Here is a 72089-nt window from a genome sequence, read left to right as displayed (position 1 = left end):
GGATTAGATTCATTTTGGTTTTTCTTGATTTTTTCAGAAGGACGCACCCTCTGAGTGTTGCACAATGCGTCCCTGGATGCACTGTCGCTGTGTGCACAGAGTAGGCCCGCACCTGTTCTAACGGGTCGCCTGCGTCCCCTGCTAAAATTTGAGAAAATTCCATTTTTTCCATTTTTTACTCTTAGATTTTGTTTTTTCTTAGTTTCTACTGCCCAGATTCATTAGTCCCTTGTCAAAGATCTTCACCTGAACTTGTTTCGATAGCATTGAGTGTTTTAGTGGATTTCATCGAAGTGTAAGCCCTAGGGTTTGATTTTGAGTAGGTCTTGTAGTGACTTTGGCAGTAGAAGTTGTCAAGCCTTAGATCTCTCTGGTTTTGTCAGCATTCTAAGAAGTCAGACCTGTCATAAAGTCTACCTGTGAGAGCAACTTACCATTGAGTTGCCTCTTTGGGCAAATTTCGAAGTACTTGTTGATTAAGTCTTGAATTCCATTTTACAAAAAGAACAAAAAGATTTGAGTTTTGTTTTGACTAGTCTTTTGATTCTGCATTAGCTGGTCCTTGATTTGATTTTGGTCAAGTAAAACAACGTAGAAACATCTTTGTGAGCTTTTGCCTTGTTAGGTTTGCTTAGAGTAATTTCCCTTTTGATTTGCTTGTGAGTCCAGTTTTCATAATATTTTATAGCTTTTGAGATTGTTTTTTGTTAAGATAGGTTTATATGCTTAATTAAAAAGAGAAAATGCAAAAACATCTCCTTTGAAAAGTTTTGTTTCAAGTAGCTTTGGAAAGTTTTGAAAGAAAAAGAGTTTTTTTCGTGCACGTAAGGAGTGGTCATGTTTGTATGCTTGAAAAGATAAAGCGAATTGTTTCTTTGATTGTCTTTTCTAAGGAAGTGGTTTTCTATAAAATTTGCGTCTCTCAACTCTCTTAGTTAAGAATTTCATTGAAAAAGAAAGTAGCGTAAATCATCTTAGGTGCATTTTTGTAGTGGTTTGAGTCGAGTCTACACACCATTGGTTTCACTTCCGCTACCTTTTGTCTTTAAGAAAAACCATAAAATTAACGCTTAAAGTAAAATCGACGTAGTAACTTTTATTTACTAGGGCTCTGAAACACCAATTTAGATCAGGCTAGTGTCTTGGAGTAGGTGAGTAATTAACTCTCCAAGAAAACAAAACCAAACAAGTAGCTTATCTTGTGATAGAATAAATCCAATTGTCTCACTTGTACTCTGGGAAAGCTCCTCTTAAAGGAGAAGCACGAGCTCGTGTCCGAACCAGTGAGGGGATCAATCCCCCCTCGTTGGGAACGACGCCAGACACGCACGTATTACAAACGGTAAACCTCGGATTAACCATTGTCGAGGAGCCAGGGGTCACTTGTCGGTAAACCCTGGATTATTGTCAAGGAGCCGGCAAGGGGATTGAGCTTGCTACTCTGCCCTTGCGTGCTGTCGGAGTTTAGACTGTTCCCCCAGGTGCATTTGTTGCGGTTGGTAACCTTAGTGACCATTATCTTTAGGATTCTACTGAGGTGACGGTGGAGGGAAGATCCCACTGTACCTGGAGCAGACGTCGGCTAGACTCACTTGGATTTTCTGGGGGGTTCACTTCACTCGAGACGGTTAAAGTGGAGGAACTTGGTCCAGTCTATTCATTAAGCAGGTTGCCAGGGTAACTGTTCCACCCGCCACTTCTGTACTGAATCCAGCGATGTTGGGCTTCATCACCAACTAGCGCTTTCGGTCTGGAAGGCTACTGTTTGTGCTTGGTTTGACGCTCTAGATTCTTTAGGCGTGTGATTCACATTTGTTTGGTTCTTTAGAGACTTTAGGTGGTTTGATTTGAAATTTTATTTTGTTTTCGTGTGTAGTAGTTAAAAGTTTTTAGCTGTGGCGGAATTACCGAGACAGTCCCGTAGACTTCGGGGCCAGTCTCCTGAAGTTGTTTCTGTGGCCGAATTGTTGAGAAGATCCCGTAGGCTTAGGGGATCACCTCCTCGAGACGACCCGGGTAATCTAGAAGGTTTAAAGGTCCTTGTAACTCCTCCTAGTGGCAGTAGAGTAGGTTCATCTGAAGAAGGAGAAACTTCCTTGGTAGTCCATTCAGATTACCAAGGCTTAGAGACAGGTTATAATCCCGAAGTTGTTACAGTTTCTGAGCTTGTTGGTAGTTTTTCGTCTGCTAGTGATACAGGCGAAGAACCAGAAATATTTGAACCTGTTACTCCGACTTCTAGTGTTCCTGATTCACCGAGAATAGAAAGAATTATCACCGAAAATCTTCCTACTGGTTTGATTGCTATCGAAGAACTTGCTCCAAAGGAAGAAATAGGCGTCTCTAACCTTGAAGATCAACTTACTATTGATCTAAGGGAGCGTGAATCTATCTTTTACAGTCCTCCTAGAAGTACTACTTGGTACCTTTCGTTAACCAATTATTTAGACAACTTTGGGCTAGGTTTTTCTACACCTCGTACTCCTTTTCCACCTGGAGGTATTCACACTCTTGTAAATATGGCTGGTCCATCGTCCGTGTTTTCTCAAAGTCCTGAATCTTTCTTACATGGCGGTCCTTCTGTTCCCACTGGGTATCAATCTCTTTCTGGTACCTTTGCGGGGGCATCTCCTCAACCCGTTGATCATGGGTTATTAGTTGGAAACAGTGGTAATGTACCATTGGGTGTAGGAGACATTTACATGATGTCAGGTTCAGTTCCCGTTTCCCAACCTCAAGGTGGCCAATTACCGCCTGGGGGACAGCCTCAGTTAATGCCTGGGGGGCAACCTCAAGGTACATCATTTGTGTCTGGGGGGCAACCTCAAGGTCAGTACGTGCCTATGGGGCAATACATACCTCAAGGTCAACCCCAGCCTCAATATGTACCCCAGGGTCAACCTCAGTATCAATATCAACCTCAAGGATGGCAACCTCAAGGATGGCAACCCCAAGGGTATCAACCCCAAGGGTATCAACCTCAAGGGTACCAACCTCAAGGTCAAGGTCAACCCCAGTACTCGTATTTACCTCAAGGTTATCAACCTCAAGGTCAATACTCAGGTCAAGGTTATCAACCACCTCAAGGTCAATCATATGGTCAAGGTATGGGAACTGCACCTTACAATTATCAATCCTATCCTCAATCCGGCTATGGATCTCAGTATCCTCAACCTGTTACGGGTCAATACCCTGGAATGTTAGTGTGGGATCCGTCACAGGGTCAACAGGTGTTGCAGCCAAGTATACAGTTGGTACCTCAAGCTGGACAACCCGTAGTTTCTGGTCCACCCCAGCAACCGCAACCTGTCCAGTCAAGTGTTCAAACTTCTGTAACTTCGGTAGTTACTCAGCCGCCAATTGCACCTAGTACTCCATCTCAAATAGCTGCTGCAACTACCGCCACATCTACCATACTTACTTCTGGAGTATCGACGGCTCCGGTTTCTACTGTCTCTGTAACCACTCCTCAGACATCTTTACCGTTGTCTGGATCTACGATTCAAACCACGGTCCAGATGCCTGCAGGCCAGCCTGGTATAAGTACGGTTGTCACTACTCAACCTCAATTTGTTCACCAACCGTACCAGGGACAGTACCAACCTGGGCAAGCTGTCCAACAACCGGTTTACCAGTATCAACCGTATCCTGGGTACACTTATCAACAACCTCAACAACCCCAGTACGGTCCGGTTAATCCTGGTTTTCCAGGAGGATATAATATCCCAAATGCGACTCTTGTTCCTAGTTATCCTGGATATCCTCCTCCTGGGGCCGGTATTGTGACCCAGAGTTTTAGAGATCCTAACCGGCAGTTACCGTTTATCGCAACTTTGGATTTACCAGACTTGACGCGCCTAACGAACGATCCAATTCAATATCTTCCGTTCTGGCCGCCAATGCCAAATAAGTTGCCCAGCAATATACCCAAGTTCGAAGGTAAGTCTGGAGAGGATCCGTCCAATCACGTGATGACTTACCACCTCTGGTGTGCTTCAAATTCTATCTCGGATGATTCGATCCGCTTACGTCTTTTTCAGCGTACACTCATTGGTCTCGCGGCCAAGTGGTACATTGAGTTACCACGGGCCTCTTTTTACAATTTTAGCCAGTTAGCTACCTCGTTCTTAACTCACTTTCAGTTGCCGGTCAGATACGATAACGGCACGGAGTTATTAACTTCACTAAAACAATCAACGTCCACGTATATTTCTGATCACATTCATGAGTGGAGACGTCGAAGAAGGCTAGTGAAAGTTTTTATCCCGGACCAAATCTTAGCTGAATGGTTTGTTAAATCATTATTACTGAAGATTACTGAAGATGTAGCTAAGGCCGGAGTAGTTACTGAGGAGCAAGTCATTGCTCAGGCGCAATACCTTGACTTATTTTACACTCAGTCGGGTACGTTACACGAGAAGATTCCGGATCTTCCAAAGTCGAATCAAATCGCTGCTGCTCCTTCGGGATCTCATGCCGCTGATGGTATGATTGGTATCGTGAATACAAAGAGCAAGAAGAAGTCTTCCAAGGCTTCAACTACTCCTATTATCACTTTTCCCGATTCCCCGACAGGAGAGTCTTCTCCTGAACTTACCGCCGATATTCACACTGTAGAGTCATCTACGGCCAAATCAAAAAACGACGGAAAGAAGAAAGGAAAGAAGAAGACTAAAGCAGACAAGGCTCCGAAGGAGAAAACAGAAAAGTCGGAAACCAATGACGAAAAGCGCAAACCTCGATATCCTTGTCTTATTTGTGAAGAGGATCATTTTACGAGAGATTGCCCTCATCGGGCCGAGGTTGTGAAAATAGTCAAAGGTTCTCCCACTCCTGCTGTGTTAAAAAATCCATTTCCGGAGCAGGAGAATAAGATGATAGGTTCTTCCTCGAATGCCAGTGAAGAACCCATTTTGATGATGTCTCATGTGAGGATTGCGACTCGATCGCAAGATTATGGTAGTAAGAATCCTGTTGATGGTAAGGAAGCAGAATCTTCTCACTCTAACCCATCAACCTCAGCTCCTGGTTCCGATCCACTACAGATCGAGAAACCTAACCCGGACTTAGTAATTAAACCACCCGCCAAGGGTGTACTTCGAAGGTCTGCTTTCAATCCACATGCGAGAGCAGCCCAGAATTACAACATTGTTGAGGACTTAGCTGTTTCACCCTCAGCAATGTCGGCGTTAGAAGTGCTGCAATCATGCCCAGCACAACGAAAATTGCTTTTGTCGGCTATAGGAGCTGTTGATGTTCAGGACCCGAATCTAATAATCTTCGATCTAGAAAATAGTACACCGCGTCTCCCCCATCAAATGGCTTTCCAAATTCCAGTGATAGTAAAAAACAGGCCTATTCATAGGACTGTGATTGATGAGGGAGCTTCTACGTGTATTATGTCGATTCAATGTTGGAGATCCCTTGGTTCTCCTTCGTTGAACCAATCCCCCACCATCCTTAAGGCCTTTGATGGCCGTGGGTTCCGTCCGTTTGGTATTCTACAGGAATTGCCTATAGGGGTAGAAGGTAAAACCGTTAGTCTGGATGTGGAAGTGGTTGATGCCCCTCTAGACTACAACCTTCTTTGGGTCGAAGTTGGTCATATGCTATGACGGCGGTCGTTTCATCGGTCTTCAGAGTAATTAAGTTTCCACATAACGGTAAGATCGTGACTATTGATCAGCTGACATACTTTTCATCCGACCCAGCCTCTTCAGAGAGTATCCAGCATGTCGGTAAGACGACAATCCCTTATAGGGACGTTGGTGTAGGTTTAGTTAAGGATTCCGGTTTACTGGGAACTTTTCCTCTCCCTCCACTCAGCGTAGAACCTTCATTTGCAACAATTCATATGATTACATCAGAAAACATTATTTATGATGATCCTTGGATTGTCCCATCTGACTCTGAGATAGACTCATTCGGTGATGCTATGCCTTTGAGTCCATATGAAATTGCTTATGAAGTTGTCATGTCTTTTACCGACTCTCATTCAACCGAGATCGACCAAATGAATGTGGTCAGTGAAGAATCACTTTTCACCTCAACCTTAGAACGGATAACGTTTCCCGAAGTCGTGTCATCTGACGAACAACTTCGCGAAATCCTAAGTGTAGACGATCTACCATGGGAAGATCTCCATCACAGATCTTCGTTTTTACCTAAGGATGATGCATTTGAAAATGATTTTTCATCTATCTTTACCGCTGAATATGTCAAAGACGCTCAGGATCCAACGAAACATTCTGATTCAGAGTTGAATTTAGGGAATATTTCTCGTACTATTCCCATTGATATTTCAGTGAAGCCCGGAATTGAGGAGAACATTCATATAGGTGCCGCATGTACAGAAGATGAAATCCAAACTTACAAGGCCCTATTCCAAGAATTTCGCGATGTGTTTGCCTGGTCTTACGAGGAAATGCCGGGAATCGATCCTGCCATTGTTGTTCATGAAATAAAGACCTACCCGGATGCTAAACCCGTCCGGCAACGGTTGCGTCAGATTCACCCTCGAAAAGCGGCTGCGATTAAAGCAGAAGTCGAAAAGCTGTTGAAAGCAGGTTTCATTTATCCGATCCCGTTAACGGATTGGGTATCGAATATTGTTCCAGTCAACAAGAAACAAGGAACAATAAGAATCTGTATCGACTATAGGGATATTAATCGAGCTTGTCCAAAAGACAACTATCCTACGCCTTATATCGATCAAATTATTGATGATTGTGCCGGAAGTGAAATGTTTTCCTTCATGGATGGTTTTTCGGGCTATAATCAAATCAATATTCTACCTGCCGACCAACCAAAAACGACATTCATTTGTCCATGGGGGACATTTGCTTATTGCAAATTACCTTTTGGGCTTAAGAATGTCGGGGCCACTTTTCAACGGGCAATGTCTTACGCATTTCATGACATCAAGCACATTGTGCAACCGTATCTCGATGATTTGCCTGCTCATTCATTTCATCGAGCTGATCACCTTGTCCACTTACGAGCAATCTTTATGAGGTGTAGGCATTATCGAATTCGGTTGAATCCCCACAAATGTGTTTTCTGTATAGAAACAGGTCGATTGCTGGGATTTGTTGTTTCAAAAGCCGACATTCGCGTCGATCCCTCGAAAGTCGAAGCTATCATCAAATTGCCTCCTCCTTCGAGTTTGCGCCAACTCCAAAGTTTGCAAGGGAAAGCGAACTTTTTACGCCGATTCATCCCAAACTACGCCGAGGTCACTAAAGGTTTTACACGGTTGTTGAAACAGAACGCTCAATTCTATTGGGACGAGATTGCCCAACAATCTTTTGATGCACTTAAACACACGTTGACCCATGCACCGTTGTTGCATCCTCCCAACTACAACCAAGACTACTTCTTATACCTCGCAGCTTCGCATTCCACCATTGGAATGGTGTTAGTTCAAGAAGATGAATTCGGAGCGGAACATGTGATATATTATCTCAGTAGGACCTTAAATCCCACTGAGCTAAAATATTCGCATGTGGAGAAATTGGCCCTGGCAGCCGTTCAAGCTGTCCAGCGTTTTCGTCACTACATTCTTCTCCGTAAAACTACAGTTATTTCGGATTGCAACCCTATGATTTACATTTTGACAAAACAACTGCTAGGGGGCAAGTACTCTAAATGGATCGTTATCCTGCAAGAGTTCGACTTGGAGTTCGAGAAGTCCAAGTCTAAGAAATCCTTAGTTTTTGCGGAATTGATGTGTGATTTCCCGCGTGCTGACACAGAGACTGTGGCAGAGGAGTCCATTGCGGACGAATCTTTGTTTCTTATCAGTACTTTAGATCCGTGGTACAGGGATATAATCATCTATCTCCAAACCCAAACCTTTCGGCCTGAAGCTTCAAAGGCGGAACGTCGAAAAATTCGGTTTCAATCCCAGCAATACAAAATTATTGGAGATACACTTTATCGCCGGGGGGCAGACTTAGTTTTTCGACGTTGTTTAACTCACGAAGAGGCTGAGAGGGTTTTGAATGATTGTCACTCTGGAGCATGTGGCGGTCATATGTCTGGGTATGCCACAGCTCAGAAGGTGTTGCGCGCTGGTTACTTCTGGCCATCTATGTTTAAAGATTGTATCATTGCAGTCCGGAAGTGCCACAACTGCCAAGTGTTTGATCGAAAGATGCGCGCACCACCTGCTCCTCTCCACCCTATAATTGTCGTTGGTCCATTCGCCAAATGGGGTATCGACTTTATTACTTGTAACCCTCACTCGGCCGGGGGGCATGCGTATATCATCCTCGCGGTTGATTATTTCACTAAATGGGCCGAGGCGATGCCTACATTCGACGCAAGCGGCAAAACAACTGCAGTTTTCGTATTCAATCATATTATAACTAGGTTTGGTGTCCCACAAGCAATCATTACTGACCATGGGAGCCATTTTCGAAACATCATGATGACTGAGCTTACAAGCCAGCTTGGTTTGCGCCACGATAGCTCTACTCCTTATTATCCGCAAGCCAACGGTTTGGTTGAGTCTATCAACAAAGTTCTGGTTATCATGATCCGACGAACCATTGGTATTCATCGGTCGAATTGGCACAACATGTTATTTTCAGCGCTATGGGCATACCGAACCTCAGTGAAAACTTCAACAGGGTTCACTCCTTTCCAGCTAGTTTATGGCTTGGAAGCTGTGTTACCCATTGAATGCGAAATCCCATCACTTCAAATGGCTGTCGAATTACTCCCAGCTACTTCCGAAGAGGAGAAACGTTTATTGTACTTAGCTAAATTAGATGAGACTCGACGTGACGCTGCATTGGCAATCGAGACTCACGCGAAGCGAATGAAAGCTCAGTATGATAGAAATGTGACCCCTCGAAGTTTTTCGGAGGGAGACCTAGTGCTATTATATGATCAAGCTAACGATAAGCTAGGTGCTGGAAAATTCGTTCCTATGTGGCATGGACCCTATATTGTAAAGCGAAAGCTAGCAAAAGGGGCTTATGAGCTGGTAGATTTTGATGGGGACTCTTTGGGTAAACCCAGAAATGGACTTTACCTAAAGAGGTATTATGCTTAAATGGTGGGTATGGAGAAGTTTTAGTTAGGTTAGGTTTTCTTTCTAGCTAGTATGTTTGTTAGTTAGTCAGTGTGCTTAGCTTAGCGAGTGTGTTTTTCGTCGTTATTCTGGCTTATCTTGGTTTTACTCTTGATATTGCAGATGTCGACGCCTCTCCAAACATACATTGGATTTGCTGATGGTGCTTGTCGTAGTACACGGAATATCTCTTCCGCAGCTTGGGTTATCTATTCACCCTCTGACGAGTTAGTTTCTATGCATGGGGTAAGCCTCGGTCAAACAACAAACAACATTGCAGAATACAGTGCAGTGGTTGAATTATTATCCGAATCTATTTCATTTGGAATTCGACGTTTGATAGTGAGGTTAGATTCTGAACTTGTTGTATTACAGCTTAATAGAGTTTATGCCATTAGAAATCCTGTGTTATTAAGGTTGTTTTTGAGAGTGCGTCTCTTGGAACGTGAATTTGATTACATTGAATATCAGCATATTCCAAGGTCTTTAAATACATTAGCAGATGCAATTGCTTCTCGAGTGTTGGACAGACATTTACGATAAATCATGCAAGTAAATTTAAAAGCATTTCATCACATATGTTAAACAAGATAAGCCGGTAATAGTGATATATATATAGATAGGAGTGTGTCAAAAAATATACATCGTCTTCGATCATAGGTTGAAAAACACCTTATGATCGGCAAAAATGATAAAGTACAAAAAGTCAAAAATGTCACATGTGTCTACAAAGTGACTAGCCAATCACTGGTGGTGCTCCCTATACGACACCACTGCACGGGCTACCTTACGCAAAAATCTCCTAAACGGTCCAGGGACTGTGACTACATAGCGCTGAAGCCTGATAGGAATATCATCCATAGTAGTCTCAGGCATATCCGCCGTCAGACGCTCTAGATCATGCTCCAACTCAGCTAGTACCTCTGCAGCCGCGTCCTGTGGGGCTGGTGCCAGTGCAACTGGATGTCTCCTCTCAAAAGGCCGGAGGTTGGCTGGGCGCTGTGGACCAACATCTGCATTTTGAAAATTTTTACTGTCAGTTTTGAGACGATATATATAAAAAACAAAAAAAAATACATAATTTAAAAACTTGTGAAAAATAAAGTACCTCTGTCGTCCCATTGTTCTCCCTGTGGAAGAACCGTGTCCGGATCACCTCGAAAATCTACTCCGGCATACGGAAAGTCCTGGATCGAGAAAACCTGGTCCTCTAACCAGTGAAAATAACTATCAGAGAATCGAACAACCGCCGCGCCCTCGTCAGGATGCCGGGCCATCACCGCAACCCATCGTACCAGCTTTGGCTCCCGAGGACCCAAGATATCAACAGTGAGTTGCTGAGGGATCAGCATCGGAACTCTCTCTAAGGCAAAGCTCACGACTAAAGGCCCATATCCAAAAGTTTTCAGTCGTCCGTTCTTTGCCTTAGTCAGTTGGCTCTTCATATTAGCCGACACAGCATCACACCAGTTGAAAATGGTGCCTTGGTAACAGTCAATCGCCATCCGCATTTGGGACCCGGAAGCAATATGTAAAGCGGCTGCGCCGCAAATTCTGGTAACCGTGAAAGCTATAACTTTTAGTTCACGCAGAGAGATGTGTTTAATCTCCACGCCTTTCGCATGGTGTGCATTGGGTGTGCACCAATCTTCCCGGAGACTAACAAGGGATTGGCCACCCGGCCTAGTCCCGGCTAGATTGAGTTGCTCGCCTCTATTTGGCAAGCCAATGAGAAAGTATACATCAGAGGGCTCTATCTCGAGCTGGTGCCCTCCTATGTAAAAGCATTGCTCTTGAACGTTCCATCTCTCAACCAGCCATTCTAAGAATCTCACCTGAGCCCTCATGCCAGGTATGGCCCAGTATTTATATAGCCCGCATGCTTTTAGGGCATCAATGGAAGGTTGATGTTCAATTGCAACTAAATCAATGTCCTCGTGCTCTCTTTCTCTCCAATCCAACATGGTGAGTGCCCTACACACCAAGAAACAATGATTAGAATTAATTTGGGGAAATTTGAATGGTTGTTTGTGAGGATTGGGGTTTCAAATTCCGCATTCCACGGAGGACACACCCCGCGTTTAGAACACAGGGCGTCCAGACGCAGCTGGCCTGAAGGTGGGCTGCGTCCCCCGACCATTTTCCTCTATAGGAAAAAGTCGGGGGACGCAGGTCACCCGAAGGGCACCTGCGTCCACCGTAGAGCGCATTTTGAAACCTAAATCCCCCCAAAAAACAAAACTAAAACCTAAAATACAATTTTAATCGGATGAAATTGAAGACTAGGATGTTGTAAAATACCTGGAAGAGACGGCGTTCGATTCTGACGGTCGGATTTTCCGCAGCGACCACGGGAAGTTTCTTGCCAAAAGCTCTTTTTTCAACCTCAACAGTCAAATGGTAAAAATGACATTGTAAAAAGTCTTTTTATAGGTTTTTTGGATGAATTTGTTCATTTTTCACCATGAAAGGATGTTTTTCGATGTATTTTTGCCTATCTTAAACAGGTATGAGTAATGTGTTGCTTTTGTGCAGGACAAAGGGACTTAGAGGGAAAATTGTCATTTTTCACGAACCAAAATATCAGAGTCATCTTTTAAGCCCTTTTCTGACTCCTAAAAAATGAAAAGATTGCCGAGCGTTTCTTTTACACTCGTTAAAACGGAATTAAAAGACGGTCCCCTTATAGCTCTTTTCTGACCGTAAAATCAGGAAAAGATTGCCGGGTTTTTGTCGTTTCAAACTCGATACGGAAATATAACGACGTGTCCTCGATCGCTTTTTACTTTTCAGGTCAGTGACACTAATTATGAAAGTACTCCTTGGTCGCAAGATCAAGCGGTTCCCCCAGGTATTATTTTATACTTTTTCGGGCTTGAGGGACACAAATCTACGAAAAAGTTCAACTTGGAGTCTTCTTAAGTTTTTCAGACTCTCTAAAATTGAAAAACGCCGAGTTTCTCCTATACTTGGCTCGTTAAACATTTCACAGTAAAGGACCTGTTCAATTACAAACAGGAACGAACCACTCCTTCCTAGGGTTCGAATCAAAACTAGGTTGGACTCATCTGAAGGATGAGCTTATAATCAAGCATATGTTATCCTCCTCAAGCTTGTTAAAAATAAAGAGGTACTTGCCAGAAATGGTGGGGGAAAAGAGAGAAGAATGAGCCTATTTGTTACCTTTTGTCTCAGAAGAAACTTTATTACCACTCTTGAACACGACACTTTTCATTCACCTGGGTTGGGAAATCCTTTACCTCAAAGTTGATTAAACCACTTTGAAAGTCTTTAGCCGGGTTCCGGGGATTAACTTTGAGTTATTCAACACCAAGCCATCTGTCGTGTCGTTATGTGTTCAAGAGGTCTGCAAGCAAAAATTTCATCTGCAAAATACTTGTCATCCATTTGACCATCCCTGAGTCAGTCTTTACAGCAACATTTCTTCAACTTGAACAATGATTTCGTGTTGCAGGCTTGCCTGCAACAGGTCGCTTTCTATCGACGTCATCACATTATCTAGAGAGATGACTTATAAATCGTCAGTACCTTGAAGTCTGCATGCATCAATGGCAGGTTTCTCGCCTTTGACGTCAGTTTACATCATTGACTTTCGATCAAAGGATTCCGTGAAATGTTCGACATCAACTCATTCATTCACATCTCATGGATTGTACTGGGTACTTTGAGAACCATTGACATTACTGGTGGTCTCTCTCACGCTTGTTAACAGTTTACATCATCGACTGGTAATCAAGTGGTTTCTACCATGTTCGACATCAACTCATTTATTCGCATGGCTAGAATCGTACCAATTCGAGAAGTAGAAATGAAGACCCTGGATCTAGTTTCCACCATCCAGGCTGCGAGGAGTTTTGTATTCATTATCTAAGTAGACTAATCATAAACAGATGGCTGCGCCCATACTGTGTCTACAAAAGTCTATGATTATGATGTACTGCAAGATCATTCCTGTATCAGAGTAGTTATTCTGTTAGTTAAAGTTTTAATCTGAGTATGGGAATGCCTACCTCAGTGATGATATAATCTTATACATGTATTTTGTGTTGAAAATTGCAGGTTCTGACCAGGCTCTCCACGAGATAATCCTTGAAATGATAAAGCGCTTCACCCTTCCTAGATAATACAAAACCCTAATCTACTTCAGGTTTCGCACTTTAGGGGGCAATCTGTTACACTAAAAAATGTCACCATGACTATTTACAGTTAGGATGACTCTATCAACAGTCATGCTACCCTCTTAGGCAAGTCTTATGCCTCTGCTCTCCATGTCAAACTCCAAAAAAGAGAGAAAGTCTTTCTAAATGTATTTATCTCTGGGGACGCAGGTTCTCTCAAACTTACCTGCGGGGACGCACCCAATGTTCACAAAAGCTGCGTCTTTGGACGCTCTGTATGTAAAGGTGCAGGTGCGCCCCTGTGAAAAGGTTAAAATGCGCAAGTTTCATCTTTAAAAAGTCACTTGTGGTCATTTCTAGAGCATTCTAGAAGGTTGTTCGACGTGTATTGAGCGCCTCCAGATGGTTCATGCACTCCTACCAAAGAGGAACTTATCCCATCAATAAGGGAGCTATCCCATCCAAAGAGGGGATTATCCCATTGATGGTGGACCTGATTAACTTCCTCTTGAGAACTATAAATACAGGCATTGGGCGAGAAGGAGAAGAGGTTGAAAGCTATACATTTCTAAGGGTAAATGCTGTAGGAATTAGGACTCCCATTTAGAAGCTTGTGAGGAGAGATTGCCATCTTTGCTTGTTCTATTTGGAAGTGGGTGAGCTTTGTCAAAGTAAAGGAGAACTCTTGATGGACCCTGGGAGGGACTTGCACAACACCAAGGCTCAGGTTGTATTTGTTCCTTTTGTTACCTATTAATGCAAATGAGTCCATTCTTCTCAATAACTTGTTATTTATGAGTTATTTCATGTACTCCTTGGTCTATGTGTTAAATATGTTTTATTCTATGAGATTATCAAGTGCTATTTAATCGTTTGATTGTTAGTGTATGCAGGTTTCAAAGTGAAGGAGGAGCTCATCCGGATCAGCGGAGCTGGACTGCTACAACAGCGTTGGATTACAGGTAGGATCTAAACACTTGATTTCCCGTATAGTAAATGCATGTTTAGAGAAGGATTGCTCTTGTTTGTCTTGTTTGTCACTAGAGAGTCTTAGGCTCCTAGGGAGGTTAGTTGTGTCCGCACAATCGACTCTTTCCGCCTGAAAAAGAGAGTTTGGATAAACTCTCTTTGTAAAGGATCCCTGGAGGATGAAATTGTATCTATACCAGCTGTAGGAGGGGGAAGATTAAACGTACCCATCAATGAAGAGTACATCCCGACTCCTAAACTTTCAGTAGGTGGATGGGGGTTACCCACTAAAGGAATAGTAGAGTCAGAGTTTTGCTTGAGGATCAACTGGGCAATAGTCCAGCTGATCAACCTTAACGATTTTCCCCTCATGAGGAAAGAAAATGACACGAAACAGAGTCGAAACAACGACATCCATCTCGTATACCCAGTTCCTTCCTAAGAGGAGATTATAGTCTAGGTTAGCATCTATTACCTCTACTTCAATATTCACGACCTTTCCTCCAACACATATAGGAAAGGATGGGATAATCCCGTATGGCCTATGAGAATGACCATCAAATGCTGTCAATAGGGTGGGTGAAGGAACAACCGACGGTGATCCAATGGCCTTCCAGCATGACATAGACATGACACACGTGGAAGCTCCCTCATCTACAACCGTTCAAAAAATATTCGTTTTCTGGTAGGTAGACTTTATCTGGAAAGCCAAGTGATGAGGAAGTCTCTTTTTGACATTACTCATATCAAAATTGAGAACTAAGGAGTTAATTGGATCCACTGCCCCCATTGCCGATAGCAAGGCACTTCGTTGAGCAGGACATGACTGGAGAACCTCTAACGCGGACATAGCACATGGACTCTGAGCCAAATCCTCAACAATGGAGTAATTCTGGGCTGCCCTAATATTAGGGTTGATAGTCACACGTTTTGCGGAACCTTTCGGTACCCGAGGTATAGTCTCAACAGAAGGTCGCTCAATATGAAGCGGGTTGTTAGTTTCAGGAACTGATTTACCCTTGGAAGTTTCACCTTCACCATAATCACGTGACCGAGTAGCCACATGGACGTTAGAACCCATCATGAAAACATTTGACGATTTTTCCCCTTCCTGGTTGCCCCCAGTGGAGGTTCCAGGGTTCGAACTTGCGCCAGCAAGAAGTTGTTGCCCTTGGGGAAACGGGTTGGTTAACACAACTTGAGAACTAGAAGTCCCTTGCTGTCCTAACAAGCGTTGAGCGTCTTCAATCTTAGGGCAAAGATGAGTTAGATGGTCTCCACTGCACAACTTGCATGGAAACTTGACTTTCTTTCTCGACTCATTTCTACCACCACCAGCGTTGTTGCCGGATTTATTTGCATCAGGCTTCCCATCCTGGTTCTTTTTCTTACCTCGTCCTTTCTTTTTCCCATTGGAATTTTGATTTCCTTTGGGATTATCAGATTGGATGACATTTATTGAAAAGTTTGGGAAGCAGGGGGATTAGACGATGTGACTTGGTTGTTAGAAGCAGTTTACAAGGACAACTGCTGCAATTGATTCAACAAGTTCACGGTAGTTGTGTCTACTGACTCGATGATACCATCCACATGCGGACCTGGCTTCGACTTAGCTACATCAACCTTAGATCCAGGAGCATCTGGCAAGTACTTTTGTAGGATCCCAAACTAAGAGTAGATCAATTCTAATTGCTGGGCCCTAAAAATGGCTTGCTCCTCACAGTAGACCCCAGACATGGAGACATCCTTGGAGATCTTGGGTTGTAAAGACTTCAAAAACCACTCAAGACGGTACTCCGAAGGGATTTCGGCTTTAATGAGCCTCTTTCTCCATCTCCATTCCTGAATATGGTCAGAAATGTGGGTTGCCTTATCCTGGCGAAAGGTGGCCAGAAGTTCAGTTCCGGCATCATAGCGGATAGGCAACTGGAAGTGATTTAAGAAAATATTGGCTAAGTCAGCGAACGATGTAAAGCTGCCCCCTGGAAACTCTATATACCATTTGGCCGCATTCCCAGTCAAGGTGCGCTGAAAGAGTCTCAACCTAATCGAGTCATCGATAAGGGAGTTAGATGAGCACCACAAATGGAATGTGGTTACATGGTCGCCTGGGTCTTCACCACTCTTCCCTTCGAATTTTGGAATGTCTGAAGGGAGTTTGGTTGGGACCGGAGGCCAGGCCGGATTGTACTTGATTGGGTCATTTGTTAACTTAGTGAGATCTGGCAAGTTTAACGTTGCCAGAAATGGAAGCCTAGGAGGACCTTGGGGATTCCACCCAAACTGGGCAGAACTCCCAAAGCTCTGAAAATATTGTCCTGGAATTTGGGAGGCACTAGGTTGCCCAAAGTAACCAGTAGAACCGGCTGAACCAAAAGGCAAGCCTTGTGGTCCAGCAAAATTCGGAGTTTGACCAACTTCGGCCGTATAACCTCCATAACCAGCAACGTTTCTCCTAAAGGATTGTAGGGAGTTGATAACCCCTGATACAGATTCCAAGCCGAAGAAAGGGGAGGAATACTTTGAAACATGCTAACCGTGGAGTACGGCCTATTCCCTTGCTGGCCGATAAACGGATTCCCAGTTCCCGCGCTACTAACCCTAGGGTTATTCCCACCTTAGAAAGGATTGCTGCTTTGTCCTACAAAAGAAAAAGGCATGGATCCTACCGTCAGGTTGGAATGTGGTATATGACCACTTCCGAAAGGAAAACCCTGGAATGAAGACGATCCGCCCATCATGGACGTAGCGGCACTAAACGAACGGATGGAATACCCTGTGATTGGGTGCTAAAAGGGAAGAATCCAGTGCCAAAATCATTGGTTTGGGCATTTCCACTCGTGGACGGAATGGAGGTAGACCCAACTAAAGATGTGCTAGCAAAAGATCCGAACAAGGAAGCGGAGGGGATGGAAACGGTTCCTCCCCCTTGCACCGTTGTTGGGGTTTGCATAGTCGTATCACTCGTAGAAGCCATGCTTCCAGTAGTGGTCATCGATGGTAAGCGCGTAGCGATACCTGGACTTGACGGTCTATGCGTCGGAGTCCCAATGTATTGTAATATGTCTGGATGACTAGATGGTAGTGGAGAATTTGGAGCCACTAATGACTCTGAAAGTTCTTCTACCTCTATGTTATTCTCCGCTTGAAAGAGAACTCGAGAAAGGATTGGAGTGTCCCTCTCTTGCTCAGAAGTGCCAGGCCTTGCTTGGCCGCTAATGCCCCCGAGAGGAGGATCAATCCCTGATGCGTCAACCAGCGTGGGACGGAACCCACCGGTAGTATTTCCTCTGCGCCTTCTAGGAGAAGGCTCTAAACTTTGTGGCGAGAGACCACAAAGTCTTTGAGACCGTCTTGTAGATCGGTCAGCCACTTTGAATTTTTTGTTATGATCTAACTAAAGACTCAAAAAATTGAAAGCTAGGCCAACTAGGAGCACAGAGCACACACTATAAAGTCCCTAAAGATACAGCCAGTCAAACAACTTCCAAGTATTTCCTCTCCGGGTGATTAAGACCGGACACCAAAATACGAGAAAGTGAAATAAGGGGCCTTCCGAAGATAGTCTGGGATGATGAGGGCCCAGTCCTATCAACGAAGGTATCAGAGGAAGTTACGCTGACCTCCTAACAACATCCTGCGCCGGTGCAAGCCCCCAAGCTTCGCAAGGGTGCCCTCCAGTAGTACTGTCGAGAGTGATGCAACATCAACCTCAGGTGCCACGGTATTCCCCTCCGCGGCCACCTGTGTAGTTCCCTAGGAGAAGCAACTATGGATACCAACTCGTCGCAGAAGCCAGGCGGAACAGTCGTGAGGTAAGTTCGGACAAGTAGGAGAGGGGGTATCTCTCTTCCCTGTCTTTATAGACCCTCGTGCTTAACTCCCAGATCTGGAGCTTTCCTGGTCTTCCTAACGCTATTGGATTTTCTCTCCTTACTCAGACTCCTACGTTTGACGTTTATATGGCCTTGGAGAGTTAACTCTCCACTCGCCTAATCCAAGGCCCTAAAATCCTAATCTTGTTGGTGTAACTGACTAAAACAAAATGTTCTAGTGAATTTTAGTTAGCGCTTGATTTTATTAGGCTGTTCTTTAAGTCACAAGGTAACGGAAGTGAAACTAGTGGTGTTTTTTGACGCAAAAGAAATTAATAAAAACTTAACTACATGCACATGCACTTTTTCGTTTTTCGATGAAGAGAAATTTCTATAGGGTTCAGAGGTACTTCTAATAAAACAAATTTTTCTTTTCTTTTCGTTAATGCACACTTCACACTCACAAAAGCTAACAAAGCTATGTATGCCTAAAAGGGGATGCAAATCTATCCTAATGCAACAACTATATGTGGATGCAAGGTTCAAAACTACTCTAAAAACAAAAATGAAAGTTGCTTGCTTATCAAACTTTATCTTTCCACTTAAGATGCCTAGATGGAATATGAGATGTTTCCATTCATTTCGTCTAAACACTAAAAACAAGTTCTAAGACAAACATAAAGCACTTTCACTTCTCTAAAAGGAAACCAAACGAAAAGCAAGTTCAAGAAAGAAAAACTAAAATTTTCAAAAGATTTTCTTCAAAGCAACAAACAAAAAAAGTCTTTTCAAAAAATGCTCTCAACAACACTGAAAGTTGTGATTGAAGAATAGGCAATTAAACACTTTTGCGAATCAACACCACTTAATGGATGAAAACCCAACAAAAATAAATGTGTTTGAAATCGCTCTTAACAATCAAAAGCAGCAATGAAAGCCTTGGCAATGAAAACCAAAAAGATCAAAAAGACAAATTCCAAGAAAGTGTCAAACAACAACTTTCATGAAACAAAGAAGTAGATGGTCACAAAAAGCTATTTTGTCAAGCAAACAAAAAGTCACCAAAAGAAATATTAACACAAAGATTGAATTCAATCTTCCTACCCTGATAAAACAGAGCAGCCAAGATTCCTAGCAAGAAATCTCGCGTGCTTTAGCAAAAAACGATGATGCTTGCAATCAACAAAAAACAAGATCAACACTCCTTATAATCAGAGAGAATTCAGAACGAGATGCTCGCTCTAAAACAAATAACTGATACTGGAAAATGGCTGTTTCATAATTGACTCAAACCACCAGACAAACCTTCAGAGGCCAAAACGATTTACAAATCCTGAAAATTGGAATATATACACGACTGTACTGTAGTATAGATTGCGTGTATACGCGATTGTGTTTGAGGAAACCTGCGTATATGCGGGTTCACTCAAAGAAACAAGCGTATATACGCCACTGTATCTAAGAAAAACAACGTATATGAAAAGCTTCAAGAAAAATAAAAAAGACAAACTGAAGAAACTGGCAAAGCTTAAAGTTCAAGAACAGACCAGACAGTAACAGCAAGCAAACAAGGCAGCTGAGCCCTGATTGGCTTGAAAAACACCCAAACTAGGAACAACAAGAGTGTTGTCCCCAGTGGAGTCGCCAATTCTGGTAGAGGGAATTACTCCCCTAGGGCTTTTTGGGTGAAACCCTAGCAGACTGAAAGTTGTCTATTCAAAGAAACATGCATTCATACAGCCATTATGCTATTATAAGCAAATTCTATGATAAGGGTACGTACCTTCGGTCCTACATTTGAGAAGGCTTTTAGGGTCCAAACCCTTCTTGGAGTTCCCTTCTTCTCTTTTATCCTGCAAAACAAACAATTCAAAGAACACAGCAGTACATGGACAAAAACTTATAAAGAAACCATCTTCATGTTATAAAGAAAGGTAGTTAGTTATGAAATCCAAACAACCATTTACACATGAATTCAAAACATGAATATCATTAACATAAAGAAGATTCATTTCGGGAACCAAGACATGTGTTTCTTTTATTATAGACAAATAAAGTACATAAAAAAGGAATATGTTCACCTGAGTCACCTTCAGCAGGCTCCAAGCAAAGCTTCCTTCCAGATCCGTTCCAGCCTCAAGCCTCTAACAAAACTCCTTCCATGACTCTCTCCATGATGTCATAAATGGTGGATGAACATCAACACACAAGGAAACAAAGGTTTCCTGTAAAAAATGGGGGAAGTGCAGAAGGAACAAGGGACTTCAGACTTGGACAAGGGAAAAATATCAGCATAATAACCTTTCTCTCTATTCTCTCCCCTTAGGCCTTCCCCTTGAGGTCTTTTTATACCATCTCCAAAGTAGTTTTTTAGTTAGGAGTTGGTTGGGAACAGTTGGGCCACGGGCACTAACAGGTGATCAGTAGGTAAAACCCGCGATCTCCGCCCGAAAAGAAGGAATTTTATATTTTTTAAAGTGTTTTAATACATACACGCGGGTTGGATATACACAGACCCGCGTATACACGCGTTTAACTCAGGGCAATATCGCGTATAAGGGATAAAACACTGTTTTTTAAATTTTAGGACCAGGTCTGGAAGGAGGGGTTGCCCTAGGCCATGAGTATAGCATCACAAACCATAAGAGTGAGATTTGGAGCTATAACAGTTGAGCAACACAAGATGCCATACCATGAGAAAACTACAGCTTGAAGCAGAGGCGATCACAGGGATGGGCATGAAGATTTTTTGTTAACATTTTTCATCTAATTGATTGACTGATTTGTATCCTGTAATGTGCCATACTGTAATGATACATTTAATATTTTGTAATACTTTTGGGCCACAGAGCCATCCTTGACCAAGACAGCTAGTCAAATGGATAGCTAAGACTCAACCAAAGATATTTTGATGTAATGAATGTTCAATTCTCCCCCTCTAGATAAATAGGGGGAAGAAACACTTCACAAAGGTTCAAAGATCCTAAAGAAAACTATACATGTTATTTTCAGACTGTATAACTTTATAATACAAATCTTTCATAATATCAAGAAAATGGTGGTGATTCCCCCTTCGAGTATTACAGTATGTTATCCCTCTGTTAAAACCCATTATGTACATGTTTCTTCTATGAATTCATGTAATCATGACTGCTAGAAATATTTAAAACTCCCTCATATATTCATTTGTATTGATATGTTAATGTATGTGCCTATAACTTCCTCACATATTCATTTGTATCGACAATGTTAATGCATATGCCTGTATGGATCATTGAAATTATATATTTAAAAGTTACGCTCCATGAATCATAGCTCTCAGTCTCTCTTTTGTCCATTATATATACATGTAACTCAAATAAGTATAGATGTTCTTGATGCTTTAAGCTCTATGTGATGATTCTCTCTCTCCTTATCCTCTCTCATTTTCTCTACAATATTATATTAAACTGTAAGTCCTTGAACTACTCAGTGTTGGGTGTGGAATCCCCCCAAGGCATGTTTTGGGGCTTAAAGCCCATGTTTTGACTAAGTCCATTGTAAAGACTCTGCAATTTATGGGCGTGGAGTGCAAAGTCATAATAGAGTCATAGGGTTGTCTGCCCTTGTTTTTTTAATGTAATGTCGGTTTGAAAGATCTACCCATGGTCCACGGACCATGGGATTGTATAAATAGAGCAAGGCTCTAAGTGTAAGAGGAACACCAATCGATGGGATAGAAAGAAAAGGAAGCACTGCGTTGAAGTGCAAGTCTTGTCTTTGGGTCGTAGAGTAGGAGAAGGCTCTACACCTGAGTGCACAGAGGCCTAGTAGTCTGCAGTTGAGTGTGCGGACCCCTGCAGCTGAGTGCGTAGGGCAGGTCGAGTCTATAACCATGGGAAGAATTAATAAAAGAGAAGTTCTACAATATTTCTGTGTATCTTTTCCTGTTTTATGCATTATCGGGTATGAATAGAAACGTTATTGTTTATTTACTGTGTGAACTCATATGAATGTACTGAATAAGTAAATATAAAATAAGGCATCTATTTACACGAAGATAACTAACTAGTGTAAGAAGATAAGTAAGAATTGAGGTGTAACTTAAGGAAATAGTGCAGATCGTAGTTCTAGCAGCACGAAAGGTGAATATATCAGGGCGTGAAGGCCAGGGAAGTGCGTGAAGTAACCTGCATGAAGGGACTCAGAGTTGGACCAAATCAACCCCTCAAACATATCAAAGGTGCAGAAACCAGGTTCCAGCAGCCCCCCATACTACTTCGAGTGAGACCTCAGTTCACGCTCTGCAGACTTTTTCCTAAAGGGCCAGTAGTACAGGGATTTGTTTGGCTAATTAATTTTGAACCTGGGTCAGGCCCAACAAACCAACAAATGGTTCTATTGCCGGGACCAGGATCTGCATAGAGATGTCTGATGTCGTATCACTAGAATCCAACTAAGAAAGGAATTGAAGATTGCGTGGATAGGAAGACTCATGAGTTCGTAGCACAAGAGAACAAGAATCCGTGACTATCAAAAGAAGAGTGGTTATACTGCGACCTATAGATAGAGATCCAAGAAATTTTCTTCACATCTTTCCCTACTACGCTATATAAGAGTATCACAAAGCTAGAATATAGCTAAGGAAGGTGCAAGTTCGACAAACCTATTCTGTGCACTCCAGAATTGGAGCAAAGTTTGGAAGCATCAAAGGATAAGATTGCACGCATTGTCGATTATTGGCTCGATCTAATTATAAGAGGATTCATCACTAAGTTCGCGGTAGATACTTCAGTCAGCTAGAGCGAGGTGGAATGATGCTTCCTCAAAGGACCGCGAGGTAAGTACATTAAGTCTTTGAACACTTGGATTAAAATGCTATTGTGTGAAAAGTGGGTTATGTGAATACATTGATGTTTGGGTCTACACGAAGTGGGAGAATTTACAGAAATGAAGGTAGTGCAGAACTAGAAACTAACCCCTTGATTTCACCTCCGCAAGGGAATGAGGAAGAGCTCAAAAAGGTCTCACCAAGAAGTGTAATCAATTTGATAAGGCAAAGGATTCCCCGCATACCACCCCACCCACACCACTACCAGTTTCACCATCTTCACCCATACCACTTCCGCCACCACCATGAACCAATATGGCAAGCGTGATAAAGTTTCCAATGTTCAAGGAAGTAGGAAATGAAGATCCAGACCAACTTTGGTTCGTGATAAAAGTTGTATGGGAAGCGCAGGGAGTCACGAATGATAATATAAAGAAAGCAACATTGGTCAGCGCTCTATAGGATCGCGCGCTGAACTAGTACATTAAGAATTCTAATGATAATCCAAATGCAAGGATCACAGACATCCAAACTGCTCCGAACAGAGAATTTAGTAGATCGAAGTCAGAAGTGCAGTCGATCATTGGGTTCAAGGAGATCATGATGCTACTAGGCAAGACTCCTTGGGAGTTGGATCGAAGACTGAACTGTAGAATTTGAGAAGCTAATATGACTTTGATGGATGGACAACACCGCAAATGTTTTGTAGCATTGCTAACGTGACATTTAAGGAACATGTTGTCACAACAGAGGCTAACAACTCAGGACGAGGCCTTGGAGATTGTGATGAGGCTGTATGAAACCCTAATACAGGATCCTAACTTGGAAGTTCAGTAGATCCATGCACAATTGAAAAACTTGTGCCTTGAGAAGCAAAGCTTGAAACAAGATAGGACAGCTCGCTTCGAGGTGCACGATGAGGTATGGTGTGTTAAGTGTAAGGGTCAGGGTCATGACAAGGACCACTGCCTAGTGTTTTAGAATTACCTCATGGGAGGAGTACCAATTCTATTGAGACCATAGGCACAAAATATGGCACCTGCATTGTGGTGCACGATTTTTCAAATAGGGGGAAAGCATGCTATAGACAACTGCCATCTATTGCAGAAGTACATGCAGAATTCACAACAATTGTTCTGTAATTTCTGTAGATCAGTGGGACATGATGAGCACACCTATAGAAGTTATGAGTTGATGATGGATAGGAATCCCACCTACAGAGTTCAGGCCAAAACATAGCCCCTTGACCAGAATGTAGGGATAGTGCGAACCAGATTTTAGGGGCACGGACAAGGTTGAGGTGGAGGAGGACCTGGAGGAGCTCTCGGATAGTTAATATGTTACAATTGCAGAGGGCCAAGACATTATGTCGTGATTGTACGAATCTGATGCATCCATCATGCTTGTAGTGTACCTTGTTTGATAATGAGAGGAAGGATTGTCCCACACTGATAGCAAGGTTGCCCGACAAGCGAGTGCTCCAACCTCCACTGACTCAGAACCTGCAAATGATGAGGTCTGAGCCACGTGAGGAAGACCCCAACATAAACATTGTGGTCTAAAGTGGGATGGCGATGGGGGATGATAAAGGAAAGTAGCCTGAAGATAGTACTTTGGTTCACAAGGCTCCAACGAAATAACCAGAGTTTGATTTGGAGCGCGCTAAGGAAACCTTCATGGAAGCTAGGAAGAACTTCACTGATGCCTCAGGAAGAAAAGATAGATTAGACCCGAAAATGGACCCATCGATGCTCATGACATTCCTAGAAACGTGCATGAAGCTGCTGTGTCACAGCAAGGATATAAAGGGGCTATAGGAACTAATAAACAGATGTTGGGACCGTGCCAAGAGAACTATGCATAGTCTGGAAGATTGGAAAGCACACAATGAGGACGGGAAGAGAAATGAGAATGACCGTGTAGATTGGAGAATATGAGATGGACCAAGTGATTCTGGACCTAGGATCAGATGCGAACATTCTTTCATAGCAAACATGGGAGTGCATTGGAAGGCCTACGCTACAATGGTCTCCTATCCAACTGCGAATGACGAACCAGCAAAAGATCCTACCTATGGGAAGATTGCAGGGAATCACCGTGGACATTAAAGGAGTAAGCATGCTGGAAGATTTTGAAGTGATAGATATTGTTGATGACAACAATCCTTACCTGGTGCTATTAGGGATAGATTGGGCCATTGACATGAATGGGGTGATAAATCTGAAGAAGCGCAAGATGAATTTTGAAAAAAATTCTCTGCGCATAGTCGTACCTTTGGACCTTGCAAAAGGATCGTGCTACACAGAGACAATGGGCAACTATGAAAGCGACGACAACTTGGATTGCATCTACAAGATAACCATGCGAGAGAAAGATTGGGTAAATCACACCACGGATGGACGAATCTCATGGGAGCATGAAAGCTCCTATACATCGGATTCAGATGAAGAGATAGAGAGATGGCAGAACTGGTTACACGAGGTAACCACGCTGAACTACAACATAATGAAAGGATTGTTGAGCTGCATATCAACATAGGTAAGGGATCTACCTATTTATGATGGATTAAGTGAGGTAGACTCTTTCTTAAACAAATTTGGAAGGGAGGTGCCAGAAGAGAAATGTTTCGAGGCTTTGAAATGGGTACTGTGTGCTACGCCTGCGAGGTGGTGGGGCATGCACCAAAGAAGCTTTGAGGACTAGCACTAATGTAGGATACTGATGTGCATACAGTTTGGGAAGCCTAAGGTGTGATTCATAGACAAGAAGGTTGGATGGAACGATCCGTGCATGCACCTTTCCAAATGGGTACAAGCATATGTTGCAAAGCTTACGCGAATGCACACAGACTTCACATTAGGAGCCACTATCAGTAAGCATGTACGGGTGAGGAAATTGCATGAACAACCCCTTAGGTTGGAGTAATAGAGTATGGAATGAATGAATGGGTAGAAGGTTATCCACGCAGAAGCCTTTAACGAAGTATGCGAAGCGTTGAACAAGGTATATGATTTGTAGTGGACAGATTGGGACCTGCGCATACCAGCGGTTCTATGCGCTTATAGAACAATGTGCAAGAAAATGATGGAGTAGACACCTCCAAGGTTGGAGTATGGAGCGAACGATGTAATCCCCATAGACTATGATATGGCTAGTCCACTCATAGCAGCGCCGATAGAGATGATGACTCATGAAGCCTTGGAAGAAGGGATCACACAACTGAACAAAGCAGAACGCTTGGGACCTGAGGAATAAATCCAATAGGATGATCTTAGGCTCCAAGAACTTATGAAAGAAAGGGTACAATTAAGGGAGAAAATCACTCTGGTGGAAGCGGAAGTCGAGAAGGTTGAGGATGAAATAAAGAAATATTTTCTCGATAAGAAAACCAAGGTGATAAAACAGGGTGCACACGATCATGTTGACGAATTTGGGGACTACCACCGAGAGTTGATAATCCTGACGCCTTGGATTGGACCACATATTACTAAACGGATCAACCATGGTGGCACATTGTAGATGATAAAGTGCGCGACATAGCCAGTAACAATCGAAGGTGGATGTGTTCCAGGAAAAATGATGGATGACCGGTTGGAACCCTATACAAGTGGCGCGACGACTTGACTAGCCTAGAAAGAACAGTCTTAACACTCTAGGAAGTTGAAATGAGGCGTAGGACTATAAACTACTCTGCCCAGGAGCAAGGTGTCACAGGATCCGCGACCGCACAAGGGGGGCTGTGCTACTGCATGGGTTGGCTGGAAAGTGACCATTGTAGTGACTACTCATGATGTGATGCTTGACTGGAAACCAAATGAAGCGGGCAACAAGCATTTAAGATGTGCTTTATGGGCAAGATTTGGGAAAATCTACTCCCAAGGGAGCATTAATGAACCGGATTTGGGGAGAACGATCGAATTCAAATTCAAAAGACTCTATAAATTACAAAGGGTTGCCCAACAAACAACACTTGGTTATTTGCAAATTGAACTGCTATGTGCCCTGAGTATCCCGAACCGAAACTTGTTTACCCTACGCAGAGCATTAGTTGAGCCCCTGATTGAGCGATTGAGAGATTTCTGGACAAGCAAGATGGAAACATTTGAGGAAGCTAGAGAAATTGCAGAGATGACCACCAAAGAGGCTGCGAAAGCCCTAACCATAGAAGATGCCACTGAAGGCATCGGCATTGTTGTGGAAATCCCTAAAATTCCATGCATGTGAGGCCGAAGAAAGATAAACAACCAATGATTCCAGTGCGTGTGTCCCCGTGAAACCCGCTGCGCACCAGATTAACAATGAAGGACAAAGGGAAAGAAATTAACTTAGAAACCAATGAGGAGGAAGACCTTGAGGACTTCATAATTTAAGAAGACAAGGATGAGGGCATGGAAGTAGAAACTGAGGCTGCACACCCTCGAACCAAGTTGCCCGTGTATATCCCCTTGTGGAAGGGGAAGGAAAAAGTGCCCAAGGACCTTGACGAGAGAAAGAGCTCTCTCCAAACTTTTCTCCTCCTTAATGATATCATTTTTTAGGGAATGCACATGGGATGGGTGCCGAACTTAAAATTTGAAGATTAGGATCTCGCTGACCATGAGAAATTCCCTTACCTAGAGACCACATAGCTCATGAAGCCCAAGAAGAACACTGCGGTGAGGGTTATAGAATTAGAGCCACGAAAGTGGTTAAGCGAAGTTGAAAAGGCAGGGTTATTAAACCTACTCTGGGTGCCGCATTACCACCACACCCCCAATGATGATCTTTTTCATCAGGCAGCTGCTCTGCTTGGTGCATGATGGGTGTTTGTGGTTGGAGGAGCCCATCCCCATCACAGACCACTTAATCCACTGCTTTAACAGGCTTCCATGTAAAAGAGAGGACCCCACAAACATCTCAGATGGGAAGAGCGATTTTGCCATCACAGAGGACATGAAGAAGAAATACAAGTTGGAGAAGAAGAAAAGGGGCTATGTGATCTCTAGTATCAGCAACAGAGTAGTCAAGGTGGTGACTTAGATACTGGTGGGAAAGGTCATGCGAAAGTGCCACGCGGATGAGGTACCCATACCAGTAGTGGCACTTACTGAACAATGCACAGAGGGGGTCTGGTTTAACTGGTACAAGTTCTTGTGTAAGGAGTTCCTGGAAACTTTCCATGAGGCATAGGAACAAGGAAAAGCATTCCACTATGCATGGCTTCTGTTGTCCATAGTGCTGGTGGCAGGGGAATTAATAGAGGACACCCAGTTCCCCACAATTGCGAGGGATCTGCTAGAGGCCACGAAGTATGATTTGCTGTAGGCCATGAAAGACGTGAACCGGATCCGCAACAACAAGATATTCTGGGTGTTCATGGAGATGAACATCAGAATGGGGATTAACTGCAAGCCACGGCTATCACCCACTGTCTACAACAACCTGAAATTTTTTACAAAATTTAAAGCAGACACTCACCACATATATCTCAGAGCAGGCAAGGACCCTACGAAGAATTGGAGCGAGCTACGCGTCATCACCACCGATAATGTGATTTTTGATGTACTAGAGACATGACTGCCAAAGTGGCACGCCCCAGACATTTTCATGGTAGAGAAGTATGTTGCGTAGAGGAAGAAAGAGGAGGCCAAATTGTGCATGGAATATTTGGAGAAAAGGAGAATGCAAGAAGAAGCAACAGTGAAAATGTAGGAGGTGTGGGACGCTGTGTAGACAGCAGCAGAACAGAAAAAGGCTGCAACAACAGCAGCACAGGAGGCAACCCAGAACACGTGCAAGGGCCAGAAGTCACCTTCGCATGGGCAAGAGAAAGAGATGGGAACAGAGGAAGAGGAGGGCAACGTGGACCCACAAACAACATGAACACAGTTAAAGCGCTAATGCTTGAGCGAGCAACGGGGCCGCACAAGAAGATTAAAGCTTCCAAGATGTCAATCGACCCAATCACCCTTATTGAGGGTGATCTACATGATATAGCAGAGACCTTGCGTAATGTCACCATGTGCAACGTCACCATAGAGACCCTCCAGAACTTTGCACAGGAGAATCAGATTGTGTTGTGGGCCCTTCAAAAGCAGATTCATGAGTTGCAGGTGTGCACTCCTCAGGCTGGTAATCTTTTGACCAACCTCGCAGTAGGGACAACTGCATCCAGGAAAATCCTATGCACTCAAACAACCAACATAATAGTACTTCCAGAAGGGGCACTTGCTACAAAAAATTAGGTTGACAAGCCTACGGTTAGTGGACTAAAATGGATAGGGATCAACATGGTTGCGCTCCCACAGGAGACGCTCTATGTTCTGCAGGATGGGATTCTTATAGAACTATGGGCTAAGGAGATCCGCGCGTTGCAATTGCTAGGCGAGAAAAAAGATCAACATGGAGCAGTTGAGCTTGTAGCGCAACAAGGTTGTGTCGCAGAATAGGTAGATGGTACACATACTAGAAGAAGCCTTCTAGATGGTCCTTGAGTTGGCCATCCCAGCAAACGCACCAGTAGAGGCATGCATCCACATATTAGCAGTAGGGGTGTGCGAGGCATGAGAAGAAATGGCCAAGGTTCAACTGGAGCTGAACCTTCAGATAACAAAGTTGTGGTTGAAGGTACAACTGTCCACCCCTCTAGAGGTAAGAGAACAACGTGCCACCACTATTACATTGGGAATGGAAGAGATCAACAGTGCAGTAAGGGACTACACCAGAATGTTGGAAGAGTCCTTTGAGGTCCTCACCAATCTGTAGGAGGACCCTAACATCCAGTGCTTAGAGATAGAGGCACGTGAGCTCCAGAAGCAGTATGACAGTGTCAAAGGGACTACACAGATGTTGGCCCTCACTCAGAGGCTCGCACAAATGCAACAGGTGAAAGCACTGAAAGAGCAAGTGGATGCAACACGACACAGAGATGCAATTTTGAAGGCGTGCATTTAGCCTTGGATCGATGAGGCCTTTTTCATTACAACAAAAATTGAAGGCAAGATCACACAAATGCAGGGGATGCGGGAATAGATCCAGGGAAGCAGTTCTGACAGCGCAATCAAAACAACGTGTACAAGAGATTTAGCAGGGAGCCACTCAGTGTGTTGCCGACCTTGTAGTTGTTCAAGCAGAGTTAGAGTGTCTCCGTGCGAAGTTCTCTACACTGACAGAGTGACTCGAGGGTGAGTGATGATGTTTGTGTTGGGGGCCTGTTGGGCATGGAATCCCCCCAAGACATGTTTTGGGGATTAAAGCCCAATTTTCACTAAGTCCATTGTAAAGACTCCGCGATTTGTGAGCGCAGAGCGTGAAGTCATAATAGAGTCAGAGGGTTGTCTGCTCATGTTTTTGTAATGTAATGTCAATTTGAAAGATCTACCCATGGTCCGTGGACCATGGGATTGTATAAATAGAGCGAGACTCTGAGTGTAAAAGGAACATCAATCGATGGAATAGAAAGAAAAAGAAGCACTAAGTCAAAGTGCAAGTCATATCTTTTGGTCGTAGAGTAGGAACAAGCTCTGCAGCTAAGTGCGCAGAGGCCTAGTAGTCCAAAGTTGAGTGCGCATACCCCTGCAGCTGAGTGCACAGGACAGGTCGAGTCTATAACCGTGGGAAGAATTAATAAAAGAAAAGTTTTACCATATTTCTATGTATCTTTTCCTGTTTTATGCATTATCAGGTATGAATAGCAAGGTTACTATTTATTTACTGTTCAAACTCATATGAATGTGATGAATAAGTAAATATAAAATAAGGCATTTGTTTACACAAAGATAACTAACTAGTGTAAGAAGATAAGTAAGAACTTAGGTGTAATTTAAGGAAATAGTGCAGATAACTGCTCTAGCAGCATGAAAGCCCCACAACCATCGGTTAGGGCTGCGTGAAGGAAAATATATCAAGGTGCGAAGGCCAGGGAAGTGTGTGAAGTAGCCTACATGAAGGGACTCACAGTTGGACCAAATTAACCCTTCAGACATCTCAAGGGTGTGGAAACCTGGTTCCAACACCCCCCCATACTACTTCAGGTGAGACCTCAGTTGTGCTCCGTGGACTATTGCCAAAAGGGCCAGTAGTACAGGGATTTTTTTGGCTAATTATCTTCGAACCTGGGTAAGGCCCCAACAAGCCAACACTTGACCTCCACTATTTTATGCATATATTTCTTCAATTTGTACATGCAAATAAAGACCAGAAATTCATGTCTTACTCCATTAGATGAATGAACCAACCCATTTTATTTTATATTTACATATAGAATATATGTGAGGTTGCCATTTTACTAAGAATCATTCGAGACACTCAAAATCTTGATGTGCCTAGGCACTGGTCTTGTAAGCAATCCAAGGTTGTCTCTGGGAACTACAACATCTTCTGGCATCGTTGTCGGGGAACGTATAATTTGAAGGATTTTTCCACTGGGATACGAAAAATTGAGCACTCTTTGTGTAGGTGAGCAAAGTCGTTCTGATTGCATCCATGTCACCTTGGCAACTCCATGCACACCCCACCATCATTTATCATCATGTCTCTTAAAAAGCTTCAAACTCGCTCCAATACCTCTCAGTAGAAATCCCCATTCGTATCTGACCTAGAGAAGTTAATTTTCAAGAAAGTCTAGAAGGCGAAAACTCCTACGGCCTGCACTACCATCCCATTAGTCTTTGAAGCTTCCTCCTCCATCTCTCAACTTTTTTTCACTCACTACTCAGGAATTACTCCTAAAACCCTTACTTACCCGGCTTTCAGTCTAACCACTCCTACCAATGTGTTTCTGGCCCAAGTTCCTCAGGAAAGTCTCAATCCCCCTCCATTAATCCAGATGGCTCTGCCGAGTTTTTTTCTAAATAAATATGCCCCTCTTAATTGACCTCAACCCCTAAGTGCTATGCCCTATGACTACCTAAAGCTTCTCCCCAGGTTCAATGAGGAAGATGATAACACAGCACAAAGACATATTGAAAGCTTTTGTGCCTTTGTTGAGAATTTAAACGTGGAATAGCTGGATGTGGTCATGAGACTTTTTGTACAATCCCTTGATGGAGAAGCCACAAAATGGTTTAAAGCCCTACCCAATGCCTCAATAACTACCTAGGAGGAACTTGAAAAATCTTTCACACATAAATGGGTTGAAAAGGGTAATCATCAGTACCTCCTCATAGAGTTTAATGCTATAAGGAAGAAGCCAAAATATGATATCACAAAATTTATAAAAAGGTTCAATAAACCGTATAATAACCTATCAGGTGAGATAAATCCTCCTCCAGTTTCTGCTCGAGTATCTTTTTTGCGATCCTTTGAATCCAAATTTGACTTTACTCTAAGGGAAAGGAAGTGTCTCACTCTAGATCAACTCCAAATCGATGCACTTGAGGTGGAAGAAAATTTCACCTCAGCGGGGAAGTCAAGAGGAAAACAAGAACCTACTGAGAATAAAAGAGGGAAAAAACAAGCATCCTCCTATGGTCAAGCTAGAGAATCACCAGACCTAAAGTGGGATGAACTGGACAAACTCATCAGGAGTTTATCACATAAGGTTGAAAAGCTTGAACTTGAGAAAAAGAATCTCTCCAAACAGAATGCTCAAGTCAACAACCAGGGTTATAACCCATAGTATAAAAGGCCTCCATTGCAAATACTTCCAATGGAAAGAAAGGAACAAATCGATCAGATCCCTCACACCGTATTTTTAGAATATGATCCTGATGATCAATCATCAGATACACATGAGATGTAGGGAAACTTATATTCCGCATTACCTGAAGAAGAACATGAAAACATGGCTCACCAAGAGACCAATCATGATAGAGAAGCATCAACAAATGAGGAGGATATGGATTATTATTGTAAACAGTTTTCATATTTCATGCAAGCACAGACACACCGTAAGTATGATCTATGATCTTCAAAGAAGAGGTCATGAGAACCAGAACAACAACAGGGAACTACTCCCCTAGTTATTCCCCTAATACTAGATAAAGGGAAAGGAAAGCTAAATCCTAACCCTTCCAAGATAAAAGTATCCTCTAATAAGAAAATCAATAGTTTCAAGGGACACATAGAAAAGGAGGCACCTGTTCTACTAAAAACTTCTAGTGGTAAGGAAGAAGGAGCAGAACCTAGAGGTATAGAAAAATTCCAACTTGCATTCAATCTTCAGAAGGAGCTTGAAAAGGTAAAAATTCTTGTTCCTCTGATTGAGCTTCTAAAGCAGCCTACTTATAAAGTTCAAGTCTCTCAATTCATGCATCCATCCACCTCAGCACTAACCCATGACAATTTAAACCTCCAAGAGGAGAGGCCAATGGTTGTTTTTGGGCCGCATGTGGAAGAAATTGATCCTTCTACGACACCCTTCTACATGGCACTAGTAATCCATGACCTCTTACTACATAATTGCATGTTGGATTATGGAGCCTCACACAACCTCATGCCATTAGTAGTGATGGAAGAGTTGGGCCTGTAGATCACCAGGCCCTACAAGGACCTATACTGCTTTGAATCTAAGAGGGTCAAATGATTGGGAATGATAAAGGATCTAGTGGTAAACTTGGATCACATCCCTATGAAGAGTGTGGTAATGGACATAGCAGTGGCAGACATTATCCCTCGGTTCGACATGCTTTTATCTATATCTTGGGGTTCCAAGGTAGGGGCTCTATTAAGTTTGATCTAACCTATGCCACTATTCCAACTTTTGGAGGTGAGCAAAGGAGGTTGCGTAGAGAGTCCAGTTTTGTAAAAAATGTGGCCCCAGCTAAAGGCTCGGAAAACTCCCTAATGCATGGGAAAGAAAGAGACCTCTCTTGCGTATTCCTAGAAAAAGATGATACCATCTTAGAGGAAACTTTAGTACACCTAACAAGGCTGTTAGAACACTAGCATGCAAATGAAAACAAAGTATGGAAATTATAATTTGATGGAGCAAACTCAAAACAACTTTAGTACACCTAACAAGGCTATTAGAACACTAGCATGCAAATGAAAACAAAGTATGGAAATTATATTTTGATGGAGCAAACTCAAAACAAGGAAATGGAGCTGGAGTATTGTTGGTATCCTTGTAGTGCAACCTGATACCCCTCTCATTCAAGCTAGAGTTTGAGGCAACCAACAGTGTGGCGAAGTATGAAGCATTGCTCCTTGGGTTACAAATAGCAAAGAATATGAATATTTAATTCCTAATGGTCTATGGAGAATTTGAGCTGGTCATAAGGCAGATCAAAAACCTGTGCCAGGCTAAACACCCCAGACTAAGGACTTATGACAATGAATTGTGGGATCTAATTGATAACTTCTTCTTGGACTTTAATATCAATTTTTTTCCCAGAGAAGGAAATAGAATGGTTGAATCCCTTTTTGTAGCTGTAAGAAGTTTCATGCCCCCTCAAAATCGGCTCCTCATGTATGAGGTAGAAGTGAGATACAGACCCTCAGTACCTGATAATGTCAAGCACTAGCAAGTATTCAAGGATGACGAGCAAGTGAAATGATTCATAGAAGTCATTGGGGAGTTCGCCGACTCCACCATAGATCAAGAAGAAGAAGAAGCAAATCAAGAAGCCACTTCATGGAAATACATAGTAGTTGGGTGCAAAATTATGCAACTGAAAGGGAATACCATCCCTCACAGACTAGTCCCACTAGAAAGCCTTTTTAATAAGGATAACATAGCCTCCAAACCAATGGCTCCATAGATAGATGATTAAGTAGAATACTACAATATCGGCTCGGAGGAGGAACCCCAGATGATTAGGCTATCAAAAGGAATCCCCTTACAATATAGACAAAGGTATTTAAATCTATTCAAAATCTACAAAGATGTTTTCGTTTGGTCTTATGAGGATTTGAAATATTTTTATACTAACATCATTTAGCATAAGATTCCTTTGAAGAGTGGAATAAACCCATGCAAGTAGAAACTCAGGTAGATAAATCCACTCTTACTCCCCTCCACTGAAAAATAAGTGAGGAAGTAGCTACAAGCAAAGATTTTAGTGCCTTTAAGGTACTCTAAGTGGGTGGCCAACTTAGTCCCTGTCCAGAAAAAGAATGGAGAAATAAGGCTATGTGTAGATTTTCAGAATCTAAATAGGGCATTGCTGAAAGACAAATACCCACTACCTAAGATGGATCATATGTTGTAGAAGGTCATTGGCTCAAGCAGAATGTCCATGATGGATGGGTTCTCTGGTTACAACCAAGTAGCAATCCGCCTTGATGATTAGAAGAAGACTGCTTTCACCATCCCGTGGGGAACATTCATGTATTCCCGCATACCTTTCTGTATTATTAATGTAGGGGCCACATTTCAGACAGCCATGGACATAGCTTTCATAGGGGAGCAAGACAAATTTGTGGTGGTTTATCTAGACGATATCACAACCTTTTCTAAGACTAACGATGAGCACATCCTCCACTTGAAGCTCACCTTTGAAAAATGCAGGAGTATGGTCTTTCTTTGAATGCTAAGAAATCTCAATTTGCCATGAGTGAGGGGAAGCTACTAGGACACATAGTAGCTCAAGAAGGTGTGAATATCGATCCTAAACAAGTCGAATCCATCAGTCATATTCCTCTGCCCATGAATAAGAAAGAGGTCGAAGCCTTTTTGGGGAGAATAAATTTCTTGAGGAGGTTCATACCCAAATATGCAGAAATAGTCAAGGGTATTATGTACAATCTTAAGAAGGGAAATGAAGTCAAGTGGAGCCTTGCCCCACGATATTATTTCATTAGAATTAAAGAATATTTGGCTGAAGCCCTAGTACTAGTCAACATCGGCTATTTAGTGCCTTTCTATATATTTCTTTTCGATTCTCCACATATTATTGTCGTAGTCCTACTATTTAAAAATAAAGATGCTTATGAACAACCCATTGCCTTCTTTAGCCAAGTCCTGAGGGATGTTGAGCTAAAATATAACATCTTGGAGAAACAAGCCTATGCACTAGTCAAGGCTTTGAAGGCATTTCGTATGTATGTGCTACAATTGGAAATCACAGCATTTGTCCCAACGACAGTAGTCAAGGACATCCTAGTGCAAGGAGACAACAAAGGAAAAAGGGGTAGGTGGATAGCAAAGATACAAGAATATGAGCTAGACATAAAGCCTACCAAGTTCATAAAAGGCCAGGGGTTGGCTAAGGTTTTATCCGAATCTAATTGCCAAGCTCTAGGGATAAACTTGATAACAGAGGAAGGCATACTAGAGGATAATCGCTGGGGATTAAAACATTTTAGCTGAAGATCATGTTAAATATGAGGGATCACCCTGGTATAAGAACATTAATCATTAAATATTATTCCTAAGGTGCCTGCTGGGGCTGGATAGATCCAAATACTTGAATCTTAGATTGAAAGCGCAAAAATATATCATATCCAATGGCCTACTCTACTAGAAGGACCCAGTGGGAGTATTGTTGTTATGTTTGATGGATGGCGAAACCCATAAAGTAATTGAGGATTTCCATGAAGGCTTTTATGGAGGTCACTCCAGCTAGAAGACCATTGCACATAAAATCCTCAAGGAAGGATTCTACTGGCCTACACTGTTTGGGAATGTTCATTCCTAAGTCAAGTCATGCTAGAAGTGTCGAGTGTTTTCTGAGAGGAAAAAGATTTCTCCTCTCCCCTAATTCCAGTACATGTGGAAGAGCCTTTCTGAAAGTGAGGACTAGATTTCATAGGAGAAATAAACCCATCATCTAGTGGCCAAAACAAGTGGATATTGATGGCCATAGACTATTTCACCAAGTGGGTAGAGGCCATCCCAGCCAAAAATGCTACAGACTCAGTGGTAATCAAATTTATGTAGGATAACATACTATATCACTTTGGTTGTCCCTTCAAAATTATCACTAATAATAATCAGGCCTTCAAATCTACCAAGTTCATCAGCTTCTGCCAGAAATTCATTATCATCATCAGGCACTCCACTACCTACTATCCTCAAGGTAATGGCTTAAATGAGTCCTCAAACGAAAATATAGTTAGGGTGTTGAAGAATACCATCGCCGATAATCGGAGGAACTGGGACTCCCAACTAAAGTTTGCCCTATGTGCCAACCAGGTAACTCCTAAACGATCCACGGAGAAATTTCCTTTTGAGGTAGTGTATGGTAAGGCTATAGTCTTCCTGATCCAATTAGTGATGCTAGTGGTGAAGTTACTACAAGAAGCTAAGGAAGAGTCAAGTGCCTTAACGCGAAGGATAAATCAGCTGGTCGAGCTTCATGAAAATAGAGAATAGGTGGGGGCCAAATTGTCAAATTATCAACAAAGTATGAAATCCCTATTTGACAAGAAGGCCAGGGACCTCTTCAACTAGGAGATTTAGTTCTCTGTTGGGATGTCCATCGAGTAGACAAAGGAAAACACAAAAAAATTGATCTGCTATGGTTTGACCCTTTCAAGATTGCAAAAGAAAGAGGGAATAAAATGTACATGCTTGAAAATCTAGACGATGAATCTTGAGAACTATCGTAAATCGTCAGTTCCTTAAACTCTATTTCCAAAACTAGAGGTATCTGTCTTACACTCATTGTAAATACTAGCGTGTGTATTGTAATTGTTATATGAAATTTTTAGTTTATGTTGAAAAGTCCATTTTCACAGAATTATCATTTGTTTAGAAATGACTCCATGCCCAATGGAAGGAAAGCTACTGGTCTGCAGGTTCTCAGTACCTTGTTAGAAAGGCACTATCCCCAGTTGGAGCCAATGTTTTCACTCACTGCATTATGAGTTTCAGTTGATCAAAGTTGCCAAAAAGAAGTTAAGCTTGAATCCATCTTCTAGGCCATGGAAGCACTCAAAGCCAAATTAGATCCTCTCCATTACATAGTTCTCGGAATGGGATTTCAAACGAGGTGAAAGTCCAAAAATTGACTCTTGGATCAGAAGTTAGAGCAGATTGAAGATATCCTTTCAAAGCCAAAAAAAAAGGAAAAATGGCTAAGAGTTAGGCTCATCGAAAATCACAATCGGGGCTTTTTCTGGAATAGCAGCAGTGGAAGGTAGTGAAACCTGTGATCCATCGATCACTGATATCGCAAATCACAAATCGACAGTCAGAGGCCCATGGTGCATAGATTATCGGCAGTTCACAATGGAGAACATCGATATCGCATATCAATGATCACATGTGCAAAAGGGTGATCACAAGCACTTAGTCATGAAAATCGCTGAAAATTGGGTTTTAGTGTTAAAGCACTGGGAGGGGCTGATTTTATTTAACAAAGGAATTCAAGGAAAAATCAAGGGTGGATGGGCCATTTTCTCTTTCCTCCAGGGGGGCCACGTGGCAGGATCCTATTATTCCTAAGAATCCATGGGGTAACTGACGTCAACATGATGTGGCAGTACGGAGGATGTAAAGTCCCTTCCTAAATTATTTTGGAACAAGATTTATTTCTACATTTGGGGCCAATTTTGGAAGAGATGGGACCCATTCAATTTTATTAGGAGACTTACGAGTTAGAAGTAATTTATTTTGGTTTTGTTCACACAAGGAAAATAAGCACTTCCTAAGCCAATAGTTTGAATTGCATGAGATGGAAAATGATGGTTTAGTGAGGAACCCATGAAGGAGAGAAAAAGTGCTCCAGGAAATCTATATAAGGAAGGTATCTCTCCTCATTTCAATCATCTTATTGGATTATATTGATTTATCTTTGGTTGCTCAAGTTGATTAGCTGGGTCACTACCTGTTTAGCATGAGTCCTTAAGGAGAAGAGCTCACCCTTTCTTTGGGGGACTTCGAGTGCCATCCTAGGAAGGTTTTCTTCATTTCTTTAGGAGGAGGATCACATTGTCATTCCTAGTAGTAGCATTCCCTTCCATGTTGTGTGTATTACTAGGGGTCACAGTGAAGAGGAGGTCAATTTCATTGGTGGTGCTTAGAAGTGGAGATTTGATGTGAGATTTTCCAGAGAGGAGGCTAGGGAGGACTATCAACATCTGGGAGAATTTCGGAGTTGATTGAGCTTTTTGCTTGGCAATGTGACTTTCACACTATTTGGGCCAGCACAAAAGCAGTGTGTGGGAGCTCATTTGGTGGGTAGAGAATAAGTCCTTGAGGCTGATATTCAATGTGGAGGTTAGAGGAGATATTTGGAGTGGTGTTTCCTTCCATTTCAGAGCTTGGAGGAGGAATTTGTGGTCATTCCTTGTGGGCTGTAACTCTTGAGTTGTTTGGAGGGTGTGGGTCATAGAAGAAGTCAAATTTGGGAGGTCAAAATATAGCCAAACCATTTATGGGTTTTTCTAGGTTTTAACAAGGATTCCAAATATAAAGTTTCAGAATTTCTGAGCAGCGGAAGTGGGGTTTCTAGTAGTATATTTGCAGTAGAAAATGTAGAATTGTTGTGGAATACACAGTGCATTTGGGGGGTCGATTTTGGGAGTTCAAAATCGGGAAAAAACATTTCTAGGTTTTGTGGGTTTTGGTCAAGGAGATTGGGGATAAATTTGTAACATTTTTTGAGAAGCAGAAGTGGAGTTTCCTACAATTCCTTTCCAACCAGCGGTGTAGTTTTCTCGGTAGCACAGAACATTAGAGGAGCAGAAATTTTCCAGTACTTGATATCATTGTTTCATCACCTAGATTCTTTCATGGTTTCCACTGGGGCAAGCCTAGGTGCATTCATCCATACTATTGTTCTGCTCCATTGATTAATAGAATGGCTCAACTGGTTCTACTTCTAGGGTTTTTATGAGCATGTGTTGTTTGTTTAAAATTTATGTGTTGTAAATCATTTTTGCTTTGCATATCACTATTTATTTAAGTTTGGAACATTACAATGGTTTCATAGCATGGTCTTGGCCTAACTATGGGAAATTATCCAGAATATCATGGAAGCTTTGGGTATGAGTGCAAAGTGATGGGTGAAACTAGAGACAAACCCATGGTTCAAAGGAAATCAAGTATGCAAAAATTCTGGCGTGGAATCTATGGGGACGATGAGAGGTTGGCCTAGTTGAGGAGGGTGATAGACCAGACTCATCCTCACCCCTACAATAGAGACACTAGAGGTGAGAAAGTCGTGGAGGTGCATCCATCTACATCATTTGGGGAAAGTTGACAGAATCAAGGCACTAGTTTTCCTGAAAAGGAGAAGGAAGGATAAGGACAATTAGAGGGTGAGACCAAGGTACGCTTTTATAGGTGGAAACCTAGATTTAGATATCAAGAGCCTGAGGAGGAGGTTCAACATGATGTTGAGATCCCATAGGATGGTGAGGAGCACATAGATCTACCCAGTGTAGCACAAGAGTCACCATTATTCAAGACCTCTTTAAAAGCCTCAGTTGGCACCCTGGTGGAGAAGATAGAGCACACACCCATAGTTCCCTCCATTGATGAGGTGCCAGGAGATACAAACACGTCCACCATTGAGAAGGTGACATCCATTGTTGAGATGTTTAGGGTCGTGACCGAGTCTTCAGGTGATAGTAGCGCACGACAACATGATGAGGTGTTCAGAGACATCACCACCCTTGATGAGGAGTTGATAGGTACAGAGGCACCTAGATCTGCTGGTGAGCTCTAGTATTGCAGCAATAATGCTACAAGTCCTGGGACTCCCTTCTTTACTTTTATCAACCCAGTAGTTCGTAACAAACTTGGAAGCGACGGTGTTGTATGCACAAGTACTAGCTCTTGCCGCAACTGTCACTTGGTCAACTGGCACAAGTCCGTTAGGGGCTCAAGCCAACTTCTATGAGGTCTGAGAAGAAGATTTTTAACTGATGGACGAAAGCTACTTTAAAGAAGGCTGATCTACTTGCAGAAAGACAGTGAAAAGCTAAAAGAAAACAAAAACCCTAGCAAACCCTAATTCTACCAGCTAACCCTACTGGTGCAAGGAAGAGGATGCAAGCTACTGAAAGAAATTCCATTGACTCCTAGGAAGGTAAATATATGTATCTAAGCTACTTCTACAGTAACATCTGAAAGAAACATCTTTTTGTATTTTTGAATATGTTTCCAGAGTTATTATGCATATGATTTGACTGTTTTTGGCTGTGCAGAGTTGGATGGGCGAGAAGAGATGCTTGGAAAAGGTAAAGAAGATTCAGAGAGGGCCTAAGGGGTCCCTAACACCCTTCCGTAGAGTTTCACCGAGTTTGGCTATCAAGAAACCTCATTCATGAGCCTCTACAGGAAGTCTGCAGGGGTTCTACAAGATGTTTGCGATTTTCTATAGGATGTCTATAACTTTCTACAGGATGTTCAGAAATGAGGTTTCTGGTGGATGAATGGAGAGGGAAAGGTGAAGGAGTGAGTGTGGAGGTAGGGTAAGGGTTGGAGATGGTCTAAAACTTGGTGGATGGAGTTGTGGATAGGTGTGGATGGTTGTATTTGGTTCAAAGAAGACTAAAGCAATGTTACACACAAAACTAGGGTTATGGGAGAAAATGGTGAACAGGAGGCAAGGGTTCTAAGTAGAGGGTGGAGTGGATGGTGCTGACGGAAGATGAACAGATGAAGGAGTGGTACAGGTACTCTGCAAGGCGTTTTTTCCAACTGATCCAACGAATACCTGTAAATTCAGAATCCTAATTACGATGACCTAAATCTGCTAATTTCCAATAAAGAGAATGAACAGAAGTGTGACCTGCAACGAAACCATGTATTTTAACTCATGCAACTAAGCAAACAAAAGTTTGAAATTGTAACCAACTTCTACACATGAAAATCAAACACTAGTGATTGCATGGCAAAGCAAAATCAGTGTTTTTGTGGGCAACAAAGTTATCTTGATCCCAACTCCAGATCCTACTTAAGGGGAGGTGAAACCAGAGATGTTCGATGGCCCTTTTCTTGAAGCTTTTTCTGTAAACAAACTATCAACTAAATATGAGCATTCAAAAAGTCTTTCTAACCATTAACAGTGACCTAGTTAATCAACAAACTTTAACCTACTTAACAGAAATGTTTTTGCAAATGCATAAAGAACAACTAACAATACCTAGAGGATGCCTTAGCACTCGGGTTGGGCCTAACCCCAAGAGTTGCAGGCTCCTATAAAGAACTCAGATCTGATGCCAAGTAAAGCTGCTTATCATTATTCAAAAATAACCATCATAAGAAAGTTGTACAATAGTAGCTGCAATAAAACAGGCTGAGCAAAATGACAGCACTATAGTGCAAAAATAACAATAGTTCCAAAAGTAAACTACGAAGGCTGAGGCCTTCCGATTTGTACAATACGAGGGGGCTACCAACCCTCCTAGATTCAAGGGACTCGGCTGTCCCAACTGCTAGTGAACAGTCACTCCTCCAAAAACTGTTTGGTTGCCTTTAAAACTCGTTTTGGTGGCCTGTGGAGCTCGGTGTTGAGGGTGGAGATTTTGAGGAAGGCCATTTAATGCAAGAGATGACCTCCCTACGAATCCTCACCTAAATCTTGGCTGTCATTTGACCCATGCTTGCTTGGTTTTGCTCCAAAATTTGTCCAAAAATCCTGAAATAACCACGTATTAGTCTCCTAGGTAGAGTGACCACCCTTATTCGTTCAAATAACATAAACATACTAGAAAAAAATGCATAATCTATGAAAAATGGAGCATTGAACAAGGAAAATTAGGCAAAATGATCCCAATAGGTTACCCAATTTGGGGGCTCATCATCACCCCCCTACTAAATCGGTTGCTCATCCTTTGAGCAACTAGTCCAGCTCATCATCCTTTATGGCTTTGATCGCCTCCCCCACGTCCCAAGCCTCTGTTGTGATATCCTCTTCCCGGTTGTGGAATCCTGCCTTCCCTCCACTTCCTCCTATTGTCTACCTTCCTCCTCTTCCTTCACTCCTTCTAGCAATCCCAGAAGTAACGGAGGACTGAATTTCAAGCCAATCCAATTGGCCTGCAAGTTTTGGATCAATTGTTTGTAGAGAGGCACCCTTGCCAAGGCCTCCCTCATCCTAGTGGGAGAGTGGTATTCCCTTATCTTTAGGCTGTGAGGCAGTGTGTTCCACCACCTTATGTAGGCATGCATATAGTTTTCTCCCAACAATCTCTATATGTCCTCAAAATGGGCAATGGCTTGAGCCTGTTGCTCAATGTATTCTGGTAGATCCTGAGGACTGTTGGCCAAGTGCTGGTGGGCGCTTATCACTGCTGATGGGTCATCTGGCTCTGCTCTGATCATGAGAGGCTCACTGAGCTCTCTGCCTATGATACTGCGAACCTTTGTTGCTCTCTTCTCCTCATGGCTCATCCAAGAGGCCATGGCCATAAGGTGGACATCCCCTATCACCGTGTTAGGATCCCATGCGTTCATGTCTGGAAGGGAAAAGTTGTGCAAGTAGAACTCTGATAATTTGGCTCTATCCTCGGATGAACTACTACCACATAGAGCTGAAAACTGATGATAATCTTGAAAAGGGGTGATGCCCCTTTGAGCCAAGGTATTGATTTGAAACTGTAACCATCGGTCCCTGAGGTAAAGGGCATAGGATTTGGCAGGCTGCCTGCACTACAAAGCTTTCATTGCCTAGCTGGCCATGCAGCCAGTTGGGCCTCCTTTTCTTGCAGTTGTTGTTCTAGAGAATGTATTTGTAATTCTTGTTCCTGTAGTTGTTGGTTCAGTGCCTCAATTTCAGTCTGTGTTCCTTCCTTTCTTTTCTATTCATAAGGGGTATCTATGGCTATTGTGTTCCCCTCCTATTTCTCTTGTTCCCCCAAGATGTGAGGCCTGTCTTCCTTCCTTTGTTCCTATGATTGCAGCTGCTGTCTAAGCAGCTCATTTTCTTCCTGTAGCCTGACCCACTGGCTGCTCTCCGCATGCCGTACTGGAGCCAATTCCCTCGTCTCTTTGAGCTTTTCCTCCAGAGGACCTATATCTGCTACTCCCTTGGACTTAGCGACTTAAATCCAAGTGTGGGTCCTCACCCTCTCTTCCTCTAATGCAAGGAAAAGTGACACTGTGAATTTCTGAATAATGATCTTTCCGGCCTCCAAGAAGTTATAATAGGAGCCAAAGCTTGGCTGGGGGCTAGGTTCCATAATGTGCTCGACCTCTTCTTCCTTCTATGGTGATTTGGCGGCCTCACCTTCCATTTCTTCGGTATCCTTCAGTCTAGCCAATGTTTCCTGTAGAATGGTTTCAGCATCCTATAGAAAGGTTTTTGTGTCCAGCATTTTCATCCTCTCCCTCCAGGTGGATGTCTTCGGGCTTCCCCGCTCATAAGTGATGGTTGCCTTGGAGGGGGACCTCTCCCTTGGTGTGGTAGGGGCGTCGAAAATGGTGATTGGTTCCTTGGACGCTGGTGGGGTCTGCCGGTTTTAATTCTTACACTTCTTCTTGCCTTAAAGTGCAGGGGAGGCTCCCTCTTTCGCTTTTCCTTCTGCATGGGGGATGTGCTTAGGGTGGCAAGCATAGCTGCTGCCTCCCTAGCTAAAATCTCGACCTATTTCTCCTTCTCCTTCCCTTTCCCCGGACTTCCTGTAGAAAGTCCTGTAGTGGCTGTTTTCTGGCTTCCTATAGAAGCAGTTTTCTGACTTCCTGTAGAAATAGTCTGTTGGCTTCCTGTAGAACCAGTTCTCCCTGATTTGGCTTGCTTGGCTGGGGGTGCCTTCTCTTTGACTTGTGCTGTGGTTGCCTTGGGTGTGCCTTTACTTGTTTGTACCTTTTCAGTCCTCTCTGCCCAGGTTCGCAACCGCTTCTCCCTTGGCATTTGTGTTTTGACTCCACTCACAGCTTTGGCATCCACAACTTGTCCCTTTTCTTGCTTTTCCTCTTGACTTTCGTGTGGCTTTTCCTGTGATGGCCTGCCCTGGGTTTTCTTACCCTTAGCTTCCTTACCCTTATTTTTCTTCTTTGCCTCAATATGCTCCTTCTCCTCACTGCTGGATGAAGTGAGTTCTTCTGCCAGAGTCCGGATATCATCATCCTTGGTCATATTGCGGAAAAAATCCCAGGAGATAGGGACGGTATAAGTATGGAGGGCATCTTCTACGAGGAGCTTGATAAGCCCATGATGAGCCAGCTGATTTGGTGTCCCCTCCTTCAGTTTTGTGCCACACTCAATCAATGACTACAGGAGGAAGTATGGGATGATCAATTTTTGTTCTGAGGGAAAATCCATCTTATGCCTGAGCTCAGTTAACAAGCGGAAGTAATAACCATACACAATACTAAATCACCCCTCACAGGTAATATATTTCATAATTTGAAGGCTGACCTCGCTCCAAAATGGATGAAGGCTGGCTCTCCGGGCCCCATTTTTATCCTCTGAAAATTGTTCTTCTGGTAGGAAGAATTCCTTTTTGGCTTTTTGGCCCAATTTCCTTTCCTCTTTATCCTAGGTCATCCCCAATGGCAAATCAGTGACCCGGCTAATGAGTTATGGGGTGAGTTTTAAGGTCAATCCCCTGAAATTTACAGTTGCCAATGTTTTTGATTTGTGTTGTAGGGACCTTAGGAACTCCTCTGTTATTTCATCATCGTGACCTTGAATTTTATCACAGAAGGTCATCCACTTTGCACGGGTAAACATGTCTACCACCTCAGGAGTTTCTCTAAACTTCTTGGAATCCGAGGGTTCCTTTCTGATAAACCCTCCTAGCATGGTGAAAATACCCTATTTTCGGCTTGAGCTCTGGTTAGAATGGAAATTTGGATATGGTTTTCCTCCTCGGTTCTCAAGACAGGGTTTCTCTACTATTTGTATCTCCCCTTTCACCAATTCTCTGGTTAAAATACTGCTGCCGCCCAAGACTCAACTTGTCAAAAGGAATGAAGCTCTCACAGACAGAGTGTAGAGCAAATTTTCATACCAATCATATAACAGTCACAAAAAATTGTACATGTGTACAAGTGAGCCTTACAATGGTTTATCGTTATAATGGGGAGAGTTTGTTAACAGGAAGCACGGAGGAGAATATGACGCAACACCATTCGAAAGAAATTCGGTGTATCGTATAAGCAAACCACCATTCTTGACCCACAGGCAGACTGGTTTCAATTTGCCCCACTTCAAACAAGCTAATTCACCACCTTTCGAAAATTAAGCATGGGGATGGCATGTTCGAGCCTACCTCTCTTCGAGATTTCCAATTCTGACGCACAGACACGGGTTTCTCTGGTCCGGGAGCTTTCGCTCTTCTTCCTGTATCGCTCCTTCCTGTAGAGAGCTTCTGCTGCTTCTGGAGGACGTCACGACACTGTGGAGCAAGTCTAGGATGCAGGAAGAGTTTGAACTGGGGCGAGAAACTCGGGCTAACGAACTGAAAAGGAGGAGGATGCTCACATTGCTGAAAAACTGGTTGTGGCATAAATGACAGTGGTTGATGTGCATGCTCTGGCCGAATGATTTTGAAATACGATGCAATTCATGGTGCGGGGGTGAGGTGTCCAGGCCGAGCCATTAGACAACGTCACGGCCATCATTCCTCGGCGTGTTTCTGACCGCCAATATCTATCTCCGCCATTACCCACCGTCATCCTTGTTAGTCCACCGATTTCACTGTAAATCTGTTGATTTCCCCGACTGGACACTTCCCACGTGTTAGCTCCACATCCTTCTAACGGAATCGACCGTAACCATGCTCGTTCGGATCCCACGAGACAGTTCTACTAGCTGTGGGTGGCCAGTTGACTGGCCATTGCATTTTTTCAATCTGCACATTCACAGACATACAAGTTTCAAAGTATAGTTCATGTTAATTTGACGAAATAAGGTTAGGCACTTACCTGGGGTGACTGCAGACGTGTTTCGCAGGTTTTTGGACTTGAAGCAATGGTTTTCTCACTGTTGCTTCATGCACAGGCGTGTGAATTCCCTCGTTCATTTGCTGATGCTGGATTCAAAGCTTTCAGGACCCAGTCCTCTGGTGGTGAACATTGCATGCATGGCCCCGTCTATTCTCAGCTGTTGAGGAGGTGTTCATATTTACGCGGAGCTGGTTGCATGCCTCCTGTGTTGATTTCAACTGCTCCTGACTCGATAGTGTGTATTCCAAGCGGATCAGCTGCTACAGGATTCCTGTGAGACATCCTGTAGCTGTTTCTCCTCCTGGGTTGCATGCTGAAACGGGCACAACTACAGTCACGGATGAAGGGTCCTCTTGGAGCTTTTGACAGGTATAGTGTGCGGGCCTTCATGTATTTGATTTTTCCCTTGGAAAAAAATGGCGATCTGAGGAAAACAGGACTTTTTTTTTGCATGACAATGCAGGAGTACAGGACCAAATGGTGGTAATGGCAGTGGAAAGAGAGGAAACAGGTGAGGGATGGGACAAAGTGGTGGCTGCAGGCCTCACCAACAAACTTCAAGTCTTAAATCCTCCTCCAGAATCGATTTTGGCTTGTCCAAAGGTTCTACAGGATGTTTCCTGTAGAAATGCATAACTTCCTGTAGAAAGCCCTGAAACTTCCTATAGGAGGTTGAATCTTGACCCGAATGTGTCCAAATCCTAGAAAAAGTGTGTGGCCATGGAGGGAGCGTCGGTGAGGATGCCTGGTAGCTTGGGATGGGCCCCTGTCCTTGATTTGTGCAACCCTCTTTATCTACATTATATCCCTGCAACCTGCAATAATTTCAAAGATCATACTTGTTTTTTCTTTTTTCTCTTCTTTTTCTCCTTGTTTTTTTTTTTGAGAGACAGCAGGGGTGCCTCTATGAGGTTTTCACCCCCACTATCTGCCCTGGGCGCCTCAAAGATGTTTTCACCCAAGGATCTTTTTTATTCCATTTATTTTTTTTTTTTTTTTTTTGAGAGATAGCAAGGGTGCCTCCATGAGGTTTTCACCCTCATTTCTTGCCCTCGCTGCCTCAGAGAGGTTTTCGTCCAGTGATCTTTTTATTCTTTTTTTTTTTCTTTTGATGATCAAGGTGTGGCCAGAATAGAGGTAGAACCCTGCTCTATTACCAGTACTGATTTTTCCACAGTTTCAATGAATTCCTGCCTCGAGAGGGGTTTCTTGTATATTTTCAGTCGATGTCCATTGACAAGCATGGGGATGGCCTCTTCATCAATGGTCCTGATAAGGACTGAACCATTGTCGTTACATTTCTCTACTGTATATGGTCCTAACCATCTTGTCCTCAGCTTCCCTTTGAAATCCTTGTATCTTGAGTCATACAGCAGCGCCCAATCTCCTGGCTGGAATTGCTTTTCATTAAGGTGCTGGTCATGCCATATCTTCCTCTGGAGTTGAACTAATTCTGAGTGGAGGAGGGCCTGCATTCTTTGTTCATCTAATCCATTCCGCTGCAATAATCTCTCACGTTGAGCATCGCTGAGATCTAGGTCCAGCTGAGCTGCCACCCTCAATGCATTGTACTCGAACTCTATGGACAACAAAGCTTTCTTCCCGTAGACCAGCTCATAAGGTGTGAAACTGGTTGTGGTCTTCCAAGTGGTGTTGTAGGCCCAAGTGGCCTCAACCAGGCGATCTGCCCAATCCTTTTTTTTGTTGCTCACAACCTTGGTCAAAATCCCATCCAATGCTCGATTAGTGACGTCCACCTGCCCATTTTCTTGAGGATGATAGGGGGTGGAAGTCTTGTGCTTGATCTTGTGATGAGCGAGCAAATATTCAATCAGGTTGGAGGTGAACTGGCTTCCTTGATCTATGACTAACTCTCTTGGGTAGCCAAACTTGTAGAAGATATTTTCCCTCAGAAACTCAGCCACCTTTTCTTCTATTGCTGCTTCGATTGCCTTTGTTTCTGCCCACTTGGTCAGATAGTCGGTGCACACAATGATGTAAGATCGTTGCTTTGAACAAGGGTTGATAGGACCCACAAAATCCATGCCCCACTTCTCAAATGGCTCGAAGGTCACTTGAGTTTGGAGAGGCATTTCATCTCTTGGAGTCAGTTTCCCCATCCTCTGACATCGGTTACACTGGCTGATGTATCTTCTGACATCCTGATGAAGAGTAGGCCAATAGTAGCCTGCCTGTAGAATTTTGAAGGTATTCCCTTTTGCTGCAAAGTGGCCTCCACAAGGTCCATCATGACAGGTTAGGAGGATGTCAAATACTTCCTCCTCCCTAACACAACGTCTCAAGATCTGATCTGGGCAAAGCTTAAACAAGATTCCCCCGATCCAAGTGAACGGGGCACTCTTCCTTACGATTCTGCTCTTCTCTTTTGAGGACCAATGCGGAGGGAACTATGCTGAGACCAAGTAATTTGCTATATCAGCAAACCATGGAGAGAGTACTAAGATAGGAAATAGATGTTCATCTGGCATCTAGTCATCCACTGTTCCTTCTTCACCTGCAGGCAAGTCCAATCTAGACAAGAAGTCAACAACAACATTTTCCTTACCTGGCTTGTCGACAATCGTCAAATCAAATTGTTGTAACAAAAGTAACCATCTAATAATACGAGCATTGACATCAGACTTATTCATTAAGTATCTAATCGCAGCATGATCAGTGTGTACAAATGTTTGATAACCGGTGATGTAGTGTCTGAACTTGTTTAGGGAATGGACTATGGCCAGGAACTCTTTTTCGGTTACAGTATAGTTCATTTCTACCTTGGACACGTTTTTGCTGACAAAGTATATGGAATATGGGAGTTTCTCCTCAATTTTTCCTAAGGCTGCCCCTATGGCTTTGTTCGAGGCATCAGTGTGGATGTGGAAAGGTAGGGCCCAATTTGGACCTCTCAAGATCGGGGCGGACACCAGCTTTTCTTTCAACTCATCCAGTGCCCCTTGATAGTTGTTAATCCATTTAAACTCAACATCTCTCCCTAAGAGTCCAAACAAAGGTGAGGCTAGCTTGCTAAAGTGTTTAATGAATCTTCCATAATATCTTGATAAGCCTAGGAAACTCCGAACATCTCTTACCTTTTGAGGAGGTGGGACCTTTTGGGTGATAGCAATTTTATTAGGATCCACCTATAATCCTTGGCGAGAAATGGTATGTCCTAGCATGGTCCCTTCAGTCATCAGGAATTCACATTTTTCAGGACTGAGGGATAGGTTCATCTCAATGCACTTAGTTAGAACTTTTCCCAGATTGGTCAATGCTTCTTGGAAGTTGGACCCATAAGGAGTGAAGTCATCCATGTAGATTTCTATCGAATCATGGACCAACTCAGAAAAGATGCTCAATACTGCTCTCTGGAAAGTGGCAGGAGTGTTGCATAGCCCAAATGGAAGGAATCGATAGGCAAAGGTACCCCAAGGACAGGTGAAGGTGGTTTTATCTTGGTCTTCTGAGCTGATTTGGATCTGGTTATACCCGCTGAACCCATCTAGGAAAGAGAAGAACTTCCCTGCTAGTCCATCCAACACCTAATCTATGAAAGGAAAAGGGAAATGGTCTCTCTTAGTGGCTTTGTTAAGTTCTCAGTAATATACACAGATTCTCCACTTCCCATTCTTCTTGGGCACAAGCACTAGGGGTGAAACCCTCTCACTATCGGAGATAGGATAGATGAATCCTGCATCCAACAATTTTTGAAATTCTTCTTTGACAATGTCCTTAAGGGTTGGATTCATTCTCCTCTAAGGTTGCCTAACTGGTTTACAATCTTCTTTAATGTAGATGTGATGGGTACAGACCGAAGGATGGACTCCTTTCATCTCCTTATAGCTCCAGGCGAAAGCATCTAAATGTTTGTTCAGTAAGCTACACAGCTCCTTCTCTTGGGAAGGAGATAGGGAGGAGCTGATCTTCAAAGTTCTCTCGGGGTCAAACTCCACATTCTTAACTCTGGGAGAGGTTGGATCAGTCACACAGAGGTCCACTAAGGTGCTAGCTTAGGTATCCTCCACCAATTCCTCTAAGGACAATGCACTGGGAGGTGGATTCTGAATCAAGGTCTCAATCAAATCATCCTTGGTTTGAGGACCTCCCTTAATGGTTTCTATGGTGCACAAGGGTGCAAAGTATACCTCATCCTCATCTCCTTCTTCCAGCCAGAGTGGTAAGTCATGTTCTATTAGAGGCTGGGCAGGAGGGTATAGGACTAGCTGCTTGGAAATAGGACCATTTTTGATGGTCATGTTTCCAGCTCAGCAACTGATGTAAGCATCCACAATGGCTAACCAAGGTCTTCCAAAAATGAGGGGGTATCTACTAATATTTGCCTTTTGGTTGAAGGACCAAGAAGTCTGCAGGTTACTCCCAAGAGTCAACAGAGACCAAGACATCCTCCACAATCCCTTCGGGAGTCACGGTGGAGCAGTCTGCCAACTGCATGACTGTCGAGGTCTTCCTTAAGGAACTCTGAAGGTTGATTTTAAGCATGGTGTCCCTGGTCATCACATTAATGGCAGCCCCTAAATCAATCAAGGTATTGGGGATAATGGTGCCATTGATGTGGACATCAACTACATGACTCCCAGGGTACAAATACTTTGGACAAATTACTTGCCCCAACATTAGATTAGACAATGGTCCTATGACATTGATAGTCGAGGCATCTCTCTTTCTCCTGCCTGGGTGCCTGAAACACTTCTCCTTAATCAATTTGTTGTATATCTGTACATCTTTGATGGCATGGAGAAGGGGTATTTTCACATACAACTGTTTTAGTTCCCCCAGAAGTTCAGTCTCCTCTGGGTTTGATTGGGGGCTTACTGTTAGTCGCTCAGGAAAGGGTGGAATGGCTTTGGGTTCACTTTCCTATTTTTCTTCCTCATCCTCTCGGGGAGGAGGTTGGCGATCTGGAAGGGTCTTTCCAGATCACAGGTTGATCTCCTTGATCTCCACAGCATAGGTAGGACATGTTGTCTCCCTAGTGTATACCTGTTGGGCCTATCGGTTGTTGGGGTTCGGGTTCGGTTGGGCAGGCATCTGGGGTTGTCTTGGAGGAGCAGGAGGTAATGGTTGTGGTTGAGCTGGTGGTGGAGGCAGAATGGCAGGAGGAGAGTTGTATTGGGGCCTCCACCCTGGTTAAGGTGCATTCCACTGAGGTTGTGGATGGACATGTGAGAGAAACAAATGAGCAGTGGGTTGAGTATGGTATTGAGGTGGATAAGACCATGGAGGAGGTGCAAACCAGGAAGGATGAGCAGGGGGACCCCAAGAAGGCATGTGAGCAGATTGGTTGGGGCTATAGTAAGCTTTGGATGTCCCTTGCATCCCCTGCTGGTGTTATCGGGAAAAGTGTCTATTTAGAATGACTCTATCCCACTAAGGTGTGACAGCTACCTTAGAAACAAACAGAGAAAACTTCTTTTGTATTCTTCTTTATGAACTATAAACAAAGAGGAATAGGATGAACCAACCTGTGTCTTGCGCTAGTCCTTTGATCCAATCTCTCTCCTCTTTGACAGCTTCCAGCTACCCACTCCCTTACTTGCCCAGCTTCACCAAGTACCTGTAAGATCACAGAAGGAGGAAACTATACAAAGACATGGGTTTATATTCATAAATAACTTAGGATCAGATTTAAGCTAACCATACAAATGTAACAAGCATCAATGAAACACAAGCATGGAGAAGAAACTCAAATAGTTTTATTGATATACAAGAATATCCAGGAGGAGTTACAACCGATGATTCCTGACCCAACATCAACCTCCCAGCAAAGAAGTCCCTTGTTCAACCCCAACAAAGCATAGATCACCCAATTCTCTGAAATGTATCTCAAAACTAACAACAATTCTTTACAATGTGAAAAATCCCAGCCTCTGGATCTCTGGGATGAGGGATCCATATATAGATGTATGCAAGGAGGATGAGTCAGCTCATGAATTGATTAATGGCTTCTCTCTGTCAGTTCTTGCTTCCACTTGGAGACTGAGAGCCTCTTACTCATCCTTGGTCGAATTCAGTGAGGCAAGTGTCATTGGAGAAGATTCTGGAAGCTTCCATTGTCTCTCCACCTCATGGAATGACTTGCGACTTGTCATTTACCTCTCAACGCACCCTGGTAGTGCATTTAGGTGCGTTGCAACACACCTAGCTAGTGGACTTGGGTGCTATGCAACGCACTTGGCTATTGGAGCAGCTGAAATGATCCTGATTTGACTAATTCTGAGCAGTTTCTGGTGGAGAACTTCTGGGAGAAGTTGTAATTTGTTGACCTTGTTCCTTTAGGAGTTAGAACAACACTTTTAGGGACTTAGGAGCCCTTGGTTTATGGACATTTCATTCTTAGAGATGTAAGGCACAAAAATGTCTATAACAGTTGCCCCCTAAAGTATGAGGTCGTTTATCGGGTGAAATGATTTATTAGGAGGATCCGAAGTTCTTTCAATGCTGGGAGGAGACATGTAATAAGATACAATACAATACATTATCTTCATACTGTTTTCATGATCTAGCTGAGGTGGACATTCCCATGCTCAGCTTTATAAATTCATTTTCATGTACATAGGACAGACAACCGTCTGATGGTAGACTGATGATTCTGATAGAGCCATCATCCTTTTGGTAGGATGATTATCTATGCTGCAATGTTGTACATTTCAATGTCTTTATTTTCCTGAATATATATCACAGCCCGGATGGATGAAACTAGATCTGGGGTCTTCTATCTCATCCAATCTTCACTCGAAGTACAAGTCGATCCATGTGAGAAATGTTTTGAAGTCGAACATGGAAATACATCGCTTGATTACCAATCAATGATGTAAACTGTTAACAAGCGCGAGAGGAATCACCGATAATGATAATGACCCTCAAGGTACTGCAGTACAATTCATGTGGTGTGAATAAAGGACTTGGCCTCGAACACCACGCAAAATCTTTCGGTCGAAGGTCATTGATGTATACCTATCGCCGGAAGTGAGAAACTTGCCATTGAGGTATGCAAGCTTCAAAGTACTGAATGGGGTGTTCCTAGATCAACTTCTTGGATAATGAGCTGATGTCGACAAGAAGTGATCTGTCATAGGAGGGCATTAATGAATCCCACATCAATGACACGGAACGGAGCAAATGATTTTGATGGAGGTGAAAACGATATGATGATATATGGTTCAGGGTGGCAGTCATGAAAGAATGGAGTATAATGTATGGTAGTGGGCGGGACACAGGTGGCCTTTCTGGATGAATTCTCTTGAACATGTCGGCGACACTTATGTGATGGATTGGTAGCATTAGCCCCAAATGTGGATGGTATGGTGAGACCATGGCGATGTGACCGGTGAATGAAACAACCCAATCCGACTCGGGCACGGAGTGGAAGTGTCATGTTCAAGAGCGACTTGCTACCAATAAAGATTCTTTGAGTTTTCTTCCCAATTTTTCCCCAGTCATTGCTAACCAGTACCTCTTTATTTTTGTCAAGCTTGAGGAGGATAACATATGCTTGTTCTATAATTTTCCCTTCGGGCAAACCCATCGCTATGTTTTAACGAGCCTAGCGATAGTGAAACTCGTTCTCGTCTAAAGACAAGTTTGTCGCTATTAATCTTTTTAACGAGTCTAATGACAAAGATAACTCGGTCCTTTTCATTTTTAGAGAGTCTGAAAAGGTACGTAAAGGTAACTCCAAAATTCCTTTTTCGTCATCTAATCCCTTAATTCTGAAAAAGTATAAAACAATACAGAAGGGATGAATTTTCGATAGTTTTAACGAGCCGAACAAAACAAGCGCTCGATCTTTTTGTGCAATAATCCTTCAGGTCCAAAAAGATTAAAATCTAGAGGAGGGATAGCACTTCCTGTCCCTTTAACGAGCTGGAAGGCCAAGGACTCAGCAATCTTTTCATATTTTACGAGTCAGTTGAAAAGAGCTTAAAGAAGACTCGTCTTTTGAGGAACGAGTGATAAAATGGGTAGCAGCTGATTCCAGGTAAGGTTTGGAATTTTCCAATCACGGCAGTGTCACAAGGATGGCTAGTGAAATCACTCTTTGCAGTTGTTCCTCAAAACGGGTAAACAATCAAATGGAGGTGAATGATTGGCCAATGGAAAAGTGGAGGTGACGGTGCAAACACGACCAAGGCTTTAATGGCTGAAGTACTTCATTCACGGTGGTTATTTACCGGGGAATAGTTCATTTTTTAACAAGCTTAAATGCGGGTGGAAACATTTGCTCATGTCTTATGTTTATTTTTTAACGAGCTTGAACTATGTGCTAAAACTGCTCGATGCGGGTTTATTTTTTAACGAGCTTGAACCTTGCGGTAACACTGATCGATTAATCCAGTCATATGATAAGAATGTCTCATATAAAATGGTAATTTTTAGAGATATGCAAGTTAGGAAACGACTAATCCAAAAAAAAAACAGATAAATAATCGCTCTTTGCTTGCACTCCAAAAGGTTTGCATGCTCCCAGGTATAAAACAGAGTTTCAAAGTCTCCCTCTATTCAAGCTGACAAAACATTCATTTTATCAGGAAGGGTCACCCTTTATTCGAGTTGAAAAAACATTCGTTTTATCAGGAAGGGTACTACCTCTTACAGGTTACCCAAAGATTGTTCTATTTACGGCGTAAACAAAACACTTCTCTGGCGATGTCTACCGAGATAAACAAAGGTGAGTGGTGGTGCTCGCTCACTTACATAACTTTGACAAGAGAATCTTATTCTAGAATAACCCCTCTTCCAATCACGGACGGGTTACAGACTAGTCATATTCTCCCGCGGAAACCTACCCTATACCCGAAGTTTTCCTACCAAAATAGAGCAGGACGCATGCCCCCTGGGTTTCAGTCATATCCCTCTGAATTACTCACGCTCATCGGGAGGACGGACTGGGGATTGAGACATTTCTTGCGTGAAGAGACCATTTAGGGATGGTATATGACTATTTGCTATGCGTGATCCGGGAAATGAAAGCTGGTCCACGAGCTTGACCACTCTTCCTTCGTGCGGAAAACACATTACTCTAAAGAGTGAGGAGACAATGGCTCCCATGCATTAAATATAGTCTCGTCCAAGGAGTAGGTTATAATCCAAGGGTCCTTGAACTACCATTATGTTCATGCGAACTGCCTTCCTTCTTAATGTTATGGGCACATCGGGAAGGATCCCTAAAGGTCCACTGGTTCCTTTATCAAAGCCTATCAGATTTCTCATCTCAGGCAAAAGCAATGGCGAACCAAGCGCTTTCCAAGAAGTAGAGGAAAGGATACTCACAGAAGCCCCCTCATATATGATGGTACCAGCCATGACCATTCTATATATTTGAACGATAATTCGGAATGGTACACTTGCTGGTAAACGGGGTCTGCCTAGTTGATTCCAGTCGAAGGAGACAACTAGGTTGCTTGGAGGTGGGACCGAATAGACGGCCGGGTATGGCTCTGACGAACTTCCTTCCTGCGGTAAAAGAACAGGTAGATTTCCCCCATGTTCGTTGAAGTCTGTGTTTATGAAGATAATTTGGATGGTGTCATCCTTGTTCTCTTCAGTGATTGTATCATCTGAAGATAAAACCTCTGAAGGCAAGACTGGGTCAACTGCCGCCTCGACCTTTTGACTTTCGTCTGGTATGGATTCAGTTGGTTTATCTTCAATGATAGGAGCTTCAGCCGACCACCTGAGCGGGCCAGCTGGATTCTCAACTAGTGACGGACTTGGCAAGAGTTTTTTATATCCAGGAGGAAGTCGTAACGGTCAAACCGGACGATCATCCAAAACTCTTTTAGCTTCGTCTAAGAAGGGACAACGGTGGACGGCATGATTGCCTTCGCACAGTTTACAGGGAAATCTAGCTTTCCCTTTTTGTCCTGGGGCTTCACTTTCACTAGTTGATGGTGTGCTTTCAACATGATCATCAGAGGTTGACGACACCAGGTTGTGCAAATGAGGAGACCAGTCCCTTAGTATCCGAGGGATGCAAGGACAATCTCTGTGAAGATGGTCTCCTTTGCAAATGACACATGGCGATTTAGGCCTGGTCGGTGCAGTGTGTGGATTTTCGTTTGACGACACTCGTTTTCCCATATTCGCCTTTGGCTCCTTCTTCTTCTTTTATTTCTTCTTCTTTTCCTTCTTCTCCTTAGGAACTTGACTTTTGGCTTTGCCAGCTCCATCAAGCGAAGAGGAAGGAGGAGAGGAAGAATTAGAGGAAGTAGAAGGCTGGTGGGCAACTCTGGACTCGTCTAATTGCTTATTCGATTGTTCAGGAATGGTGGTGTTCTGAACGACATTGGTTGAGAAGAGCCATACTGGCAAGCCAATTGTCAGTCCTAGAAACGACAATGTGGCCATATGGGGCGCACCAACATCTCCCCAAGAGGAGAAGGGACTAGGATTTCCACCAAGGGGAATTCCTTGGTTGGTAGGCTCCATTTTCTCAACCCAAGATCAACGTAGGAAAAAGGTATGAATATTCCGTTTAAAATAAATTTTAACACACTTTGACACAACTTGTTTTTTTCAGTTTTTAAGAGTCGAGAAAAAACAAAAGATGACTCTAGTATCCTTCGATTTTTAATGAGCCTGAAGTGAAAAGTGCTCAGATGGACCTTTTCCGTTAAAGAGTCTGAAAAGGAACGAAAGGGACTGCTCTGGAGGTCTAGGTAGAGGGAGTACCAAACCAATCGCAAAACTGCAGAATACTTTTTACGGTACAGCAGTCAATCTTCCCGAATGCTGTGTTCGGTGCATTGTGATCAGTAGGGCGGCCGAAACGACTTCCTATGGATAAAGGTTTTAAGCCTATAGGGGTCTCCCAATATATACTCGATGGTACGTGGGAGCACAAGTCCGTACTGGCACTTATCGTCTCAAAGTGGAGGAATCACCCAACCATCAGTGAGGACAACAGTTACCAGGCTTTACGACGCCGGAATACATCTCTAGCCTAGACCTCTAAATGTTGTGCGTTAAGTTCCAAAGCGTTGTTAAGTTCATTGAATTTATTTTAAGTTGATCTTTCTTATGAAGTTTTCCTTTTGGGATCACCAAGAGATGTAGATGTAATTCCTAAAATGCAATCTAAAGATGATAAACAAACTTTTATCTCTTTTCAGCAATGAAAATCCTAGCTACTAGGGGAAAAGAAAGACACAATCTTTTCTCAAAGAGCAAAGAGCACACTGTAAATGCACTTTCCTAAATCAAGCCAAACAGACTGCCAATATGAAAATGCACATGCATGTGTTTTGTTTTTTCACTTTCTTAATATTGATGCCTAAAAAGAAAGTTGATGTACAAATCTGAATTTGCTTTCAAGCGACACACATAAACAAGCTTCTTTTTGAAATCAAAAGGTATAGATGATTACGACACTTTATGATTTTGAAATAAATACTCGTTTTGACACTAGAAAGTCACAAATTCAAGCCAAAGGAAAAGTAAAAGCATAATCGACTATCAACAGCAAATGAACTTTATCCTATGATCAAAATCGACACTTGCGACAGATCTAAATCAAAGGACGACAGTACAACTATTCTACTTTTGCAATGGAAAACTGTAAATGACGCAACAAACACATAAAAACATCTACAATTTCTTTTGTACAACTGAGGCGGAATATCAGTAAGGAAAAGGGGTTTGAAACAGTGAAATACTGATCACAGGCTGCAAAAAACAGAGACAAAACTGGAAAAAATGAAGCAAAGAACCTCAGCTGCACAAGGCTAGGCTGATCAGCGCACCTGTTACATAGAGAAACTGCATTGCAGTGCAAGTAGCCCTCTCGGGAAGTGTGTTGAAATGCAAAACCTCTTCACAGAGCCTGCGCTGGGGCAAAAACGAGAATTCTATCCGGGTTCTGGGTCACGGTTTGCAATTTAATCTATGGTTTTTGGACAAGTAAAAGCAATCAGTAATGCACAATCAGAGGTAGATCTAAGGGGGGTTCTAAGAGCTATCACAAGGGCAATCAGTTGGTTTATGAATCAGTTGTTCAAATCATAAATAGATCCAGTGAATGGATTGAAGCAGCAGATGTCTACTTTGCATTTGTTAATGGCAAATGCAGTTCGATTGCTACTTCTAAGTTTATGAAATAAACGACAAGAGAAAGACAAACAAACTAACTAGACACGATCCCCAGCAGAGTCGCCATTTTGTTATCGGGAAAAGTGTCTATTTAGAACGACTCTATCCCACTAAGGTGTGACAGCTACCTTAGAAACAAACAGAGAAAACTACTTTTGTATTCTTCTTTATGAACTATAAACAAAGAGGAATAGGATGAACCAACCTGTGTCTTGCGCTAGTCCTTTGATCCAATCTCTCTCCTCTTTGACAGCTTCCAGCTACTCGCTCCCTTACTTGCCCAGCTTCACCAAGTACCTGTAAGATCACAGAAGGAGGAAACTATACAAAGACATGGGTTTATATTCATAAATAACTTAGGATCAGATTTAAGCTAACCATACAAATGTAACAAGCATCAATGAAACACAAGCATGGAGAAGAAACTCAAATAGTTTTATTGATATACAATAAGATCCAGGAGGAGTTACAACCGATGATTCCTGACCCAGCATCAACCTCCCAGCAAAGAAGTCCCTTCTTCAACCCCAACAAAGCATAGATCACCCAATTCTCTGAAATGTATCTCAAAACCAACAACAATTCCTTACAATGTGCAAAATTCTAGCCTCTGGATCTCTGGGATGAGGGATCCATATATAGATGTATGCAAGGAGGATGAGTCAGCTCATGAATTGATTAGTGGCTTCTCTCTGTTAGTTCTTGCTTCCACTTGGAGACTGAGAGCCTCTTACTCATCCTTGGTCGAATTCAGTGAGGCAAGTGTCATTGGAGAAGATTCTGGAAGCTTCCATTGTCTCTCCACCTCATGGAATGACTCTTCCACTTGTCATTTCCCACTCAACGCACCCTGGTAGTGCATTTAAGTGTGTTGCAATGCACCTAGCTAGTGGACTTGCGTGCTATGCAACGCACTTGGCTAGTGGAGCAGCTGAAATGATCCTGATTTGACTAATTCTGAGCAGTTTCTGGTGGAGAACTTCAGGGAGAAGCTGCAATTTGTTGACCTTGTTCCTTTAGGAGTTAGAACAACACTTTTAGGGACTTAGGAGCCCTTGGTTTATGGACATTTCATGCTTAGAGCTGTAAGGCACAAAAATGTCTATAACAGCTGGTAAGGTTTGGGTCCATGTAGTCTCCTTTGGTTGAGGAAGTAGAGAGGTTTAGTGGGTGCCTCAGTCCCTTGGTACATGGCATTGAATTCGGGAAAGGTTGGGCATTGGTTTGTGGGGTGGTTCTCATCACAAACGAAACATACCTCCACTGAGTGCTTCCTCGTACATTGGGGACAGAAAATGGCCAAAGCCCTCTCAGCTTCCTCTTTCTTTTGTTGGATTCGAAAAGTATCAAGTTGCATGGAAATGGTCTGTCTCATCTCACTTTTGAGGTCTTCCATCTAATTAGCAAACTCATGCTTGGAGAAGGTAGTACTAGCTGAAAGTGGATTCCCCCTACCTCTTTTCTGGGCTGTCGTAGAGTGGTATCTAAACACAGTATTTATGTCCTCATAAGGTAGTTGGTAAATATCTCCTCCAGCTAGCATGTGAAGGGTATCTAGAAGGTCTTCAGGGACTCCTCAGAGCAGAACCAGCTTTAGATATTCAGGGTCAAGTGTGCACCTAGCCCGTTTATAGCTAAGTTGGAACCTTTCCTCATAGTCCTCTAGAGACTCATCATTTCCCATGGTCATCCGAAAGATTTCCCCCTTGGTCTCCTTTGACCTACAGTAATCCCGGTATTTGTTGTTAAAGGCTTGCTGCATCTGAGCCTAAGTAGTGATACTGTTTCCAGGTAACCCCATGAACCAGCATAATGCTGCATCCTTGACGGTAGAGGGAAAGAGTTTCAACTTTTGCTCGTCTTCGGTATAGTCATAAGTTCGACAAAGGACAACAAACTCAAACAGGAAGGTATCAGGGTCTTCAGTGGTCAATCCATGGAAATGAGGTAAGGCTGAGGGACTTATGTTCTTCATTTTCATGTCCCCGTTAGTCTCTCAGATGGGGAAGGTACCTTCTATTCTCTCATCATCGTCTCTACCATTTCTTTTGTCAGCCATAGTCTCGAAAGGAATGTTTTCTTGCTCTTCTTCTGTTATAGGATCTTCCTATATCTCAGGAGGTTCATCTATAGGTTCCTCTGGATCACTGCCACCAAAGAAGAGAGAAGGGTGACTTAGTGAAGTGGTGGGGGTGTTGGGTAGGAATTTTCCGGTATTATCTCTATTCGTACGAGGCATTAAAGGACTTTTGGATGTTTTGTTTCTTTCTCTGCTTGTACCTGCAAAACTGAAACAGATGGAATTGCAACTAAGTAAAATCTATCTTGCAGAAATGAAAATGCGGAATTGAAATGAAAGCAGGGAAAGGCTAATCTATTTTGCTGAAATCAAATTACGAGAAGGAAATACTAGACTACACTTGCAAAATTGAAATTCTATTTTACACTTGCAGAATTAAAATTGTATCTTACACTTGCAGAATTGAAAGATTAATCTACGAAAGCAGGAAATGTCTAATTTACTTTTGCAGAAATGAAATTGCAGAATGGAAATGAAATAAACTATTTAGCAGAAGGCGAGAGTAGGAAAATAGAAGAAAATCAGCAATCACAAATACTCTGACGCTTCCCTAGCAACGGCGCCAAAAAGAGGTGGTGAGCTCCAGTATCGCAGAAATAATGCTACAACTCCTGGGACTCCCTTCTTTACTTTTATCAACCCGGTAGTTCGTAACAAACTTGGAAGCGACGGTGCTGTATGCACAAGTACTAGCTCTTGCCGCAGTTGTCACTTGGTCAACTGGCACAAGTCCGCTAGGGCTCAAGCCAACTTCTATGAGCTCTGAGAAGAATATTTTTAACCGATGGATGAAAGCTACTTTAAAGAAGGCTGATCTACTTGCAGAAAGACAGTGAAAGGCTAAAAGGAAACACAAACCCTAGCAAACCCTAATTCTACCAACTAACCCTACTTGTGCAGCCTAGAAGAGGATGCAAGCTACTGAAAGAAATGCCATTGACTCCTAGGAAGGTAAATACATGTATCTAAGCTACTTCTACAATAACATCTGAAAGAAAAATCTTTTTGTATTTTTGAATATGTTGCCAGAGTTATTATGCATATGATTTGACTATTTTTGGATGTGCAGAGGTGGATGGGTGAGAAGAGATGCTTGGAAAAGGTCAAGAAGATTCAGAGAGGGCCTAAGGGGTCCCTAACACCCTTCCATAGAGTTTCACTGAGTTTGGCTATCAAGAAATCTCATTCGTGAGCCTCTACAGGAAGTCTGCAGAGGTTCTACAGGATGTTTGCGATTTTCTATAGGATGTCTGTAACAGGATGTTCAGAAATGAGGTTTCTGGTGGATGAATGGAGAGGGAAAGGTGAAGGAGTGAGTGTGGAGGTAGGGTGAGGGTTGGAGATGGTCTAGAACTCAGTGGATGGAGTTGTGGATAGGTGTGGATGGTTGTATTTAGTTCAAAGAAGACTAAAGCAATGTTACACACAAAACTAGGGTTATGGGAGCAAATGGCGAACAGGAGGCAAGGATTCTAAGTAGAGGGTGGAGTGGATGGTGCTGATGGAAGATGAACAGATGAAGGAGTGGTACAGGTACTCTGCAAGGCATTTTTTTCAAATGATCCAACGAAGACCTGTAAATTCAGAATCCTAATTACGATGACCTAAATCTGCTAACTGCCAATAAAGAGAATGAACAGAAGTGTGACCTGCAATGAAACCATGTATTTTAACTCATGTAACTAAGGAAATGAAAGTTTGAACTTGTAACCAACTTCTACACATGAAAATCAAACACTAGTGATTGCCTGGCAAAGAAAAATCAGTGTTTTTGTGGGAAGCAAAGTTATCCTGATCCCAGCTCCAAATCCTACTGAAGGAGAGGTGAAACTAGAGATGTTTGATGGCCATTTTCTTGAAGTTTTTTCTGTAAACAACCTATAAACTAAATCTGAGCATTCAAAAAGTCTTTCTAACCATTAACAGTGAACTAGTTAATCAACAAACTTTAACCTACTTAACTGAAATGTTTTTACAAATGCATAAAGAACAACTAACAATACATAGAGGAGGCCTTAGCACTCGGGTTGGGCCCAACCCCAAGAGCTATAGGCTCCTATAAAGAACTCAGATTTGATGCCAGGTAAAGCTGCTTATCATTATTCAAAAATAACCATCATAAGAAAGTTGTACAGCAGTAGCTGCAATAAAACAGGCTGAGCAAAATGACAGCACTATACTGTAAAAATAACAATAGTTCCAAAAGTAAACTACGAAGGCTGAGGCCTTCCTATTTGTACAATACGAGGGGGATAGTATCCCTCCTATATTCAAGGGACTCGGCTATCCCAACTGCTAGTGAACAGTCACTCCTCCAAAAAATGTTTGGCTGCCTTTAAAACTCATTTTGGTGGCATATGGAGCTCGGTGTTGAGGGTGGAGATTTCGAGGAAGGCCCTTTAATGCAAGAGACAACCTCCCTACGAATCCTCACCTCAAGCTTGGCTATCAGCTGACCCATGATTGCTTGGTTTTGCTCTAAAACTTGTCCAAAAATCTTGAAATAACCACGTATTAGTCTCCTAGGTAGAGTGACCACCCTTATTCGTTCTAATAACATAAACATACTAGAAAAACATGCATAATCTATGAAAAATGGAGGATTGAACAAGGAAAATTAGGCAAAATGAGCCCAATAGGTTACCCAATTTCGGGGCTCATCATCTGTGATAGAGTTGTGGGATGAAAACCACCTACAACAACATGGAGAGAACATAGAGGGGCATGAGCTAGTCATGGAGGGGCAGTTCTTGACTCATGTTGAGCCCATGGTAGAGGAGTATGAGAAATCATCTTTTGGGAAAACCACTGACTTAGAGTTGATAGATGCATAAACTGTCAATGGAGTTGGAGTACTTCCAGATAATAGCTCCCATTGGGCTTATATAGATGGGGCTTACAACATTGCTAGAATACCTATGCACCATGGAGAGAGAGATGTAGAGACTCCCCAACAAATTTTATGTGTTGACCAAGATGGTAAGTTGAGGTGACATGAGCTACACAAGGTGAAACACTCGCAAGATGGAGGGCTTGTTCTATGTGCTAGAGTTTGTGCATTCGATCCCTCCCTTGGGGTTGGATGGCAAGAGATCCTATGTTGGTACCTGGTGGAGTGGGCTAGACTCATGGAGATGGTCGTAGTCTAGAGTAAAGCTCAGTGGGAGCTCTCACACATTGAGGGTTTTAGAGGCTCAGATTGGCATTGGGATCCAGGTGGGGCTTCCTATATAATATCAGACATGCAGGATGACTATGGAATTGATGGGGTAGTCAACCCCGTGCTTGAGTGCATGCATTCCTTAGGAAATTTCGAGTTGATGCTAGTGGCCAAGTGGTTTGTGAGAAAACTTCACCAGTTATTTTGGCATGTTGGTTGCACATGGGAGCATAAGATGATTAGCATTCTCTGGTAGGAGTTGGTTGGAGGAGTTGGCACGGGTAGGCCATCAGACTAGATATTATATGGAGATCTCCCATTGAGGTTTAGGACTCATGGGTCATGAAGGTTCAGCACAACAGAGATATCCCCTCTAGCAGGAGTGGCGTTCGGGTGCTCAGATCTACTAGGATGAAAGAGGGGACATGACGCGTGTCATGGTGGGGTCACTATTAGAGTGGAAACACTTTGGCATGTGTAGGATACCATATGTTATAGGGTGGTATGATAGTAGGAACTGGTACACAAGACTGCACAGAGTCAGGTCGTAGCATCTAGTGTTATATAGAGGGAGGTGGTCTGATGCATACAGACCCAATTCTAGGCCATAGCACCCAGTGGTGTGTAAGGCTATGGAGTGAGAAGCAGTGGCCTGTAGAGGAGCATGGAGATACATGGTGGTATACCATAGCATGTGGGTTGACACTGTGGGGTAGGAGGATTGACTTTCATTGTAATGAGGACGTGCGGGGAGTGATAGGTGCAGTGACATAGGTGGGACACAGGACAGTGCAGGATTGTATAGCCGTAGCGGAGAGTATCCAGTGGTGTACAGGGACAATTTGCAGCATACAGTGGCATGTCGAGGAGTGCGGACACACTAGGTGGTATGCAGTGGAAGATGATGTGGTGCAAAGGGCACTTAGAGTGTTGCCTCCAAGGAGACTTATGGACAAGGGCACTGTGTGTACCACTGGATGCATCCCACCTAGGATCGATGAGGACACTGTTGAGCATATGGGGATAGCATGTTTAGTGGAAACAGGGCTTCAAGGGGGTGATCAGCAAATCCGAGACACAGAGGGGGTTGTTCATAGGATTACTCTTGAGCATTCCAACAAACTCTTGATCATACCCATCCTCCTTTGGTGTTGTTTACAATTGTAGGGTGTTTGTTTGTTGCCCCTTAACACTCTTCATTCAGGAAAAAGGGCTTGCGAGGCCCACCCTCGGCAGTTGGATGAGACACCTCGTGTAATGAGCTAGGAGGAGACTCTTGAATTGAGACACTTGGTAGGTGCACAAGTTAATGGTTACAGACTTAGCGATGGCATTGTTGATTATCGAGATAGATATGTTCCACCCCTAGGCTCACTAATCTGGAATTGATCCAAGACAAACAATTTATGTATTACAAACTCATGTGCATGGATGTGCCTATGCTACTTTATGCAACAGATCGATAAGATTGCAAAATACACAAGCACTGAAGCAATTAGAGAAAACATATAAACAAAATAAGCTTAATAAGGAGTTCACCCAACACTCCTGGTCTAGCCTTCAATGGTGGCCTCTCTATTATGTTTTCAAAGCAAAGTTCTTATAACAGTGAGCTCAATTTGAGTCTCACTCAACAAATAATAATTAGTAGTACTGTACTTGGATTTCCCAAGTCTCTAGAGTACACAAACTCTCCTTATTGAAACTCGACCTCTACTGGTCACAATAGTATGAGCCCAATCTGAGACTCATACATGACAGGTATATACTGAGGAGTTCACTTGAACCTCTCAAGCCTTCTCTAGAGTACACAGACTCTCTGACTCTCTCTAGCTCTGTCTGGCTCAATGCTGCCTTTGCTCTATAGGTCAGTTCGACTTCTTCTCTCTGTTCTCTACTTTCTGCATCTAACTAACTCTCTTGCTTCTCTATCTATTTGTGGCTTTAAAGCCAATTTATTTTCTGACTGTTCATTTCCGCTTCCCGGCTTTCTAGTTTCCCTCCCTTTGTTTGTTTGAATTCCTCTGTTCTGCGTCATCATCACTATGTAACGCCTCACAAGGAGGTGGCCACCTGTTTCGTAACAAACTAAGTGTCAGTTATTTTAGACGTCTTTGAAACAACCGTTTTTACTGTTAGCTCTAAGAATGCCCACGAACATGAACCTCTGCCAACTCATCATCCATGCCAGACTTCAAATCTTATACACTCGACCTGTTTACCCTGTTGAATCTAGTCATCCATCGGATCACATTTCCACCATCGATTTGGAGCCTCCAGATCCTACGGCCTCCATCCATATTGGGCGAGTAAGTAGCATGAAATTTACCCATCCGATGTGAGCAGTTTTCTCTCTCTTATGCCATACGTGTGGCACCCAGTGTATGGCATCAAGCAGGACTCGGTCAAAACCACTTACCACTCAAAGCCCTTCTGATATCCTATCGTTTTTTGTTTGGGATCCACCTCTAATGGAATCGGCGCGATATCTGTACAGTTTTATGACTTTTCAGATCTGGGTCGCTTGGGGCTTTTCCTTCTCTGAGGGGTTTTCCTAGCGATATGCGATTAGTGACTTGTCGCTAATTTCTTATCAGAAACTTCCCCCGTTTCTCAAAAATACTTCCTGTTCTTTTATTTCGTGACAATGCGCATTACCATGGGCCAATGGTTTTCATTCTCAACCGAGGGTCCACGTTGCTCCGTGCTACTCACAAATTACAAATTTTCTGAGGATATTCCATATAAGCTCGACCTTTGTAAGACTTTGAAACTTTGGCATGAATTTTACAAAGTTATGAAAACTTAGAGAGTGTTTTAGGATCCAATTCAGATCACGACCTTCCCACTGAAAAATATTTTGGACCACCAAAATTTGCGTTTTAAGCATCAATCAAGTGAGGGTATAGATTCCTCACTTGCTCAATTTCTATCCATTTTGCACTGCTTGGTTTTGAACCTTTGAACCCAATCCTAAGGTACTCAACATCCCCTCTGTGCGTAGTTCTCACCTTCCTATCCAAAACTGTATCTTCCTACAACTCTTTGAGATATTTAGGCAACAGATCATCAATAGAAGGAAATTGACTCTTCTCTTCGAGATCTTCAATTAACGAAGGTTCAAATAGTCTCAAGCTGTCTGCATTAACAACTAAGTAGATGTGCATGTAAGCTGGTAAATCAAGGTGAAAATCATTCTCACCAATTTTCTCAAGTATCTTGAAAGGTCCATACCTTATTGGCTTCAGCTTGTTACCTTCACCTTGCATTCTGTCTTTGCTGATATACAACCAGACTTGATCACCAACTTGGAAACTATGCTCCATCTGATGCTTATCATGCCTTGCCTTTTACTTGGCTTGGCTCTTTTCCAGCTGTTCCTGTACTGCCTGGTGAATCTCTTGGATTTTTTCAATGAACTTGGTTGCCTTGTCCACATCACTGTGTCCATCAATTGCTATATCTTTACCAAAGACAAAATCGAAGGGAGACCTTGGTGTGAAACTAAAACAGGTCTCAAAAGGAGATCTTTGTGTAGAAGAATGTTTAGCTCGGTTGTAAGCATGCTGCACATAACATAAATGTTCATCCCAAAGCTTGGGACATTTGCTACAATAGCCTCTGAGCAACTGGATCATTGTCCTGTTGACTACTTCTGTTTGGCCATCTGTTTACAAATGAAAAGTTGTGCTCTTCTTTAGTCTGGTGTCCATCAATTCCCACAAACTCAACCAAAATTTCGCAACAAATCTGATATCTCGATGCGATATAATGGAAGTGGGTAATCCAAAATGAACCCATACATGCTGAAAGAAGAACTTTGTAGTTTTTTAAGCTATAATCTGTTTGTTACAAGGTAGTAAAATACACATTTTGCTGAACCTATCCACAACAACATATAAATAGTCATGACCTTTCCTAGATTTAGGCAGTCCTCCAACAAAGTCCATGCAAACACTTTCCCAAGGATGAAAAGGAACTGGTAGTGGAGTGGACAAGCCTATTTTTCTATTGTTGGGCTTGCTTTTACCACACATAGTACACCCTCTTACATATCTAGAAAATGTCTCATTCATTTTTGGCCAATAACAAAATCTTTGCAGCTGTGCAACTATTTTAATTACACCAAAGTGACCTGATCTTAGAGAAGTGTGTGCTTCTCGAATCATCTTTACTCTTTCAGTTTGTGGAATGCATAACTTTCCAAAATGATACAAGAGTTGGTCCTTAATGTGATAATACAATTCTTCTACTTGTATGCCATGACTTAAAGTTGCATATACATCTTTAAAATCTATATCTTGAGCATATTGTTCAATGTAGATTTCATGCAATACTGGATTATGCTTAAGTATAGTAGATGCACTTATGATTGGTCTGGACAACATATATGCAACTTTATTGTGTATGCCATTTTTATATCTAATGACAAGATGAAACTGTTGTAGAAAACCCATCCACCTATAGTGTCTTGATTGCTGCAACTTAGTTTGTGAGTGTAAATATTGAAGTGGTTGATGATCACTATGTATAACTGTCTCTTTTCCCATTAGATAATGTTTCCACTTTTTCACACTCTGTACTAATGCATACAATTCTTTATCATATGTGGGATAATTAACTACTGCAGAATTAAATGTCTCAGAATGATAACATATGGGTTTACCGTGCTGCATCAACACTGATCCCATGGCATAGTCACTGGCATCCGTTTCAATCTCAAATGGTCTTTGACGATTGGGCAGTTCTATTACTAGTGTTGTACTAATCTTTTCTTTTAAGGTGTCGAAGGCTTTCTGCTACTTGCCTCCCCACTGAAACCTTGTTCAATCCTGTTAAAGCATGTAAGGGAGTTGTAATTAAGGAAAAGTTAGAAATAAACTCTCTCCAATACTGTGTTGCTCCTATGAAGCTTCTAACTTCTATAGCAGATTTGGGTTTAGGCCATTTTACAATGACTACAACCTTAGAGGAATCTATCTTCAATTCACCACCCCCTACAATATGACCCAAATAATTCAAAGATGTTTTGCCAAATTCACATTTTTAGAGCTTAACATAAAGATTTTCTCTTTTTAAAACATCTAGAGTCTGCTTGGCATGCTTTAAATGTTCTTCCCCTGTTTGAATAAATATAAGAATGTCATCTAAATATACAATGACAAAATCATCAATAAAAGGTCTGAGTACATCATTCATTACTCTCATGAAAGTAGCAGGAGCATTACTTAAGCCAAAAGGCATAACCAACCACTCATACAATCCATGCTTTGTTTTGAAAGTAGTCTTCCATGCATCTTACTCTGCAACTCTGACCTGATGATAGCCACTATGCAAGTCCAACTTGGAAAAATAAACAACCTCTTTCAACTGATCTAATAGATCATCTATGCGAGGAAGGGGATAGTGATTTTTTATCGTTATCTTGTTCAGTGCTTGGTAATCAATGCACATTCTCCATGAGCCATCTTTCTTTCTCACCAAGACAATTGGAGACCCACATGGCAATGTGCTAGGTCTTATGAACCATTTATCGAGTAGCTCCTATACCTGCCTCTTGATTTTTGCATTCTCTAATGCGGACAACCTGTACATTACGATGTTAGGCAATGGAGCATCCTACTGCAAATTAATATCATGTACTATTTCCTTTTTGGGTGGTAGACCTTTAGGTTCTTGAAATAGTGTATCATATTCTGGAATTTTTTTTTCTAAATCAGCTTGTTGTTTAGCATTACAACCCTTAAATACATTGGTTTTATCAAGTTTCTTTTCCTTTACAACCATCAATAAAAATAGTTTGCATGAATTTACAATTCTTTTCATCTGCCCTGATTTTATGAGAGTTTAATTATTCTTGATTTTATGAGCTCTTACAATATATTCAACTCCATGTTTAACATGTTGATACTTGTTTTCTACTCTAGAGAAAATAGCTTTTCTATCATACAAGTAAGGACTTCCTAAAACAATTCTACATATATCTAAGGGAACAATATCTAACTCAACCTCATCTACAAATTTTGACCCAAAACAAAACTTAAGTTTACATTGTTTAGTCACTTGTAGCTTTGCTTTATTACATGACCAACCTAATGGATATGGTTTCTTGTGAGGTGTGGTTAGTAATCCCAACTTCTTTACAATTGCTTCAGAAATTAAATTTACTTGTGAGCCACTATCAAACAAAGTATCAATCTTTTGATGTTTGGAAATAACTTGAATATGAAAAAGCTCATGTCTTTTCCTCTCATTTTCTTCATCATCAATAGATTGTGCAGAATTACTAGTAGATGCTTCAGAATTTTTACCTTTTATACCTATGGCTACGATTGTTGTTTCCTCCCCTGATTCTAACCCCAAATCCTTTTGAATAGCTGTAGCAGTCTTCTTCTTTTTGCCATCGTACTTCTTGGGTTCCAGCTCCGGATGCAGAATCCAGCAGTGTTCATCATCATGCCCATCCTTGTTACAGTGAGTGCATGAAGACTTGGTCTTTTGTACAGTATTTTTCTTCCTCTCTTTCCATTTCTATTTTCTCTTCTCCTTATTCTTGCTTGCAGTGGGTTTTGATGATCCCCCAACTTCTGGGTTTACATTATTGCCTCTAACTTCTAGATGTGTAGCCTAAACAGATACCTCATCTATGCTAGTGGGATTAAACATGAGAATGGTGTGCCTTAAATATCTATGTAGACCACGTATATACTTCAACAAAGTTTCCGCTGAGTCTAAAGAAATTCCTAGAATCAAAACTCTTTTCCTAAATTCTTGAGTGTACCCTTGTACACTTTTCCCTTTTAATTGGCGAAGTGTTTGCCAGCTCATCATGGCTTGCTGCATATAGGCTAGTGGATAGAATTTCTTTTTAATTGCATAAACAAATTCACTCCAGACAGAAAGAATTTTACCATGCTACTTCATGTTAGCTTGTGTTCTGCCTTCCCACCATACCAAGGCAGTGCCTCCAAGGAGTAGGCTGGCTAGCTGAATCTTGCTCTTGTCTGAATTAATGCTCTGCACTCTACAATAAACATCAATTTGTCTAATCCAATTATCCAGCTTCTCTGCATTTAACTATCCATCATATATTGGTAAATCAAATTTAACATCTAATTTAATCAAAGATGTTTTCTTTTTATTTTCAGGGCTACTGGGAGGTGTGGGAAGTTTTTCTTCTTTCCCTTTGCCTTTAGAGTGGTCATGGAGGAGAGATTCTTTTTCTCCTTTATCTTGTTTGGAGTTTGATGAATCTTCATCTCTACCTTTCTTAAATTATTTATACATTTCTTCCATCATGGCTCTCATGGTCATAAAATTGTCCATGAATTGGGAGTTTGATTCCAAGGGACTTTCTTCTGAAATTTTCCTCTTAGGATAGACTCTTCCAATTTCTGGGTTAGTTTCAACCAACTCTCCTTCTCCTAATTCAAGCTTTAATCTAGTTAGCATTCAACGGCAAAATCCAGCACAAACTTTTCTAACCTTAGTAACCTAGAGCTCTAATACCACTTGATCTGGATTTGATCCAAGACAAACAATTAAGGTATTACAGACTCATGTGCATGGATGTGCCTATGTTACTTTATGCAACGGATCGACAAGATTGCGAAATACACAGGTACTGAAGCAGTTAGAGAAAACATAACAAGAAAACATACAAACACAAGAAGTTTAATAAAGAGTTCACCCAACACTGCTGGGCTACGTCTCCTAATCTAGCCTTCAATGGGGACCTCTCTATTATGTTTTCAAAGTAGAGTTGTTACAACAGTGAGCTCAATTTTGTTAGAAAAATATTATATATGACAGGGAAATCCAAGACATGTAATATGTGGAATAACACAAACACATAAAACTAGAGAGACACAGATATACGTGGTTCACCTAGTTTGGGCTACGTCAACCCTGAACAACCAGTCCTTCCTTTATATTATCCAGCAAAATGAAGAGACACAACCTACAGCAGATCCGTTGTAATATCCTCTGTTTTCTCTCACAGTCTCGCCTCTCTGTTTCTCGCTCAGAGAATACACATCTATTACACAGTGTCAATACAATACCCTCATACAAAGAGAGGGGTCGCCTTCTAGGGAAAAAAACCCTAAACTAAACATAAGTTCTACCGTCAGAGCATCCGCCTAATGAAAGACATAGATTGACTATAAATTATTATACTTTTACAAGGAAATTTTACATCTATTTTTAGCTTCAGGGGC

Source organism: Pinus tabuliformis, chromosome 5_1 (assembly GCF_031772625.1).
Source record: "Pinus tabuliformis cultivar Carrire ecotype Pingquan chromosome 5_1, CPIR1, whole genome shotgun sequence".
Taxonomy (NCBI): domain Eukaryota; kingdom Viridiplantae; phylum Streptophyta; class Pinopsida; order Pinales; family Pinaceae; genus Pinus; species Pinus tabuliformis.
The sequence above is the reverse complement of the archived record's forward strand: the minus strand, read 5'-3'. Positions refer to the sequence as shown.